This window comes from Tetrao urogallus (assembly GCF_951394365.1).
Source record: "Tetrao urogallus genome assembly, chromosome: 12".
Classification (NCBI taxonomy): domain Eukaryota; kingdom Metazoa; phylum Chordata; class Aves; order Galliformes; family Phasianidae; genus Tetrao; species Tetrao urogallus.
In genome coordinates this window covers 13,194,498-13,255,445 of record NC_136825.1, presented here as the reverse complement: position 1 = coordinate 13,255,445, position 60,948 = coordinate 13,194,498, and the positions used below count along the sequence as shown (strand labels likewise).

Genomic DNA, 60,948 nt, shown 5'->3' with positions numbered 1-60,948 from the left:
TTATCCTCAGCATACAGCACATATTATTAACATTGAGATTAAAATCCACACTGCGCAGCCCTACCCCCTAATCCACCCAGCTGCTACATTCCAGCCCTGCCAACCCCCAGGACAACTTGTACAACGGCTCCACTTCCTCAGGACTTCTCCTGAACTTCTGAAGGCCAGGCCAACTGCCCTAGATACTCCCCAGTTGTCCACACACCCTCACTCGTTTCATTAGCAGGCATCACATCACACATTTAATTGAACTTCTGAAAAGAAACAGCAACAGTGGGACTTTCTGGCAGTGCAGCTGCTTAAAACTCATTTTTCACATCCTCTTCCTTGCACTTGGCCAAATATCGTGTGTCAGAATTCTGTAAAATCAATTTTCAAGTTATCCATCCAGCTCCAGAGCCTGCTTTCCAGCCTCACAGACTGAAGTCTAACAAGCTGAGCAAATTTTGCCTTTGCAGTTCCTTGCTTAACACCATGGGGAAAATTCTGTCAAAATCTAGATGGTTATGCTAATGGTGGAGGAGGGATAAAAAGTCCCTTTTCAAAAATCAGCACAACAAAATGCTTTTCTTAAAAAAGTAGACAGAAAAAGAAGTGTCTGAGGGTATCCTGTACACAGAAACAAAACCACAGCTTCTGATACATGGAAGTACATATAAAACCTTCATGAATCCGTGATAGTTTTTGAAAATAGTTTCAGTATCGTACAGCTTAAAAATCTCTATCACAAATATTTTAAAAGATTTTCAGTAAATACAAAATTACTCTAGATAATACTTCAGTATAAAAATATTTTATTAGGTTCATTACTTCGCTGAAATCAAATTCACCCAGATGCAGAATTACAAGGAAGAATGTAAACTGGGAGACTTGATTCTCAGAAATAGCAATCAAATCACAAAGATGGAGCAGCATCCTTTCAAGACTGATTTCTACAGTAAAAAGCCAAAATACCGAATTTGTCATAAATGAATCTGAAACAGTTCCCTCTGTGACAAGCCTCAAGAAGTAACAGGTCCAAGTGCTGAAAGTAATCTACACACTTATCACACACTTTCCTTGGGAAGCTTGCCATAAGTGCCTGTGCAAAGCTACAAACAGGTAAAGGCAAACAGCAAATACCAACATCCCGTCACTGCTTAATTCCCTCAAAATACCTTAAGCCTCCCTGCCTTAATCTGGCACGTAACTCAGAATATTCCTTAAATTACTTTGTCATGCAATTGTAGTTTTCTGCCAGGATACATGAAGATTTCTAACAATGACAGTGGTGCTTTTTGCTGATCTCAGGACTGCAAGAGCACTTATCATCACTGCTAACATTTGAACTCAAAATATGCTATGCATTTTTATGTTGATGTGACCTCCACATTGCATCATCCCAGAAGTATAAAATACTGAACATTAAAAATCCTAATATTAACATGAAAGCAAAACTGCTTTTCTCAATACATTTTAGTATATTTTTGGAAAACATTTTTTGATAAAGAAACCTTAAAGTTCCTCGATGTTTCAAGTAGGGTTTTTGCCTAATGTCTCCTGATACGCAATGAACCTTCTCAAATTCATCTTCACGTTGTCAAGAACACAAAGCTGATCTGTACTATATTGTCCTTTGCCTTCTTTTCGTATCTGAAAAACCAAAAAACACATACTTTCATTAACGGAGAAGCTTTTCCTATTAGGTCCCCAGAAGCTGGTAACATTTAGAGGTTCTGTAACAAGCCATGCTGTGCATGTGTTTTGACAACACCAACGCATTCATGTGTGCACATTCACCACTAGCAAATATTTCTGCAAGTCACTTCACTCCAGTACATTTCTGCTTAAAACTAGGCTACAATTGGATCCTATTTCACTCCTAAATCTAAAACATGCACTTACTAACTGCTTTTCATATTAAAGATCTTACACAGCTAACTGATCAAATGACTGTAGTCCTGTCAAATATCCATACGTGCTTAGTGATAGGACTATGAAAGTCACTCCTCAGACTTCATCCAACTAAGAAATAATGCACTGAAAGCCATTCTCTATTTAAGTCAAAGCTACACTTAAAATTACAGCTTACGATTTTAGCTGTACAGTTCTTGGAAATACAGGATAATTAACCACCAACAGAACAAAAATCCACATGCAACTACTGCAAGTTAAAACCAGAAGATGTGAATGTAAATTCTGAAGGGACTTCTCCTTCCCAACAAATTAGCTGCTCTCTTCCAGAGACATCTGAAGGATTATTTCCACAAGAGTTTCAGAAAAAATAATCATTTGCACATCATAGATGTTGCAATGCAATGCTGTTACCTTAATGATTCTGTAAACTGCAAGGTGAGTGCATTTGGTTTCTCTAAAGCAGAATAGCATGAATTTAATTATTTGCTTTCGTTTTTTTCCCCCATCATCTCATAAAGTCACACATTTCTGCTTAATTATCTCTCCTAGCAGCCTAAATCACAAACCTGAACCCACGCAGCAAGCTGAGACACCAAGCTGGCTGCATCTGATGCCTACCCTCATTTTGAACACTGGTTGAAATTCTTTCAGTGCTGGAAGCAACTTCATTTGCACTGCTGCTTTTTCTGCTTCTTTACCATCTGCAAATACATCAAAAAGGGCATCCAAGGCTTCCCCTGCTACCACAAGAGAAGACTCCTTCATAGCCACCTCAAGAAGAAATTTTCCGATCATCTAAATACAAGAAAGAAAAATTGAGTTTTCAAACGCTGCATAAGAAAATTTTTAAAAGTATCAAAGTTTCAGGCTTGCCACACAAAGGCTTTCTCGCCTGTAGCGTTTCAGCTGTATCCTGTGCTTTGGCCAAGACGCTGCCAGAAATTCCAAGGATGCTCACTACGTTCACTCTCACACTGGCATTGCTGCTGTGAATACTTGCTTCACATAAAGCCAGGAGCTGCTCAGGAGTCATACACTGATCAGCAAGGGAGAAGAAAGAAAGGGAAAAAAAAGAGATATGTATTAACATTTCCAGAGAAACTTTAAAATATGAAATGTAAGTAATGTGCTTCTAAACAACATTCAGGCAAATCTGTAATAGGAAAACAGAAATTCCTATATTATGAAGGGTACGTGGATTCTTGGAAGTCTAATCAGTAAGAGAACAGTTAAACTTTCCCTTTCAAATTCATAAGGTGTTTCTTTCAGAACTTAACTAAAGCTTTATGAAGCTGAAGGAAAAAAGTTCTGAGCCAAAAGGGATTTTCACAAATCTACGCAGCTCATTAGCTATCCAGCTCGTTACAACTTACAGAGGCTCGTATTTCAGTTTATAGCCAGAAAGGACCAGCAGCCCACCTAGTATTACATCTTGTATAACAAATCACTAGGCTTCATTTCTATATTTAGCTCATGCCCAATGCTGGATATTTAATTCAAGTCCAACAAACATTCTAGAAAGACCAGCTTCAACTGGGTGACATCAGGAAATAAAGAATCCATATGTCCAGGTGGTGTCAGCAGATAATGTACTTGTCATTCTAACCATCTCACCCAAAGTTTTTATTGCTATTTTAATTTTTAAACATTTCACCTGTTTATACAGCAAAGCATTCCTGTAAGGTCTATGAACCTACTGGAACATTTGAGCTTGATACCTCTTACCTGGGATATGTTCTTTGATGCCATTGTTTGTAAGAGAGCCCTCAAAGCACTGGTTATGGCTTCCAAGAATTCTGCATCTTCAGGGAGTTCTGTTAAAGAATTGCACCCAAAGCCAAAAGTTAAATGAGCAGATAAGGATACAAAATGCATGAATTCCTTAATCCTTAACTTTTTCCTTCAGGTACTACCAAAACCAGGAAAAACTAGATTTTCAGTAACTGATCTTTGTAGTTGCAACCACAGTGATTTCTTAAATTCAATGGTAATTCTATCTGAAAATTAGATATATTGTTCTTCCATGGCACTTATTTTCACAGAATTGTTTGTGTGAAGGAACCCTCAAAGGCCATCTAGTCCAACTCCCCTGCAATTACAGGGATACCTACAGCTCCATGAGGTGCTCAGAGCCCCATGCATTCCAACCCTGAGTGTCTCCAGCGTTGGTGCATCCACCACTTCCCTGGGCAACCTGTGCCAGTGCTTCACTCCTCTCTTAAAAACATTTTTCTTGTATCAAATCTAAAACTTGTGCAGAGCAGAGGGGCAGGATCACCTCCCGTGCCCTGCTGGCCACTCTTCTTTTGATGCAGCCCAGGATACAGTTGGCTTTCTGGCCTGCAAGGGAACATTGCTGGCTCACGTCCCGCTTGACATCCACCCAAGTCCTTTTCCGCAGGACTGCGTTCCACCCTTACACCCTCCAGCCTGTACTGATACAGGGGCTGCTGTGACTCAGGTGCAAGACCTTGCACTTGGGTTTGTTGAACCTCATGGGGTTTACTTGGACCCACTGCTGGAGTCTATCCAGGTTTCTCTGATGGCATCCCACCCCTTGGGCAGGTCAGCTGCACCACACAGCTCGGTGTCACCCAAACCCTTACTGAAGGTGCAGAGTGTGTTTCAGGACATCCTGATTAAGACGCTTGTTAAGACTGTTCTGACACCACAGTCAGAATAGAAGCCTGAAAACCATGTGTCACGTGGCCATATTACAGGAACTGAGAAAATTACAGAAGCTGACTGAGTTCTTTAACTCCTTTCTTCTAAATAGGCTCTTTTAGACACTCAGAACACTGGGCTCTTTCCAACTCATGTAAAGAGCATGCTTTCCAGTGGTTTAACAACCTTTCAGAAATGTACAAATCAAACAGTGCATTATTCCTGTTAACTACGAATTCATCAGTAGGAGCCATCACCTTCAGTGCACATTCTGCTTCTTGAAAGCTTTTTATTTTTTCTTTAAGGTGTTGCAATTTTCTGGACTATTCCAGAAGCAGAAACTCTTGCTAACTTAATACGCATCTCCACTTCTCCCACCTAAGCAACTCGATCCTTATTTCCTTTCTTCAACTTGTAAACCACAAAATTCCTTCTAAGCACTTGGTGACTTATCAGCTCTAACAGCTTCCATTAGTTAGCATCTAATTACTAACAAAATATTTAAACTAATTGCAGACCCTCTGTCTTCAGCTTGTCATTTCTCCAGTTTCACTTAAGAACGTCCTGACTATTCCAACTATAATGTGAAATCTTGCTTATGTTTTACATTTATTTTCATTTCCTGCATTTTGTTTTTTTTCAAGCACTGTAATCATACCACTTGCTTTTAATATGACATTTAAAAATACTTTAGTATGACATTTAGAAGAAAAAAAAGTGTTTTGCAGGCAGATGCATCCTCAAACAACAATGCAGCATCATACTACACAACAAATAAGGACTGCATACACCATATTTGTGGTTACAAATTAAGTCACTTGAAGGAAGGGAGGAAAACTGATCAAGCTTTTAAAAGACAAGAAATGACAAAGGCTATGCCTATGCTAGACTTCAGATCCATCTTAGGAAATACATTTTCTGTCAGTTTTGAGATTTGGCAGGTTCCTTCAGTCTCTAAGAATATCTCTGATTTACTGAGGAGCCATATCACTGACCTTAAAAACACATTAGTAGAACAGTTTGAATGAAGCAGCTTACCAGGGAACCAGATCACTGAGTTGGAACCAGTTGTTTATTTAAAGTCTTGGTTCAGCTTCTCTATTATTAGTAACAGAAATCATATAGTAAGTGGTCCAGCAGTACTATGTGAATGACTATGATCTGATCTAAGGGACTGCAAGAGGTAGCTGGAAATGCTAACTGCCATGTACCTGCACTAGGCTATCCAGTGTGGATACTAGCAGATCTACAGGGAAACCATCACAGTATCTCTATGAAATAACATGTCTTGGATGAATTGCAGTGGATACATGATAGTATTCACCAGGATATATTTGATATTCTAAACCAGCATCATTTTTAGCAAAACTAAATTATCCAGTTTATTGACTTCTCCATTCAAACTGAACCACCATGATAACGTGAAGTCGTTATCTTACGCACATTTCCTTACTATAAAAATGTTTCCAATAAAGCTGTGCAATCACATGCGTAACGCATGTCCTGGAGACAAGAAGGCTGCCATCTTTCCTACTGCAGTATGCACATGCATTCTGGAGATCTCTGCAACAGCCACTTTCACCATTATTTCAAAAAATTCCTAGAAAAAATGATGTGACAGACTGTCCTGGATACTCTTCCCCCCCCACGAGCGTCTCCACATTGAAAGGGAAAAGGTCCCATCTTTCCCATGACACAGCAGATTGATGAACAACTGCTATTATCACTAATATATTCAAGCAAACAGTTTTGGTCTCACAGCAAGGGAAGATTCATCCGCTAACTTCGTGATTTTCTTCTTGCACAAATAGACATAATGCAGTCTTGCATTAGAAGTGTAATTGCTCAAGATTCAATTTGAGTAAACACACTATACCACTTTGTCAGCATGTTTCTGATACTCAGTATCTTATTTTGAAAGATTAATGCAATACAATTATTAATAAAATGGCAATAAAACCTAATATGCATAGTGGCTACTTTAGACCTATATGATAGGCCAGCAAGCCTCTAAACACCTTACCTGTTTTAGAAAAGATCAGCTGTGAGAGATGTTGTGCAAGTGACTGAAGTGCTGAGGCTCCTCCAAGGCAATCCACATCTGACACCAACAAAATGCTATGAAGACAGGTTAAAGCTCTACACTGCACTGTGTTCAGTCTGAAACGAAAACAAAAAGTGCACTTAGCAGACCTTTGTAAATAAATGCAGAAACGCAGAGAAGGATCTTGAATTAAGTAAGGATGTGATCTGGTGTGCGGTTTACCCAAAGATCTGCATCTCTTCATTGAAAATGAAGCATCAGATCTGCCATTTTCCAGATCTTACAAGTAACCCAAAGATGAACAGTCCTAAGAGCTCTAAAACTGAGTATATATGAAAAGTAGTAAGAGAGACAATGAAATTCCTACTTTTTAATTAACGGTTTCCAAGACGGATTGTGCATACAGATGTCTAGAGCAACACTGTTCGGAAAAGCAGTTTTTTCAAGAATCTGGGGAGGGGAAAAAGAAAGGTTTAGCAAGAAAGCTTTTGTTTTTCTTCTCTACAGCATGGGGATGGGAAGATTGAATTTTCAGCTTAATGTCAAACAGATACCTCAAGTAAATGTATTTCATACTTGACTGTCCTCAAAGCTTTGAGGGTAACAAGCACTCACTTGCTAAAAATGCTAGAATCTTCCTCAGTCACTCAAAAATGCAGCAATCAAACACAGGTTTAGCACAGCTTTTCTTAAGTATCTAACTGTACTGTGCATCAGGTGATCTTCTAGATCTCTACTATTCTTTTTCATGTTTTTAAATCTCTCTTCTCACAAACTCTGTTACAGAATTCTCAGATGACTGCAAATTTAAAATACCTTAACATGAAGCTCACACTGCCTGCTATTGAGTACAAAAAAGCCCTGAAAGTTTTCACCTCAAGTGAATGCTGAATCACACTAATAATTGGGTTGAGATCAGGGATTTTGTATTTACAACCCTATATAGCAATGACCAAAACAATTCTGGAACAAGAACAATTTAATTTTTGTCAGTGTCAGATATTGTACTTCAGACAGCATGTATTAAATAGGGTAAAAGAGGAACGTGCATTTTTTCAGTGCTGACTATTGTCATTCACACAGGTTACTTCCAGTTCCCTCAGCTAACATGAACATTTGGCAGCCAAGCTTCTAATTAAGCTTCCCTTTCTTTTTGCAGGTCATCTCTTTCACAACCAAATCAAGAAATAACCTTTGTATTTTGAAAAAGCCAAATTAATTATAACACAACAAAATGGCCAAAAGCAAACAAGAAACAACAAAGTACAAAGGTTCTGAAAGAATCTTCTATTCCAACTTACATTATTCAGACAAAGACAACCCATGAAATGTTGCTACATCTCCAGGAGAAAACAAAAACCAAAATAACAAAAAAGCTAAACTGTCTTTAAATAAATTTCATCTTCTCCAAGTGGAGTGGAGAGATTAGTTTGCCTAACTTAGGAGAGAAATTGGAAACAAATGAGAGAACGTAGCACATATTGGAAACAAAAGAAAATACCTTCTTTGGAATGAGGTTGTTCAGAAATGCTGAGTGAACCTCAGCAGAGAGGCACAGGGGTGACATCAGCAGCCCACTGCCCTCACTGTATGAGTTTTCCATAAACAGGTCACTTTCATCACTGCTGGAGAGCTCTTCCCACTCATCATCAGAGGGATCTGAAAGCAGAAGAAAAATTTGTAAATGTGACCCCACTACTGAATTATACCTGGCTCCAGTTCTTGGTTTAAGTCTTTAGTTCCGGTGCCCTAATGAAATCCACGTAGCCCAAGAACCATTAAGCCGCAGTTACAAACGTGGTACCACTTTTGTTTAAACTGTCACACTAAAAAAAATTATTTATTTTATATTCACTCATGGAACATGTACTCTTATGAAGGAGACTCTCCAAACACAGACACCTCATCCTCAGGTGTTAACTATGCTTTACCTAAAGATATCAGATAAGGCAAAAAAGAAGCATTTCTTGAGAAACATTAAACATTTACTAAGATTTTAACTTGGACTGTACCAATTTGCTTTTTGAGATAGACTCAACCATGCACACACATTCGTTTAACCCCTGTAATACCTGTAATCAGATTAAGGCAACTGTTCTAAGAATGCTTAAGTCACAGAGAGACCTCTTCTAACTGGGCACTAATGGGGTTGGATGAAGCTGGTGCTGTTCTCACAGAAAGCTAGTGAAAAGGAAATCATGACAACAAAGCCAGCCAAAGCAATCCAAATCAACCTCTGACAGCTTTTTCAGACAACATATTTTAAGTAAATTAGAAGTACAAATATATAAATTAAACTGGGTTGATATTTTCTGTGGGAACAGCTGTGGGGAGAGGTGTTGAAGTAAGGATATCAGTGGGCACAGCTACAACAAAGTAAATAATGTGTCTGTGGCAAAAAGTAGCCTGGGCCTGATGAGCACAAGTCCATCACTTACATTTAACCCGGTATTCCTACATCCACATCCATTTACAGTAAGCTATCTCATGTTTCAGATCTGGTAACATTTTAACCAGTGCACAATTGGTGTTTACACAAATTCTAAGTCTACCTGTAGGAATGATCCTCCTCACTGAGGGATAAAATTTCTGCCTCTGTTAAAAGGTCAGGATTTTTAACTAATGTGACAAAATTATACATATTAATATCTACCTTCATGTAATTTTGTTTGACAAAAGACTAATGTGTCAGCTAGTCCCTATGGAGACTAGTGTGGTAGCCATGCACTTCTGTGGGAAGAAGTAAAGTCATTCACTTAAAATACATTCATTTACTCTCTTATTGTACTTCACCTCCATTGAGCACCTGCATTCAGTAACTTCTAAGACTTTATTTAAAAGGTGATGACTACTGTTCACATGATGCAAAGTAACTTGTTAGGCTGTGACCACCTGATCACATGGTCAAATTCTTTTGCTTATGGTAACACCCAGATAATTCCACCCCTACGATGCACTGGTGTTACTACCTTCTGCATGAGAAAACACGTCATCTTTCACGTTCTACAAACAAGGCCCTGCCTCAGTGCAAGAGCAAACATGCAAATAAAGCTGACACCTCCTTCTCAATACATTTCTTGCAGATGGAAGCGGTTTTTTGGATTTTTTTTAGAAGCAGCATCTTAAAGCAAAGAAAGAAAAAATCTCTGAAAATTAAATGACCACTGTGCTAGCTGACCTAGCAGTTCAGCAACAAAAACTACAGCAGCGGTATCACAGCTCAGAGAGCAGAAACTGGATCACCCACAATAAGATCAGGTAGAATGGTAGAATATGCAGCTTATCTACAAGAGATTTTCCAATTAAAGGGGAGAGCTTATGAATTACAGCTCATTAGATGAGAAACACAGTTACAAAAAAAGCTTCACATATAAGGCGAAGAATTTCCTTCTGCCATAAAAGAAAAAAATCCCCAATGCGAATACCTGGGCATTACTCTGGATTTTATTAGGATGTGAGAAGATTTACCTACAAAGACATCTCCTACATGACTACTTTTACATCAGCCTCACAAATTGTGTTAGTGACTAGAATTCATAGTTTTCTTGTTTTTAAACAGAATTTGTGAATCACTTATTTGTCTCCCCATGGATTTGAAGAAAAGCCATCAACATGTTGATTATCAGAGTTCAAAAAAGATATCCTGTACCTTTTTCCTACTCCCCCTCCAGCATTTTTCTTTAAAAAAAAAAAAAGCAGCTGATCATGGCAGCGCTCTCAACAGTCTACATCTGCACTGCTGCTGCTAGAGTTTCATGCAAAAGCCACCTCTAGTTCTTCTGCAACACAGGTAGTATTAAATGTAAGATATGCAGTAATTTAATAAAAACTAGAAGAATTCTCTCCTTAAAAAAAATAGACACCCCATTGCTGTAACAGGATTCACCTCAATATTGTATCAGATTAACACTCAGACGGCACTCTAACTGAATCAAAGAACTTGTTGCAGGACTGTTTTAGGAAATATATCTTTGGCACAAGCACTCAGAATAAAGCCTTCCCTTTAAATCATACGGTACGTGCAGTAACATGCAAAATGTGTAAGCAGTAGAAGCTATTTAAGTGACAAAAATACTTAAATAAGTAATAGAATTAATTACTGTGATTCTCAACCAGATGAGGGCATCAGGCAGGAATGGCAATTCTATGCAAATTCACCTTAAAGGCTAAGATCACCAAATGGCAAACTAAACATGACTTATCCCAGAAACAAAAGCCATGCCACCACTTGCAATGGAGGGGGAGATTCCTACAAACCTTCGCTGCAGCACATATTAACAATGATTTCCAGAGCAGTCTGCTGAGCCATCAGTAAGGCTGTCACTTCTTTCAGCTCCCATTTATCAGACTAAAGAAAAAAAAGATGCAAAATTTAATTCTGGAAAACAACATATCAGTGCAATTTACAGCATCTAGACTGCCAGTGAAAAATACAACCCAGCCATTCCTCTTCTTATCCCTCAGCAAAGCTTTGAAAAAACATTAAGATCTATCTGCCTATCATCTCTCTGACTGATATTTCAGATGACCATCTCTACTAGGGATCAAATGTTACTTTTAAAAATTTCACCTGAACTAAAGTTGTAATGGAAAAGATTACTAAGATGTTACCTAAAGTCCTAGCAGAAATATTTATTTCTATTTTATTTTTCACAAACAGAACAGTGAATGCATTTGTTATCTCTCTGCAATCTCCACTGAACACTTAAAACCACTGAACACCACACTCACCTTACGCAGGACTCAGGACTTCCTGCACTAGCTAGAGGTAAAAGAGTCAGATAAGCCTACACTTCCCACTAGCCGACAAAATGGAAATGTGCTTTCCTTATGTGTTGCTCAACTTGACCACATTTGAACAACTTGTGCTGAAATTCTCCATGCTCAGCTCTGAAGTCTTAACTAAAACAGACAAGCCATTTGGGAGTTGAGATTAGTGACTGTAGCAGCTAGTTACTCTGGCAAACACTACACAGCAACAGCCATGCAAAGGCACAAAGCTCCCAGAGCCAGCCAGCTGCACTTACTGGAAGGAGATCTGAGATGTCATATTCTCCACTGCCTTTTCCTTTAGATATTTCTTCCATGCCATCATCTTCACTTATAGCACAGTTGTTTGTAACATCAATCACGTTTTCCTCAGTTTCTGCCTCTGCAGCAGCTTTTAATCTGTTTTTTTCAGCTTCATTCATACGAATAATTGTTTCACCAGCATCTATTGCTAATGATTCCGAGAAAATCTTCAGGATTGCATTAACCATGCTTCCCAGGCTGCCTGGTGGAATGGTTTCCTTGATATTCCAGATGGTGCCTATATATGAAATGTTGAAACACGAAAATGCATTAAATTGTCAAATCCCAGCTCTGTAAGAGCCGTACATTTTGTGAAGACACAGCCTCCATGAGTTACAATAGTTACAGCCTGTATTTCTGTATGAGTCCACAAGTCTTTTCTGCGCAGATTTGCATTTTTCTTTCTAGCACTCCATACACTGCTATGTAATAACTGCCCAATATTCACGCCTGAAGCTCAGGGAAATTCCAGTATGTAAGAATGCACACAGTATTTATAAGAGTTATGTTGACACTTTTACCTTTAGGAAAAAAAATTCAAATCCACAAGATAATTATTTCTGAGGATTCTCAAAATTAAACTCATTTATTGCACTCCAGTACTAAAAGTCACCATGGTTGAGCAGTTGAGGTACAGAGAACAAGGGAGAAAATCTGAAGTAAAAAAACCCCGTACTTGAGGTAAGATCAAAACAATTCCTGTACTACTTATTACTGACTCATTTGACTTGTGAAAAGCAAACGAACATTTAAAGTGGATGACCAGAGTAACAAACTCAGAATCAAGCATTTGAGACGATTCTTTACAGACATGTAGGTCTACATTTCACTTCAGTACAAACACAATCCTGAGAGGAAGAAATAACTTCATGAACCAACTCTGCAAGCACTGCTTACAGCTAATGTCAGCACATCATCACAAGTGGATGTGAAGGTGAGAAGAGGAAGCCTTCCAGCCCTCCCACCCTCCTTTACCTCTTGTGCCACCCAGAACAACAGAAGGACTGCCTCAGACACCCTACCTGCTATCAGTGTTCTCAAAAGGATGTGCTTCATTGTGCTCTCTGGACACAGCATCACTGTTTCCAAGACTTGCTGCATAGGGGCATTGAATGAAGAAAGGAGATCTGGATTATCTTCTGTCACTGCCTGTAAGCAATTTGCTACAGCAAAGGAAAAAAGCAATAATTAATTAACAAATCCAATAGTAAATCTCAGTCTCCTAACAAGAAAGCACTGCATTCCCAAAAGTTGGAATAATTAAACACGGGAAAAATACGCGATGCAGCTTCATACTGTAACAGCATGACACCATCCTTCACAATTTGTGGCTGAGGTTAACAGACATACTTCAGCAAACATGCTGCAGGCAGGGCAGTGAGGAGAGTGCTGTCCGACACAGAACTTGTATCAATTTCAGCTACATGAAATCCAATTTCTGCGCCATATACTGATTAAGGAAAATACAAAAAAAAAAGTGCTGCAAGCACAGACACCACTGAGACTATGTAAGACCATAATTACAGTGCTACTAATAAAAATGCATTCACAGTGATAGCAGCCACTTAATTTTTTTGTTTTGTTTCCAGATAGACCATTTACTTTGATCTGCTGAAAAAAATAAAAATAAAAAATACACCTCCTTCAAGCACTTTCTTTCCACAGACCTTTTCCACCCGTGTAACCATCAAGGCTCCATTCCCCTTTTGGATTTCGGAACACTGTATTGTTCAGAAAGGAATTCAAAGTTTTCTATCCAGTGTGCAGTTTAAGCAATGCTAAGGCAGGTTCATTATGCAGTGCGTTTGACATCAGTGTTACATTCAGACAGTAAAGAAAAAACCCGAATCTTTAGAACCCACCTCCTCTTTTTACAACTTACCTACTGAAATAGCCAGATCCACATTCGTGGAAAATTTCTTAATGTAATGTAGCACAGCCTCCAGACACCCTTCTTTATTGAATATGGATACTGCTGTACTGTTGCATTCACTAATGCATAAAAAAAAAAAGATCAATAAAACACTTTTCCCAGGGGAAAGTAATTCTAACAAAATTTCAAGTAACACATACTTGGTATTTCTCACATTTATAGTTTTAAGACCTACTTAAGAATGACATATTAGCCAAAGAGCTCATCACGGTGATGGCCAACCCTACAAAACACAAGAAAATAGGCTGGGATACCCAGGATACCTCTGAGGAAAGCTGCCCTGTGACAGCTGCTTCCTCACACACATTATTCAGGAGTTTATCAGGCTAAGTACATCCTTGTTTGAGCAGAGACAGCCTGAACACAACAGGCAGCACACAGCCATGGGCCCCGGCCAGCCCACGTGGATGACTGCACCCTCACATCCCGACTGAGACTGGGCTGCTGCCCCTCCTATCACTGCAGTCATTTACTCTGCAAAATGACCGCTGCCTGACATCCAGAAAGGTACACCAAAACAATGTTAAACGTGTCATTTCTTTCTTATCAACTGTGGAATTCATATCTCTTCAAGTTTTCACAGCTACTTCAATTTTTCAACTAAAATATTAAACAAGACAAATTCTAACTAAAGGAGGCACAGGACGTAACTACCTACAGTGCTATTCAGAAATCCACTTGTGAAAATACTGCCTGGGCATCAAAGCCAGCCCCAGTTTGATCAGCACCACACTTAGCAGTGATGCCAGCAGTTCATGGTCAGAGCCACAGGGTTCAATGCACACAAAAGGGATTTAGAGCACACTTAATGACTGCAGTTCCTCTTACAAAGCACTGGTGTCTACAAAAGCTGTCATTAAAAAAAAAAAAAACACTAAAAATTGTCCACATAGTTCATGCAAGGTGCTGAGCAAGCAGTTCCTGCACTGCTTTCAACCCCTCAAAAACACACTTTACAGATAAGGCCTCAAGTCAGCATCCAATCAGATAGGGAACTCCTTTGCAATACTGCAATGTACAAAACAAGATTCTCTATGGACCAGAGATGTGCAGCTGTTACAAAATGAAGAGAAAACAAAATTCCCGGAGAACTTTCAGAAGAGATTTTCATTTAAATATGCATTTACTCTCCATTTACTTAGTGGTTCCAGAGCCGATTACTAACTGAGCTACTCATATTCTCACATAATTATGCAGATCTATTAGTGCTTCAGTCACTACGGGGCAGTTTGTTCCAACACTTAATACTAACTTTTGGAAAGACCTGCAGATGGAGTAAGCTGTAAGAAAAGCAAACCAAAGCTCAAACATCTGCCCCCTGTATTTACAGCAGGCATTGACAAGGCTGCACGCAGCACCACCCGACTCAAAGTGTACAAGTGTCTTCACAGAGTCTATGACAGAACTTTCAGAAAACAGCACCCCAACTGAGGATGATCAATGCAAGAAACTAAAGACCACCTTCATGTATTTTTAAATTCCTTCACTTACGAGTTGATCTTCTATCATGGATTACTTTTGTATTTCAGATGTGGACCTGCCATACGACTACGAATGTCACATGCAGCAGCTGCAGGCAGAAATCAGGTGGGCAACTGAACACAGCTGCTCGTGCAAGGACAGCAGCTTCCTTTCTGCCTCAGCCACCGTGCTCTTTCAGCAGCAATTTCATTTAGCTTTTCTAAGAGGCCAGTGCTAATGCAGAACTCACCACACATTCCACAGCAAGTTGATAGCCTCGTTGGCTATATCTTCAACGTAATTTTTGTTCATCTCTCTGCGTTTCTTCGGGGAGAGCTGGTTAGCATCTAGTCCATTGCTACACTACAACCAAATTAGTAAAATGGAGTTGAAAACAAGCCAAGAGAAAAGCCAAGACTTAACATGTTCAAAGCAGAGGGAATTGAGAAATCTCTCATCAAATGTTTAATATCAGAAAACCAGACTAGTTTTCTGTTCACTGTGAAAACTGGGTCACAGCGGGATTGAATGATTGATTTGTTTTCTCCTGTAGAAACAGACTCCTACAGTAGTAGCTTTGTATTCAGACTTCACGAACACTTTTTTTTTTTTTAATAAAGAAATGCTTAACAATTTTAGAACCTGAAAAGCCATTTCTTGCTAATAGAGCTTGTATGCAATTTTCAGCAGTTCTAATCACAAAGACTCATTCAGCTATATATCTTGCTGTGCTCTACAGTAATACTATTACTGGTATTTAAAATACACAGAAAACATACAGAAAATGATGGTATTGCTCAAAGTTGCTCATACAAAGACAGCAGCTGACAGAACCCAATGCAGTGTCCAAACTGCACTGCAAACCTGGACCAAAAACCAGTGCTAAGTACACACTGCTTTACAAAAGCAGTAACTACTCAACTCTAATCTAAGCTTTCATTAAGACAAACTGTTCACCAAGAAACCTCACTACAATAAATATGTGCAAAATATCCTGACAGACCGAACAGGCTACTCTTAAATGACATTCCTGACCCCAAATCTCCAGCCTGCTTAAGAAAAAACCAACCCAGGCAACACACCTTACCATGGACCCAAATTGCCAGCTCAGGAAGCACATAATTTTGTAGTGTTTTAGATTTACATATATCAAGAGTTGCAGTACTGTAGGTTTACTAACAAATCCTAATGACAAAAAAGCAATATATTCTGTATCACGTGGGAGATACTCAAAACGTACAGCAGTTAATACTCCTAAAGATAAGGAGAGGCTATTAGATCTGAAACACTCTTCTAAAAACTTCTTACAAATATCTATCTTAAAAATGCTACAAAAAATGGAACTGCTTTGGAATGAAAGATATGTAAAGGGCCAGATCAGTTTAAAAACAGACCATGAATAAACACACCTCTTTGAGAAGTGCCACAAGGGGTGTCATGACGTCCTGGGTCACCATGTCATCACAAACTTCAAATCCTCCGCAAGCACTCAGGTTTCTAGGAAAAATAAATTTGTTTGGATCAGATGGACTTTCTAGAAGCGTTTAATAATATATATTTTTTACCACACCAGGAGTCCCTCACTGTAGTGCCAAACGCAGACCGGAGCTTACCGGAGGGCACCCGCCGCCGTCTCACGCACAGCCAAGCTGCGGTCCAGCAGCATGGGGCCCAGGCAGCGGACGACGTCCCTCTGCAGGAAGGCCGGGATGACGTGCTGCTGCTGCAGCAGCCGTGAGATGCTGGCACAGGCGTACTCCCTCACCTCGGCGCTGGGGTGCTGCAGCTGCAGAGACACAGAGTTAGGGGAGCAGGCACACAGCTGGTCTGTATCGTGTGGATGTGGCCTTTTGGCTCCAGATCACAGTTCTGAGGTAAATCGAGGGCCTTCAGCTCCTGAGCAAGTTTATAAATCTCTGCCTGAGTTATGAGGTCATCTCTAAGAGCAGACAAACCCTGTTCCAGGTGCGTAATGAGAAGGCACTGGCTCAGGCACAGACTTGATGCCAGCTGGCACCAGTAGGACCTCTGACTTATGTTGCTAAAAACACATGCAGAAGTGTGGGGGGGAAACATTGCCAGAAACAATACCATAAAAAATGACATCACGAAGAAAAGCTGAAGAAGCCAAAGCTGCACATGTGCATTAGGCCAGAGATATCTGCCTTGGGACAACTGGAGCAGCCCTGCTCAGTGCTCATAGCCCTGCTGCCAGGTGGGTGTCAGGGCTGCACTCCATGGAATGACAGAGCGGCTGCAAGGGACACAGCGATGGCTGAGATGCAACAGAGAAGATAACACCTGCCAAACAGCAGCGTGGAAAAGCTGTGCATTCCCTCAGGAAAACCGATTGGATCTCTCAGCTCTCTCACCCTGGCGTGGGTGTATCGGTGTACTTTTTTAAAATAGTGGATAGGTCAGTCCAGAGAAATAATCAAGCAGCACTATGTCGCTTGAGCGAAGTGAACAAAGGGACTTACTCACCTAAAAGAAAAAGGGCTTTTACTTCCAACACTAAACCAACACACATAAGAAGGTTCCAACTATGCTTTCCATGTGTAACGCTTAAATCCCAAACTAATGAGTGGTGGACGATCGGCTGATCCCAGCCACACCCAGCACCGCGTCTCGATGCCCGCAGCACGCCGGCCGGGCAGACAGACAGACAGCAGTCGCGCACAGGGCAGGGCGCGGAGCACCGGCAGGGCCGGGCCGCCTTCCCGTGCCGCGTGCGGGACAGGGCCGGGAGCGGGCGGTGGCGGAGGGCGGCCCAGCCGCGGGCACTCGGGAGGCTCCGGGCCGTCAGCCGGACGGCGGCGGGCAGCGCCGAGCGTTCGCCTCCCTCTTCCCACCGCCCCCCGCTCCACAGCCCCAGCGCGGCCTCCGCCGCCCCTCCGGCCCGGGCCCTCCCCCCGCTCCCGCCCGCACCTTCTGCAGCAGCTCCGCCGCCGGCTCCTCCTCGGGGCCGCCCTCCTCCTCGCGGCGCCGCTCGGGGCCGGTCGGGGAGAAGGGGACCCTCCGGAACCGCCGCGCGCGGCTCTTGCCCATGGCTCCGCGGCACCGCGCCGCTCGGCGCCGGCGCACCCACGTGTGAGACGCGGCGCAGGCGCAGCGCCGCCCGGGAGCCGCCTCCGATAAGGAGCCGCCTCCGATGGGGAGCCGCGCCGCAGCGGCACGCGGCCCGGGAGCGGCCGGACTTGCGGCCTGGAACGCGCCGGGTGCCGACCGAAACGGTCCGACCGAAACGGTCCGCCCGGCAGCAGGGCGGCAACGGACGGCAACGGACGGCAGCCCGGATTCGTGCTGCTCCCCGTTCTCTCCCGATCTGCGCTTGCGCGGTACAAAGAAGATAACGTCCGTTTATACAAAGCGTTTATTTTATACACATTTACCTACAAAATATACAACGGTTAAAAACGATGGACGGGCGGAAGAACTGCCGGAAGGATCGCAGAGGACCGACGTTGATGCCCTAACGGTCAGTCTGTCCATAGGCTGCCTCAACCCAGCCCAGCCCGCAGGTAGGTCTACAGGAGCTGCAGCAGCTGTGCAGTTTTAGTCAACTGAGAGCTTGGGAATTTAAAAGGCACCTGAAACAACTTCAGCTCTTAAAATTCTTTGCCAGTTGAGCTATCCAAAAAGTTATGCAGGTAACATCCACAGCCTGTTTTTAACACTTGGAATAACACGTTGTTATTGTATTGTGGCACTGTTTGTTTTCTTCAGCAAATCTGGAGTTACACATTTGCAATCCTAGTTTCATATTCAGACTAATCACAGCCTAAAATCCACTCAGTGTGGTCTTGTGAACCAAGATACAGTACAGTCTTACAATCAGGAAGATGCAAGCGTATTTAAGACAATATTTAAAATATTAAAGTCTTCTTAAAATAGCAGTGCTGTGAACCAGATCAGTGAGCTACAGGTGAGCACAAGGAAAGTGGCTGGTGCACTGTACATATATACACACGCAATTTGACAAACGCGATCCTCAACATAGCTGCAAAGTTCTTAAATGTTAAGACCAGTTCTCTCCAGCACAGACAGTATTTCTGCAAGCCTCTTAACCAGTTCCAGAAACAGCGACCAGATGAGGACAGCTGTAATGAGTAAGTGTGCTAATAAAACATCCCGGGAATGGCATGTGTTCTTTTCAATACTGTTCATGAGACAACAAAATTCAAACAGCAATTGTTTTTGTCCTGAACATTGGTGTTACTCTGCTATTTACAACAGCTTTCAAATACACAACACAAATGAGGTTTGGTTTTCAAGTTCAACTCCATAACCAATTCACATACTTTGCCTGGATGTTCTCTTCTAGCTGAAGTAAAAAATGACATTAATACTGAAAAGAGGTAATCAGAAGTAGCAAAAGCACTGATATGATAACAAAGAATTTGGATAAATAGTCAAGAAAGTAATATTGCACACTGTCACTGTCAACTGTATAAGACTTTCATTACTAGGCAGTGACAACCAGTCCTGTTTGGTGGTGGTGGGGTTTTTTTTTGCTGTCATACTACCTTAAAAAAAAAAAAAGTCATTTTTGGTTTCCATGGCAGTGGAAAAAACTGAAGGAAGACAGCCCTTATTGAACATGAGGCCTAGGTTTCAAAATTAATTTTCCAGTCTGCAAGACAGAAAACAATGAAAAAGTTAAGACCTTGAACGCTGAGCCTAACTGCACTTCAGTTTCACAGGCTAAGTTCAAAACGACAAATGAAACAACGCTAAGTATCCTATATTCCACTTTTGCATGCATCCACACAATCTCATAAGGTGTATATAAGTGCTGCTTGGAAAAATACAATACTTCACATTTATTTCTGAAATATTTGCATCTTGAAAAAAAAAAAAAAAAAACGTGTAGAGAATGAACCACTAACACTTACATCATCACAGGACATGTTATATTCTGCCAAAACAGTTCGACATCGAGCTGCTATACTGTGTGCACCGTGTCAAGGAAAGCAGCCAGCATTTGTTCACTAACAGCTCACTGAAGACACAGCAGTAGCATACACCAATACACTAACTAATGACTGAAGTCCTCACTTGAAAAAACACGATCAAAGGATACATTGATGGTGCCACCACTCTTTTATGTATTCCAGCAAAGAACAACCCTATTAGAGTAATACAGCTAATTGTGAAAAACGGGTGATTCCAAAGTGATGTGAAAAACGACACCTAGGAAATAAATGTCATTAGTTTTAGCATACACTTGCTACACACAGACAGAAAGCTGCTGTCCAGTTCACCGAATTAAAAAACCACTGCTCTTAGTGGACAATTCTTTAGACACACCTTAAGTGGCAGTATTTTGCCATTGTGCGAGGACACAGTACAGAACGAGCGCAGATGCCTTGAGAGCACAAGTGATCTGTGAGATCCTTGGGAGAACAATCCTTTTGACTTTCAAGATACTACAGCACTTAAGTGCCACGCCAGGCTATGAGGCAGACTGCATACAGGACTAGCACAACCTTTACCTTTTGTGTCTCTGGGTCTATTAACCAGTTCCAAGCACCAGTTGCTGTGCAGACTGATACCACTATCAGAATCACTGATAAAAGAAAGAACAAGAATATGAGTATCACATTTTACTCCTATCAAAAGCAGCATTATTTTTTTTTCCCCCAACAGAGGCTCTTACGCACTTATTTCTTCTCCCATGTCTGAGGGAGGAAAAACCTCTCCTTGGAAAGTAGAAATGAAGATATGTAAACAAACTTCTACTGTTTTTAACAGTAGACACTCTGTACAGGTTTCCTGTATCGGTACAGAAACCTAATTTCTTACAAGTAAAAGCATTTCAGTGCTTTGAAGAAACAACACTTTCTAAAACAACACAGCTAGAAAAACTAGGAGCTGGAAGACTGCAGTTAAGAGTTGTCCCAACTATTCAGTATTCAGCTTCCATTCTGCTAGCTCCTCTATGTAGGAAAAAGCCTGAAGAATTAGCACCAACAGTTTCAATGGCACAGCTAAGCTGTATTATACTCCCCTCCAACCTCAACCAACACACTTAGCAAGGAAAGTGGACACAGAAGGAAAAAAAAAGAAATAAAAGAACCAACAAACTTGAACAGGAGCCAGGAAACAAAACAAATACAGAATGACTTCAGAAGAATGATCAACTCACTGTAAATGAAAAAGGCTAAACACAAACTATAGCAATGCGAGACACTAGCTTGACTTTGAGAGACTATAAAGGGCTGGAGAGCAGCAGGTGATGAAAAAAAGAAGGAACCAAGTAGAGAAAGCTTGTGTTCAATTGCACATTCATAAAGCTCAGAGGCCTTCACTGGCAGCCTTGCAGATCTGAGTATTTTTTGTTGAATGTAATGCTCGGATGGCTGCAAACAGACATTTACCATGATAAAAAAAAACAAAGAGAACAAAAAACAACACACAAAGACACAACCTGGAGTTGCACATTCCATACTGATAATAAAAAGTTAAAACACAAAACAACACAAAAACAGTAACAAGTTAATTTTTAAAAGAAGGTTGGAAAAGATCTACCTAAAGCATATACTTCTTTTCTGTATGAGTACTTCTTTTCTGGGGTAAAAGGAGAAAAAAAAAACATAGCACTGAGATAAATACCCTCATCATACAGTAAGAAGTCCCTCTTATATACGAATTACAAAACTAACAAAATAGTTTCTGAGTTTGGAAACCTCAGCAGAATCTTTGAAGCAAAAAGCAGCCTATTTCCACCATGGACTACTGATCTGAAAAGTGGCAGCACACGTAGGGTACATTCTGCTTCCCTCCTCTGCCACTTCAAGCTTTCCCATTAGAACAGATGGAAATATATTCTGCTCTTAATTCATTCTTCTTCAGGACCCACTGCTACAATTTCTTCACCCTCACTTTGAAGGACTATCTAACCTAGCCTTGTTTGATTCCAGAACCTGAAGTGTCTGGCTGGGCAATAAGAGCTTTCAGAAACAAGCAAAAAAGCAGAACAACAAAAAGCAGCCCAGCAACAAGCAAAAACAAAACAGAAAAAAATCTTTAACACATTAATATCCCATCTCTGAAGAATAACTCAGCCTTGAGCTCATTCTAATGACATCTGGCAGTGTTGGCTTTAAAAACATATATACTGGACAACCACCCAAGCCATTCTGCATACCAGATACAAACTCATTCCTTTAATTCATACAGTTTTTTATTTGTTAAGTTTGAGTTCAACAGTGGTGGGAACGCTCAATGGAACCTAGGACATTGCTTCTGAATAACAACCAGGCAAGTATTACACTTTAACTTGAGGTGAACACATTACTGCCCTGCAGCAGAGCATGTAAGTGCATGCATACCACAAAAACTGTAAAAAGATCATTAAGTAGAGATTGTTGTTTGGACAAGCATAAATCAAAGCTTCACACCAGTAAATCTAAAAAGCATATAAAAGAGAATCCAATGTATCCCTTGGAACATCAAACTTACTTCTCCAACGTCCTGTAGCTGGTTGCAAACACGCAATATATTCAGTTAGCCTTCTTTCAAAAGCTTTGAGATCTGAGGAAGATACATTGTAAGTGTAATTAGATCTGTAAGTGTAATTCATCTGCTTAATCATACTGTGATGTAAAGAATTAAAGGCATTTGCTTTTTTCCCCGCGCACACCACTTTCTTAAACAGGAAGAAAACAAACGCATTCATCACATGGATGAAAAAAAGCATTCAGAATAACTCCACCCAACCCCAGATGAAAAGTGTAACGATGGCGTTACATTAAACAAGAAACATTCCTACTTATAGAAAACAGAAATGGTTAAGAACTCAAAGTATTTTAAACAGCTTTAAGAAAGCCTAGATTTAGAATAGCTTAAATAGCCCCTTCACAACAGATAGATAACATATGTAGAGATTAATTATATCAAGAAGCCTTCAGGTTCTATATACGTATAGATACAGATTCCATATATATTCTATATATATAGATAGATACAACAATGGGAAAAAAAAAAAGAGGTTGGCTATTTGCCAGCTGTTATGTTTCAGCATAGTTCTGACGACATTATTTTGCAGACTGCTTAATGCCATATGTCATACAGAGAGATACAGACACATACATGCAGAGCAAACACTAATTCAGTAATCTTAATACAATTCTTTTCCACCCCCCCCCCCCAAATAGATGCTTCACCTTCTTGCCATTGTTTTCTCAAGATCTTTCAATTCAAATTGCTGTTAAGAGATGAACAGCATGTCAAGTTCATGTTCCTAATTTGTGTAAAATCTTCACCAACCACTGCTTGTCAAGGAGCTGTTTCACCCCCTGCCTCTTAGATTCAATCCTCTGTTCAACAAGGTCAGTATTTGACAACATTCATCCAAAGCTAGAATTCTACCAAGAGTTAAAAAGCATTTTAATAAGAAACACATCATTTTTGAGCTGAAGTGTTTCAGTTAACATCACTTTGAAAGTGCTTTCCTTCAACCTGAAGCTACTGCTAAGTTATTTAACCTATCGTAGAGCAATTAGATTACAAGGAGAAAAGAACAGGTATTATAATCATTACTAATGCACTTTTCCAAGTTCAAACTACTTCCAAGAAGCGTGCAGCGAGTTCGTAGCAGAAGATGACAGCGCCCTGCCTGTGGCCACAGAACTGCTAACTGCGCTAATTGATGCCAACAGCTACAGCCAGCCCGGCAATTACAGCTAACGAGCGGGGCTCCCTGCGCAGCACCAAGCCCCGTACCAGGCACTGCAGCACGGAGGGCATGGCAGGAATCCTGCTCCAAACGTGCTGTCAGCAAGAGCTTTAGAAAGAGCATCTCGCAGGCACAGGGACAAGCTTATTTTGGGGGCCCGTGCTGTAAGAGCAGCTCCCGAGCGGGGCCACATCGCCCGACGGCCGCTTACTGGCATCCTCGCAGCGCTGCAGCTCAGCGGATACAAGGCCCTGATTTCCAGTAGCACAGCAAGGCGAAGGCCGGTAGCGCACGCGACTTTCAGCGAGCCCAACACGCCCCGAGCCGCTGGGCTGCCGCCGCTCCCGAGCAGGGCCTACTTACGGGGTCCGCTAAGCCTAGCAGCACCGAGGGCTGCCGGGGGAGGGCCGCAGCCCACCCTACACCCTGGCAGAGCGCCGAGGATCAGCGCTGCCGTACTCACCCTCCGCCTGCTCCAGTGAGTTCATAGCGGGCGGGCGCGGGGCGGAAGGCAATTACCGCCAGCCCGGCCCTGCTCCCACCTCACAGCCCTGACACCGGCAGACCAGGCCCGCCCCGCCCCGCGCGGCGCTCAGCCACACCCCCAAACAACGCCGCACCCTATTGGACAACCTCCCACTCTCGACGCCCTCCTCAGCAAGCGCGGTTCTCATTGGTTCCCGGGGAGGCAAGGGGCGCGGTTTGGCCGTGTGTGGGTCATTAAGAGGGCGGCAGTGTGTGAAGCGCTGCGTGGGCGAGTTGGTGGCTGTCCTTTGTGCAGTAGTGGTTGCCGAGGCTTTGGCGCGAGACTTATTAAACTTCACTGGCAAGCGGTGGCTGGGCTTGGCAGATTGGCTGAAGCCATCGTTTTTCCGAGTACAGCCATAAAACATGAGGCCCTGCTCTTGAGAAATAAAAAAGCCAACTGAGCCGCTTCGTGAGGCACGCGGCAGCAGCCTGGCGGGGGGCGCCTCGCGCTCTTGCCCCTCCGCTCCCCTCAGCGCGCGCTTCCCGCCGCCCTCAGCAGAACCGTCCGTCAGCGGGGTGCCTTTGGCAGCACCCGTACCTCAGCAGAACGGCGCCGCGGCGGGCCGCCCCTCACAGCGGCCGTCCCTCAGCACGACGTCTGCCGCCGCGCTGCTCCGGCCCCGCCTACCGGCGAGGAGCCGCATCGCAGCGCCGTGTGGGGACGGTGTCGGGCCGTGCGTGCTCTCTGAGCGGTACGTGGTGCTCACGGCACTATTTTATTTTTTGGTAGGTTGTGAACGTGTCTTTTGTAGTACCGAGATCGGCAGTCACGATCGCTAGGTCCGTGCCGCTGCCTCCCGCTGTCCTAGCCGGGATGCTGAGGTAGCTGAAGTAAAATTTCCCGAGATAAGAGCTTCTCAAGTTTAAATGCCGTGATTAGCGACTCGTCCCGGGGCTGCGCGTTACCGCCAGTTTTCAGCTGCCGAGGTCCGTGCCGATGCCCGGCGCAGCGCTGCGAGCCCTGCGCTCAGCTCCGGTCCCGCTGGTGCCACCTACCGCCCGGCTCCTGCCTTGCAGCTCCGCGCCGCCCCGCCGAGCCGTCCTCTCATCGGAGCTCTGGCTCCCGCGTTTCGCTGTTTTGTTTTTTCCTTTGTTTGTTTGTTTTGCTTGGAAAGTTGGTCGTCACATATAAGCAGCTTGATTTGATTAAAAACAAGCTATCTTTGGTAAACTGCGCTTTTGTTTGTAATACACAAATTACTTTCTTTTTCTTGGAAAGCTCCTGCTATTGAAGCCTGACCTAGGGAACACGGTTTCCCTGCTGCAAAACGTGCAGCTGTGAAGGTGCTGGAGGCAGCTGGGCAAGCTGCTGGCGTCGGGTTGCCCAGGCCGGACATTAGTACAAAGGCTGCTCTTTCAGTTGGTTTGCACAGCTGCAGATAAACTGAGTTTGCACGTTCTCTGTAAAAGCCACCAAATCTCTGGCCTTGCTTCCCTCTATTGGGGGTCCTGATGGATGAAAAGCTGGACGTGAGCCGGCAGTGTGCACTTGCAGCCTGGAAGGCCAACTGTATCCTGGACTGCATCAAAAAAGGGGTGGCAGCAGGCGAGGGAGGCGATTGTCCCCTTGTGAGGCCCTTTGAAGTACTGTGTCCAGCCCAGGGACGCCCAGTACGCAAAGGATGTGAAGCTGTTGGAGTGGGTCTAGAGCAGGGCCATGGAGATGATCAGAGGACTGGAGCACCTTTCCTATGATGAAACGTTGAGGCAGTTGGGATTGTTTAGCTTGAAGAAGAGAAGGTTCTGGGGAGACTTCATAGTGGCCTTTTAGTACTTGAAGGGAGTTTACATGAAGAAGGGGGGCTGGCTTTTTACATGTTCTGATAATGATAGGACAAGGGGGAATAGCTTTAGACTAGAAGAAGGAAGATTTAGGTTAGAATTAGGAAGAAATTTTTTACTCAGGAAGTGGTGAGGCCTTGGAACACATTGTCCAGCGAGGTTGTGGAAGACTCTTCCCTGGAGGCATTCAAGGCCAGGCTGGATGGGAGCCCTGAGCAGCTTAATCTAGTGGCCGGCAGCCCTACCTGTGGCAGGGGATTGAAACTGGATGGTTTTTAAAGTCCCCTTCAACCTCAGCCATTCCATGATTTTCTGTATTGGATGCCGATGGCAATGGATATTGAGCGCATAAGGAAAAAAATGTGTAATGCTTGTGCATGCAAATGCTTCTCTGTGGTGCATTCTGTAGTGATAGCTGACACTGTGCTACTCCCATCTGTTCTGCTTATGGTAACATTTATATGAGTGGGCAAGCAGGACTGGCTGTTGGTCTGTAGGACCGAGCTTCTGAAGTTATTGGAGGAATCTGAAATAAAGGACAAGGAGAGTATAGTAACAATTGCACTGGAGAGTGATTCTACCAGTAATAAAGAATTAATCTGCTGTAGAATTTATCTTTTTGGCTCTTCCCACAGATTCCAAAGAAAAGTTCAAGCAGATGTAAGAGAGTAACAGCCCAAAACTGTACACAATGGGGATGTAGTAATTAGGAGCTCGTTATAAGCAACTGCAGCACTGCTTTTTTACAATGGGGACTTTATTCTGTTAATAGAATATTATTTATGCATTTGCTGTGGTAGTTATTTCAAGGAGATTCTGTTTTTTTGCTTTGAGATGCTTGACAAACCTGAATGAGTCAGGGTGCTCCCAAGCACTAAAACATACACCTTCCATCCCTGCTGTCTCCTGGGGCCATGATTCCTTACCTGCTGTAGGTGTGACTGTTTCAACTTCAGAAGCTTGCCACCTGTAGCAACGCTTGGGTTTCAAAGGTGAAGTGCACTGAAATGTAGAAAACTTGCACTGCCTTTGTAAATAGCACTGGAAATGCAGGGTCCTGAAAGACTGATTCTTTTGTTATTGATATAAACAAATATGATAGTGTGAGTGCTTACCTCTAGGAGAAAGGATTAGGCTACAAATGCCATCTTTACTCTTGCTTAAAAAAAATAAAAAAGAAGTTAAGAATCCAATGCATGCCAGATTCAGAGGCATCGTCTGCTGCCCAGTTTAGGGAGCCTGTTTAACATATAAGCTGTGCTGAACGTGTTTTAAAGTCTCATTTTCAAGCACCTAGTTCTCCTTTGCTTAAGTATTCTGGAGGTGCTTCAAGAACACTTGCCCAATTCGTTTTGGAATAGAAATCGACGCAGTATGTTCTTCCTAGAAATTAAAATGTCATCGTGGATCAAAATTTCTGGAGGTCAAATCTAAAAGCCTGTTGATGGCAAAAGGTGCTGTAATCTACCTGAAGCAGTTTCAAGAAGGTTTCTTTTCATCTTTATAGAATTTTCTATGGTTGTTAAGGTTGTTGTGAAAATATGATTTGTGGTCGTTTTGCTGTCATTGTTCTTAAGTTTCATCACCAACAAAAAAAAAAGAATTATTATTTTAGAAATGGTTTTATATAGGACTACAAGAAAGATAAGCTCTTGCATTAAATTTTGGTTGAACAGCCTCTGAGATGAATTGCACTTCTTCAGAAAAATTAAACTTCAGTGTCTGAATGAATTGAGTAGTCCAGTTGGCTGAGTTAGAAGGAAGTAGATGTACAAAATTAAACGTGCATAAAATTGGTCTCCTTTTAGTACAGTTACATTGCCCATGGAGATTGCTAGTGTCCTGAAAGCCTCAGGAAGTTGTAATATGCAGTTATTTGTAGTCCCATACGTTTGTCGACATGCAGCTCTCCTGCTGATCTCTTTTATCTTCCTCTACCTATTAGGTTTACTTCTGAACTGATGCAGACATTTTACAACTGTTTTCATTCATAATTTTCATGATTTGAGGCACACCAACTAAACCTATGGAAGGGAAGAAGTTTCAGGAGCAATGAGATTCACACCCCTTAGTCAATTATAATACTTTTATTTGTAATAAAGAGCTCGAGTAGTTCGGAATGCTTTTATTGCTCTGTTTTTTCTTTTTCTAAGTAGCTTTTACTCTTTTTTTTTTCTTTACAATTCCATTGATTGGAGATTAGCTAAGGTAAATGAGAGTCAAGAAAGTAATTGTCATGATACTAGAATTACAACTTGAATGAACTATTACTCAGGGTTAGTACATCTGTTAGTAATTCTTGATACCTTCTGACAGCATCTGTGAAGCCTTAAAATTAACTGCTTAAGCAAAGGAGTGAGTGTACATTTGAATTACTTCACAGTGCAGAGGTGACTGGGAGAAACGTGCTTTGTCAGCCTAGAGTGCTATCTCAGGTATCTCTTTTTGAGATGCAGGGGATGCATCTTTGAGCTTAGCATCTTTCATATCTATTTCTGGTTTTCTGCTGTACTTTCAGCACAATGCGAGAGCATCTGTTAGCAGCATCTGCTATCAGAGATAATTAGGATGGGTCACTTGTTTCTTACTTTGCTTGCATTTCCAGCCTTGTTCTGCACATTCTCCTCTATGCAATCTCTTCTCCTGCTTATTTTTCTCAAACAATCCATCCCTCTTGAGGCATCACGTTATTTCAGAGATACTAAGTGAACACAATCTTTGTCAATGTACTGGTCTGGCATTTCTGTACATGAGTTTATTGTAGGAAATATCTCCCAACCTTGGTAATTGTTATCCTAACTTACACTTAAATATAAGGATATTGTTTATATGCTTTATATTCCTTTTTTAATTATATTTTTGAAAAGCTTAAAATCTTACCATAAAATTGTCCCCTTTTCCTTCATTCAATCTCATTTTCTATGAGAAGTGCTATGTACAGAGAGAACTCTGTTTTTATTAGAAAATCCATATTCAGAATTTCTTGGCTTGGGCAACAGAAAAATTCTGATCAGAATAATTTTAGTCTTCATTACCTTCCAAAGTTTATCCTGAAAGAATAACTTTGTCAATTTGCAGCAGCTTCAGTAGAAAAGAGGAAGCCTTTTGCTTGGACAGCTGAGCAAAATCACAGGATTCTCTACAAAATGTAATTTGTGCCCTGATACAATAGAAAACTCATTTTTAATTCTTAGAATTACAGTTTGAGACTTGAACATGGGAAGCTTTGGCTTGAAATGCTAAACTGTGCTTGAATTGCGGTTCTCTATAAAGCTATTACATTTTCTTTCCCTAGAACAGAAATAAGTGAGGTTCTTATGTACTTCTGGGTACTTAGGGCAGTAGTACAACTTCCCTTCCCATCTCCTATGGTGTTTCAGAAAGAAGATCCAAGATAACTGTTATAATTTCTCTTAACACATAAAGTGGCTTAAAAGCATGATGTGCAAATACCGTTCTCTAATTAGCACAGTGTTTTAATAAGCCATGCTGTCTTTTCTTTGCTGTTTGTCTTCAGTATTATTTAATCCCCATATTTTCTTGACTTTCAGTCCAGACATAGTTCCAGGTGTATTGCATATGTTCTGGAGTAAATACGTAGCAGAACTGATGAAATGAAGATGTATATGAAATAGTGAATCTTTGGACACTGGGCATTTAGCATCAAATTAAGCAAAGTTCCCTCAGCAGCTTCACGAAGCCTTTTTTGTCATGTTTTTGTACCATGACAGAATGTTGCTCAGTCTTGAATAATGTTTATTCCATTTTTCAGTTCCTAATCCTCCTCATTTAATACTTCCCAAATACTGTTTTCTCACCTTGTGATCTCCCACAGTTTTGTGTTTGGTTTTCTGAAACAAATAAGCAAAAAACAATGCCCAGAAGTCAGCTAACAGGAAAGCCATCTATTTATCTGCTTTTTTCTTTTTTGAGGGATGCCTTAGTTCTTTGAGTGTCTTTCCTCGTAGGATAACGCTGAGTGGCAGAGTTGTGTTCTCACTGACTTTCAGCTTTGAAAAGTGCTTAGAATAAAGGTAGTTTATTTACAAATAATAGAATTGTGACAAAGATATTATGCCATAATAAAGACTTGTAGGAAAACCAAACCATTCAAACCAGTCAAAGTGGAGATTCTTGAGGCTGAAAGCAAAACTTGTTTCTTACCTTTTGAATGCTGAAGTTCTATGTTCTTGTTCTCAGTTGACCAAGAGAGGAGGTGAGACCACTGTTCCTGTCTGCCTGATAATTCTCCATCTGTATGTGTGTCCCCATCTCCCTGCTTGGTTGGCAGCTGCCACTGAGTAGCATAGCCCAGAGGTACAGACAGTGGCTGTGATGGATGTGGAGCATCACTGGACAGGTACTGGTGTTTTTACAACGTACTCTTATGGCTGACAGCATCTGGAATGTTGGCACCTGGTCAATCACTTGAGCTCCTCTGCTTGTAGTCTGTTTAGTGCTAGACTCAGGAGTATGAAGTTTGTTAGCTTCTGAAATTATGGGCCATATACTCTGTGGCTTTGCCAGGACATGCTGTATTTCTTACTGTTTCCCACCCATGATTTTGGACATACTTTTCTTCAGTCTGAGATCCTGCTTGCAGCAGCTGCTTTGAGGGTTGGTTGCATTTGGCCATCTGCTTGTCCTGTACTCTGAACATTTGATATCACTTCTGCAAAACAGATTCATTCTAAGCACAGCTACTCTTTAGTAAAAACAAACAAAATGACCAACCCACTCAAGTCTGGTTATCATTGCTCTCTTCCTGCTTCCAAAAGAGCATATTCAGAAATTACGTGATTTCTCTGGGAAGGGCTTTCATTGCTCTTCTCTATTGTATTGCAGTTATTCCAGAGAAGTAGGAGATAATTTCCCTAGAGGCTTTCAGTCAATCATCTTTCAATAAAAATATAATGTTCCTAGAAGCTAAATGGATTCTTTCCCTTGAATTATTTGTGCTCAGTTAGGCTATCAGACCTTCTTTAAAACAAACAAATGAAAAAAGCGTGACAACACCCCTTCCCTGCCATATTTGCTTGTGTTAATACTTGCATTAGATTGTCTTTTGCATCACTTTCTGTACATCACTTGTCCTAGAACGTGGGATCTTTGGGAAGTCCAACCGTTAGTACAAATAGAGCACAGCATAGCTCTGTTTTGGAGAAGTCTCACAATTACTGCTATGGAAATATAAAAAGAGGAAAAAGCAGAAAGATGTGACTGTTACTTTTTTCCATGTGAAGTTGTGCTTGTGGACAACATCTCATGGTACAGGCAAGTATGTACTTCAGTTGAGGTCTTATGGCAAGTTAATAATGCAGCTTTTCAGTAAGATCCAGCTTAGATACTGTAATTCCAAAAGCATGCTTAATTTAGAGCATACAAACAATGTACAAGTGCCACATTTTATCTTGGGAAGCAAATAGAGGGAAATATGATCCTTCAGGTTGCTGATGAAGGAGCTTCCAAATGTTCAGTACCTCTTTACTCAAGGGAAAAGAAATGAAGCAAAAGCTTTAGAAGGATCTTGTGTAAGCAGAATTCCTGGCTTTAAACATCCCATTGGGGTTGCATTCTTTTGTAATGATTGATGTGATGTCAGTATGCCTTTTTAGACTTTCGTTAAACAACATCAGGAGGAGCTGACTGAACTGTGTCATAGTTGTATCATGAGGCAGTCAATAGATCAGAGAAACAAGACCTATTCACTTCTCCCTGAGCCATTTAATTAAAGAGAGGCGAAGGAGTAAAAGTACACCACTTGTGTTCATTTTTAAAGTATATAATTCTTAGGGAACGAATTTTGAAAGTCTGTTGTGTGTTTTTTATCATAGCTTAATATTTTTGATTATTTTAGTTTTTAGAAGACTCTTCTGGTAACACGTAACTTCATTTTCTTATTTCCTCTAGTGTAAATCCTTGCCAGTCGGGCCAGAAGTCATTCGTCTTCCCAAGATGATTATTCAAAGGATTTTGAAGATCTGAATAGGTAAGAAACTTTCAGTACTTCCTTGGTTTTGTGAACAACCTAAGGATTTGATAGAAAATTATTTTTAGTGCTATAGTAGAAATTTATATTAATTTTAGTATTCACCTGGGTGTATGCAATAATGTTATGTTATGTTATGTATAATATTAATAGGGAAGGAAAATATTTTGTCCCTTGAAGCCTACCAATTTCTAGGCTCTGCTCTTCAGAGACTGAATTCCAGAGCACTGTCTCTTGTGGGTGTCTGGGCCCTGAGTTCTCATTAAGTCTGTGGGAAGAGTGAATGTTCTCCAGCTAGTCCTGATGGAGCTTTTGTAGTGATTTGAATCGCCAGCTTTTGTGGCATACAGGCCTCATTCTGGATACTTAATCTCTGAAATGGTTGTATTTCTCCATGTTATGCTTTGTTTCAAGGGCTTTTCTCCTGTTCTTCTCTTTCCTTTTTTCTTTTTTTCCCCCACATGCACATGTACACGTTTTATCTGTTCAGGAGTAATCCTGCAGATTTGGGGGATTATATAGTTTTGGTTGTCCATTTCCTTAAATGCTATTTTATTTCTGTTAGCAATAAGGGAAGCTGACTCTAAACCCAGCTGTCTGGAAAGCAGAGTGCATAGTCGAAAATGATTATTTTCTAACATTTTGGTTCTCAAGCTTGAGGAAAATTTCTCAACATTTTCACCACTTTTAAATCAGATTATCAGTGAATTTCATGTTTTAATTTGATATTCATCCAGTTTAAAAAAAAAAAGCTGGAATGGGACTAGATGGTGTGGTCCTTTAAGAACTGTTGTGGTTATAGCAGCTCTTGTAGGAAGATAACAATGAGACCTTTTTAATGAACTACTACGGAGTTATTTAAAAGAATATATGAAAAAGATGCCCAGCTTGACAGGAATATCATTGTACTGAGCACAGAACTAACATGCATTTGACCTGATTTTAACAGGTTGGCCTTCCATTTGCAACTTGAACTCTCACCTCTGATGAAAAGTGTTTTTCTTTTGACTTAACATCTTTACATGGGTTTTCTTGGATCAAACTGTCACTCAGAATTTGATTTGAAGTGTAAGAATAACCATATGAAATGAAATACTTGTCCATTTTTTGACAATTACATTTCGTAATGCTATGAACAAATAGCTATTCAGTTAAAGCTGGTTATTGTCCAGTCTAACATGGGGAAAAAATAAACAATGTAAAGCTTTATTTTGCCCATTTTCATCATATTTGCTTGCCAAAGCATTTTTGAATATTTATGATCTGAAATGTGATAGTAGTTTTCAAAATAGGGTATTTTTTGAGATCAAAAGTATACACTCTCTAGCAGTTTAACTGAGTGGCACATGGAATTCTGGATATGTAGTTGGGAATATCCTATTATACTTTGGCAAATGTGTTAATTTTATTTTCCTGTAAAAAGGAAGATCAGTTGCTTCCTAATACCCTAGGAAGTGCATCTGATCTGAGGAACATGCTGCTTTTGATTTTTATACCTCACAACACTGGACATGGTATTTGTGACTTGCAGAACATATAAGAAAGTGACAACAGTGCAAGAGTGGCAACAGGCTTCTGTTTGAATATAAAGAGCTTCTCTTCTTTGATTCATGGCAGTGTGCAGGAGTTACAGGCAGTCACCTTGTATGAGTCAGGTCTTGCACAGGCACACCAAGAAGTTAAAACGATGGGTTTGTGTTCCTAAAAAGTCACGTGTAGTGCTTTGTTCTTACTCTGTAACCATGCTTCAAGATTCTATCAGAAGTAAATTTAGCTTGGTTTAGAGATGTCTCTTAAAACAGTCCCTATTCAGAACTGCAGTTAAAATTTTAATGTGTTGAAAGAAATGTAAAACACTGATTCACTGCACTTGATAACAAAATTTGACCTAGTTAAAATGAGAGAGCTTTGAAATTGTTCACTAAATTAATTTCTAATAACTCATAGTATATGGAGTGATTAAACATCTGTCCTGGATTTCTTCTTTCTGAATGACGTGACACGCATGCAACTAAAGCAGGCTGATGTAATAACTAGTGGTAGGAAGCTGTGTAGGAGTGGCATAATTGATGTTTCTCATGTGGATTTTATATTGATCCACTTACATAGAATAACACTGGGGGGGCTGTCTGTCTTTGTTTCAGAACTCTTTATTGTACACTTAAACTTTGCATCTTTTCCTGTGTCAGGAGCACAGTAGTAAAAAGGCATTTTCTGCTGATTGGAAAGTAGATTGTTCTACAATCAGGAAAAAAAGTAATCTGAATTTAAATGAATTCTGTGATAATATTAAACTAATTTCAAGTGTAGGCATTTGTGAAAGTTTGTATGGAATTGGAAATCTTCATCTTAAATTTAGTTTTAAATCATGAGTGACCAGTAATGCTCTGAGAGCAGGAAGGAGAAAATACAACTTTTTTTTATATTTCCAGTGCAGTTCGTAGACCTGTGCTAAATCAAAGTGACCTCTGCAGCTGCAGGGATGTTATATCAGAACTCAACTGAAGGTTTTAAAAATCTGCTTTGTTACGTACAGACTTAATAGCTGTATTTTTTTATCCTTTTGCAAATATGTGAAGTAGATGAAAGCACAAGCTTGATTAAGCCAGCATGCTCTCTTCTCTGTAGTAAATCATGATATGCCCATGGAGGATCACTGCCTATCATAGTTACAGCATTTGGGAATATATTTGCTGACTGTGAACAACAGTAAGTAGCATACCAAGATCTCACATAAGGCAACAGATATGGTGGAAGGCTACAAGGCTACCTAGCACAGAAGCTCCGCGAGGGTTATGGTGTGCCTTTAGCCATTAGACATTTTTCTGTTCAGTGAGAAAGATACTTGAATTGGGAGGATTTGGGCTCGGTAAGTGACTATGCAAAGACCAGGAAAGGTATGACTGAAGGTATTTTTTTTCCCCTGAAATACAGCTTCAGGCATCTTTTAAATGTGATACGAGTCTGGATAGATTTCATGTAAGTAAACCGTAAATAAATTATAGCAGTAAAGATAAAGCGTGTGCAGAGAATGCCAGTGTGAGCATTCATGGTCATGTACGTCCTGAAGTAGGATGCATACATTTCTTCACAAAACTGGAAGAAGCGTAAGAACATAAGCAGATGCCCTAATGTACAATTGCTCTTATGGGTGTTTCATCTTCTGCTAATGCTACTGAGCTGAAATTTTAAAAACTCTGCACACACTTATGTGTTTAAGCTACTGATATCCAACAGTCCATTAAACAGAACAAAACTCTTGCTCTGACAGTGTTCAGTAACTGGATGGTGTATAAAGTTATTTGTGAAGTTTAGAATTCTACAGAACATCTCCAAAAGATAAAATATAATCAGCTACGTCATACATTTATTATAGACTTAAAATATCTGTGCTTTTTTTTACCTTAGTAGCTACTCTATGGAAACTTCCCTTTGAGACAAGGGATTTGTGAGATTCTTAAAAGTTTCTACTTGTGCTCTTAATGTATTTTGAAGAATTGCTCACCTCTTGATCATACAAATCATGCCTTGTTGAACAAGCTGGTCCTTTAAGTTGATAACACAACTTATCATGGATATGAAAGGCCATGTACGAACAGTGCCACTCATACCTTAAGCAAACTTCCATCTTTTCTTCCACTGCCAAGCAAGAATGCTGTTTTAGGCCAATCACCCCTTTCTCAGCTTAAACCTGCACTGCTGAGTGTTAGACCGTTAGGGGGTGGTCTTCCAACACCACTGAAGCTTTGTATTTCCAAGTATTTCATTCTCTGTTTTCGCGACTAATGTGATCACTTGCCACAGTACGTTTGCTTGTAAAAGTAGAACAATACATGGTTAATACTTTGTGAATTGCATCAAGTCGATAAGTGGGACTTGGAAAAATCTGAACTTGCAAATACTTAGCAGTGATCAAATAATAGTTGAAAGACTGGAACTCAGCCATGCTATTTTCAGAGCAAACTTTATGTGAAAGGATAGGAGAGTAGGGGAGTACACTGTTCTTCATCTAAAAATGAATTCGTTCCAACATTATGAAAGCATAAGAATATAAAGCTTATCTTTTATGTCCTTAGTCTGAAATCAGATTCAACTACTGTCCTTGCATCTGTTTGAAGTTGGTATGGGTTGAGGTGAACACCTGGCTATTTTAGAAAGGCTTTTTTTCTTCTCCCGTTGTGAACTTTCCCGTTCCACAAAGCTTTCTTTTTCAGTTACCAAGTTGGTTGCAATTCTTTTGAGTTACTGAAGCTCATTGAAAACCAAAAGCGTGGCAGAAACAGTGAGGGCGGTTCACATTTTAAACATGAATATTCTTAGATGCATAGGATTAGGGTATGGTGCTTTGTTGTAAATTAAATACTGCTCTCATGATTTAAATAAATAGGTAAATCAGTTTTTAAAAACTTGTGGAATCTTCTTAATTGGACTACATTCTTTTATTAAATGGTAGTGTAAAAAGAAACAGCGTGTGCACTCTTGACAGCTATTGATATTACTGCTGAGTCTGGTTCCTTGGCATGAATACTGAATTGGAACTTGTGACCTACATTATGGTCACGAATTAAAACCTTGCTTAGAACAGCCCACAGATGTCATCTAAAATGTTTGTCTTGGATAATCAGTAAGAAATAAAATCTGACTTTAACTTTCCACGACAATTGTATTAATTCGTCATTTTGTTTCAACTTGTGTGCAAGGTTAACATTAGTATCAGGGTGAGATTTACTTCACAGTATGCTTGTGCTAAGTTTAGCAACACCACAGGCCAGTGTGCTCTGTGTAACTGCACCCAGGAAGGCTGTACTGCAGCTCGGTACTTGTGTGTCTTTTGAAGTAGGACACTGGATGATAACAGCTACGGCACTCCTTGCTGGGCGTGGGGTGAAGCTGCTTTGTCTGCAGCGCAGCTTTCTGTGCACTTCAGGCAGGTGATGGGCATTACTAAGGCCTGGTGTTTTCACATACTCGTAGTTAAGAGCATCCTGTGCAAACAAAAGCAGGTTGTAGTGTTGTGCTTTTTTGGTTGTTTTTTTTTTTTAAACAAAATCAGTTTTCTCTGCAGAGCTTCTCTCCAGCAGGTCATCCCCTTGTATTGATGCATGCAGCTATTCCTCTCCAGATAATACGTTTCTGCTTGTAGTAAATAGAGAACTGTCTGACATGTGTGTTTATCAGCATATCAGAATAATGGTTTTGTTTATTTGTTTTTGCGAGAGGCTGTTTGATGCTTTCACAGTTCTGTAGTAGGGAACTTAATCTAGGTTACACAGTGACTTCAGTGTTATGTTTTTCTGATAGTGTTTGCTTGATTGCTTCATCATTATGTATGTTGGCAGATGAACTTTCTTTTTGGCATTTGCTCATTATGAATTAAATCAATCTGTAAAGTTAATTTTTCCAAGAAACAATACCTATTATAGATCTTAACAAGCAAAATTTCCCCGCAGTGCAAGCTGTCAAAGAAAAGTGGTGTCTTTCTGCAAGGCCTGTCAACTTGTTTTACCTTGCTGCTGTTTTCACTCATCAAACACATTAACTAAAACCATCAGGAACTATCTGTCAGACCAAATATAAGAAAAAATGTAAGTTATTCTTTGTCAACACAACTCCTAATGTTAGCTCTTCAAAAATATTGATTTGGCTTGTTTGGTGATAAGTGTGATAGTACAGTGGCAGCATCCTGTAGACTGATCTCAGAATGATTGTAGCTCACTGTCATGTTTACGTGGCTGTTGGTACTACACCATCTGAAGGCTGCAAGCACTTACAAATTACCTTGCCAGTGTCCATGCGAGTAGGAGAGAGCAGGAGGCTTTCCCATGGGAACCTGGGAGCTTGTTTCAAAGCCAGAATTGAAATAATTCTCCTGAGCCCCATAGTAGGTCCTTAATCACAAAATCATTCCCCACTTCCCCCAAAGGGTTTAAATGTAACAACTTGTATCATTTAAGGTTTTTTCTAACATCTCAAGTTGAGGTTTTGAGGTGAACTTTGCTAAAGAGTTCTCTCTCACAGTGTAAAATCTCCTCTGGCAAGCAGAGAGTGAGATGCTGAGTGCTGCTCTGTTGTGTTCAGGGTTGATGAGGGCCATCCTTCCCCAGCCCTGCAACGTGTGTAACCCTGGCTCAGGAGAGCTGGCACTTGGGCACAGAAACCCTGATCCCTCTGGGCCACTGGGGAGAGGGTAAATCTAAGTATCCTCAGGGAACAGAAGGTGAAAGTGGAGCATATACCTGCACCCTGCTGGGAACAGCAGTGAGCATAAAAGAAAGGGAAAAAATAGTGTTACCTTGCTATTTTAGGAACCACTCTGAGCCCCCAGCTTTAAGAATGGAAAAAAATTAAGGAGGCTAACCAAAGTGAAAGCAGTTAGCAACTGTTTGGAGACAACTGGAGAGTTTCTTTGGAGGCTGACCTGTCAAGAGAATTAAGTTTAAATTAACAACTTTACTGATCTAATCAGAGGGAATGAACCAACAATGAAAAGCTCTAAACTCTGCATACCTGTACATGAAAGAAATAGCATTTGAAACAGAAAAACAGAATGAGAAGAAAAAGAAGGAAAACACTTGCACAACCTGCCACCTCCCAAAAAAGAAAACGCAAACAAAACCACAAACCCTAATCTTCCCTGTAGGACGTCATTGTCTAAAAAGTGTAAATTTGATTTTCTTTTTCTAAAGAAACTTCTGAGTAACTTATGGTAGCTCCAATTCTTTTGCCTACTGTTTGCAGACTCTCAAAAGTGGTCTTAAACTTTATCATAACCTAAAATGCTTATTTGTCTGTAAATGATTTTGGTTATGTGATGTTTGCTCATGTATAAGTCAAGTAATCAGCACAGAAACAGACTAAAAGGCAAATGGTCCTTAACAAGCATTCATAGTACTGCAGGGTGTGTAAGAGCAGAATGATGTGCAGCATATCAAACCATACAGGTGGTGAGGGGAAAAAAACAAACAAACTAAACTTCAACTGCATTTTATAACAGCTGATATTGCTTTCCTTATAGAAGAAGAGGAGTGATGAAACACGGTGCAGTGGGTCTTCTGTCTCTGTATTAAACTTGAGAAATCACACGGAGCTGTGCTTTGGCAAAGACAGATGCCATCTGACTCCTCTAAAGAGTGAAGGGAGGAAGGGAGGTAGTTCATCAAAAGTGTGTTTATGGATCCTACAGTGCAAACGGTAATAGGCCATGTGTTATGAAAAGTGAAGAAAAGGGCCCAAATTGCAATTTGCCTTCTTACAGTGTTTGGTTTTGTTTTTTGTTTTTTGTTTTTTTTTTTATCACCCATGGGTTTCTGGAGATTCTCATGCTCTCAAAATGAATAAATAAAAAAGGAGGAACAAGTTGTGCAGCTCTGTAACACATCCACCTCACTGAAGCCACCTGGAGGGAGGAGCTTGAAATGTTATCAGTTGTTTGCCTCTTGTTCTTTAAAGCTTTGTATTAAACCTGAAAATGAGAGTAAACAAACCATCACCCTTTTCAAAGGCCTGTGGAAGATATATTATGGACACCTAATCATGCTTAGAGCATCGTTTGTTCCGTTTTATTCAGTGTTTTCATGCTTCCAGAATATGCTGTTTGTTTTCTGAACTGCTTAGTTTTGTAATAGTCACCTGAGACTCAGGCCACGTTTTACAAAGAGGAAAACACATCAGATGAGATTTTAAACAGAACCTCACTCTGGTGATCAAGTGGAAAAAAAGGAAAGATAACTTTCACGTGTAGTTAAGGCTGACATATGGCTCAGGGTGCTTGAATTATTGAGTGCTTTTCATATTACCAGTGCTGTGGTTGATTTAGCTGTCCTTGGAGCACCTGTAGTGACAGATTTTAAATGCACTGTATTTTGTATCTTATGCTTCTGCATTTTTAGCTGGATTTACTTTTCTGACAGCTTAGATTTGAAGTACTTCTCAGACAAATACCAGTGCTGCTCTGACCTATCTTTAAACTTGAGGTTTTGGGATTAAAAGAAAAATGATGTTGATATTCAGCTGATTTTGCATAGGGTTCTTGTGGTCTAGTGAAGTTTGAGTAATCAACGCTTGAGAAGGTGACCTCATAATTTCAAACATGTATTTTATGGTCCATAACTTTTTTGCAGTGTACCACCTTCCTGCTCTTCAGACTCAAAGCTGCTCTCTGTGCCATCCGTGAGTCTGTAAAGGAGGGAAGAGCACTGGGGAGAGGGAAAGTTCCATGTCCCATGGTGGCAGCTGCACTGGTTAGAGAGCTGCTGAGGGAGGGAAAAGCACGATTCTGCTCAGCAGCCATTTCACCGGAATTTGGGGATTGAACACAACAGAGGGCCCTGAAGAGGCTAAAGCTGCTCTCTCTCCCAAGCAGAGCATATCAAAATACTGCAGGAGGACTGAGCCCAGTGGTTGCTGCAGTCTAATGAGGGTGAGGGAAATTTTACCTTAGCTTTGCCTTTCATTTCCATACAGACAAATTTCCAGCACAAGAAAAATAAGTGTGCTGTTCCTTTTACCTGTATTTGCTTTTATTCTGTTGCTTCACCAGCTGGCAGCTAGTGATGGGCAGGGGAGCCTCCTGCCAGGATGGGCATCCCACCACCTGCACACTGCCACCCTGCTCTGGGATAAAAGTCTTGCTGTAGGTGAAGGCTTCTTCATGATATGCATGTATGAAGGTTTGTGGGTTTGTTTTTGTTTTCTTTTTTGGGAGGTGGCAGGTTGTGCAAGTATGAAGCATGTATGTATGAGCTGCAAGAGTAGCTCTCCATTGGTGCAGTTTTGCTTGGGTATATTTTTAAAGCCCTGCTTTGTGAAACTACTTATGGTGTTACATAAAGCAAAGCGCTCAGCAGCTCACAGGACCTCCTCACTGGGCACACAGCATCCTCTGGCTCTTATGATCTCGATGGCAAGAGACAAACATGAGAGAAAAGTCCAGGGAAACAGGAGGCTGAGGTGACTGGAAGTACTCTGTTAGTTCTCTGTTCTTGATAACAGTAAAAAAAACGACAACAATAACAAAGCAAGCGGATGGTAAAACAGATGACACACTGCTCCTTGTCAGCCAGGCAGTCAGTCGTTCAATTGTGGGAGTGCCATGTCTCCATTGAAATACACGGTCACATAACCCATGGCTTTTGGCTGTGCCATACTGCTGTGGTGCTGGAGGGTTGTGGAGGGTCGCGGCATGTATTGATGTCTGCATGAATGCTTGCATCTGGAAAGCACTTCTCATACAGGTTGTATGAGTCTTCCTGAGATATGAAAAGCAAACAGAAGCACCACTGTGTTGCTTTACATCAGTTTTATTTTATTGAGTAGCAATTTCTTATGCAGTTCAGTGCAAGAAAGCAATAGAATAGTTTATTAACATCTGCTTGGGTCTTCAGTCTGACTTCTGGAGGGAAGAGCAGTGCTAGTCTGTGTGATTTGTGTAATGTAATTAGATGTGCTGAAGCAAGACAAACATACAAACGGGATGAGTGGAAGTAGAAATTATTGGAAATGTATCTGCTGCCTCTTGTGAGCTTCACTGAAACTGCAGCAGTGTATAGTGTGTTTCTTATGGAAGCTGTGAGATTCCAATCATCATATTTCACTCTGAGCTGTTAAGTCCTTGTTTTAAATCTTACTGAAATTTCTGCCACTGACAGCTGTATAGAAAGGTCTGATCCAGACAGGCTGTGGGCAGAAGGAGTTGGTCTGCCAGAGGTTGAGCACAGCCTGTGTGCTACAGGTTGGGCACTTAGTGACAGAAACCCTTCTTCTGGCAAAAGTTCCAAGTAGCAAAGCTCAGAGGTAGTAAATAACTAAGGCTTTGCTTCTGTCTGGCTCAGCAGACTCAGTTGGCAAACGTGGCTGTGTTAGGAGTTGGCTTTTGCTGTGTGTCTGAGTACAAAGAAGGCAAGTTGTGTTTCAGGTGGGAGATGCTGCTTTGGAGATGTGGCTTTAAGACTGAGTGCTGTGTTGCAGTGAAAGAAAAATACGAGCCTTGCATGTCTTTCTTTTGGTTCCTTTAGCATAAGGGAGAAGGTTTTTATTAGTGCCGTTTTCAGAGAAAAAGTAAAATTGCCTGTTTTGAGTCCATATTTCAGGGAAGATTTGGGAATATGTTGGGAGCCTATTAGAGCCTGCAGAGTTGAGCTTTGGCTGTGAGAACAAGCCTTGTGCTGTTAAGTGTTAAGAGATTGATTTTTCTCATTGGAAAATGACTGGATGAGATACGAGTGCCCGGATACATTGGCAGAAGAGACACATTTAATAACTGGAAGCTTCTTACCCCAGCTGACGAGGGTGTGACATGCCCCGGGTTACAGGTGAATTGACAACTCTTTTTTGTATGTCCTTGCTGGGACTTGCTGAAACCACCATTGATACATTGATTGCTCTCGTGCTTTTTCTATAGGCTGGGGTCCAGAGACTTAACTGCTTGACAGAAATCATCCAGATGAGTGGACAGAGCAGAAAATCCAATGATTCGGACTTATGTGTGGCAATAGCTGGTGTGGTGCAATTAATTCCCCATTGGTTAGCAGTCACAGCTTGTGCCTGCATCTCCCTGCCTGTCCTGTCAGGTGTTTCTCCTCCTCACCTGAGCTTACTGAACAGTTGGTTCCATTTATTGTCTCCTGCAGTGCTGAACCTTTCCTTCAAAATGGTGCTTTGTATCTAGAATCCATCCATGGATCAATGTAAACTAATTTCTTTGTTTTTGTGATATAAATAAATGCTTTCATAATTTAGTAACAGGGAGCATCTATCAGGTGGGAGGGGAAAAATAAAGGGTGGTGTAACAGAAAGCAGTGTAAGGCAATGAAATACTGAAAGCTGGTCAATAAAAGGTGGGTGAGCAGTTAAAGATAGGAGATCAAGAAGGAACTAGGGGCTTCGAGCTCTGGATCAGAAGCACAGTGTGACTGCTGGAAAGTCCAGCAGTTATAAGTACTGTTGTTCCCTGCCTTTCCATACAAATCCTAAAGGAAATGATGGGTTTATAGGAACATTCATCTGGAAATTAATTTTACCTCAAAACTGAAGGTTTCAGGTTCTCAAAAATATTTCCCTCCTCCATAGCTACTTGCTTCCCAGAAAGGGTTGTGTGTGGCTGAGGCTGCTGGTTTTGAGACTAAGCATCCCAAGAGCAGAGCCATGGGCAATGTGGCACAATGGGGTTTGGATGCTTATGGCTGTCCAGGCATCACTGCACGCCAGAGCTTTGGCTGGCTCCTAGTGGGACAAGGCCACTGCCAAAAAGGCTCTTGTCATTCTTGCCCAGCGTGATGGCAAGGGGCCGTGGCCAGCATCTCTGTGCTGGCACTTACTGTCCTCAGGGAGGGAGCGGGCTGAAACCCACAGCAGTGTCTGTATGGGGGCAGACAGTGTGAGCTGATAGCAGGAGTTCGGCATACGTGACTTTAGCCGATCGTGTTCACATGTTTGACAAATACTCAACTGAGTCTCATCAAGATTGTGGGGAGGAACACCTTAATTCTTCATGAACCTTGTTTGCTGGGTTTGTGGGAGTATGTATGCACACTGATGTGCAAGGAGCGCAGGCCCTGTTTTACCTGTGCTGTTCCATTTGTACATGCACAAGCATCATCTTGGTAAGAACCAAGAATAGAAGGCTGTCTGCGTGCTTTTGTCCTATGATATCTTTATGCACTTTTTAACATGTTGTGTAGGTTCCTGGGTTTAATTTGGAATTACATGGAACGTGGTGTTCAAGACACCAGTATCATTCATCTGCCCGAAAATTTCTTCCTAACAGCCTTGAATGTATTTGTGAACTGGTGAGTCTGTGCGGTGGTGGGAAGCATTTGGGCAGGCTCATTATGGAGCTGCCCAGAAACACTACAGAATTATTTGCTCCACATAGCTTTGATTTTGCACCCAACAACAGTAATGATAGGAAACTGTAATTTGCATTGTTTTCCTATGTATTTAGTGTGTTTTAAAGTTTGCTCTGCAGAAAAGCAGCATCAATCTTTTTATGCAGTTATGGATCCTGCCTGCTTCAATGCAAGGTACCCAGTGATCTCTTTGTGTATTTCTTTCACTATTAATAGTAATTAGAATGTAGTAAGTGGTTTAGTAAAAGCTATTTGGAGGCTAAATTTTCTAGGGAATTCTTGTGGTTTCACAGTATCATTATTAATGGACTGAATTTCAAATAAATTCAAATGTGATTAATATTCAGCAACCTGAAGTTTGTGAACAGCAACTCTGGTGTGTGTAAATGGCGTGTGTTCAGAGATGTTTGTCTCCGAATTTGCTTTAATAGAAAAGCATTAAAAATAAATAAATGCAATGGCAACACTTTGCCAAACTGTGTTCCAGACAAAATTCTTTTCCCCCTTTCATTCACCTCTAATTACCGCTGAAAGCCCCTCCGATAACAGCTTTTGCAGGGCTTTCGTCTCGGCATTTGTGTGCCTCTCTGAAGCTGTTGATTGGAGGAGAACCACAATGGGGAAAAGAAAGTCAGGGCCCAACGTATGACAGGAGTAATGGTTTTGCTTTGTACATCTGTCAACTAATGCTTAACTAATGCAGAATTACTGTCAGACTCCTGCTGAGCTCACTTTCCTCTCCACCTGAATGCGTAATGACTTCGTGGCAAGGAATTCAAAACAAATGCAAAATGGCCGGACATTTAGGAAAAATTAGGAGGGCAGCAGAAGCTTGCCCTGGCTGCCGACTTTTTGCAGAGCCCCTGCAGTGCTGGGTGACTCTGGGCACCCTGTGCCCGTTGGGCATGCAGTTGCTGATGTGGCCTGGAGCTGTGTCCCTGCGGGGGCACCTCATCCCAGCGCTCAGGCCCTGGCTGGCATCACTACGACCCTGAGCAGCACTGTTGTGTGGGGACCGTGCACCACAGCGATGCTTCACCCTGGAGAGAACAGCAGTCCCCACTGGGTGTGCTCGTGGCTCAGCTTGCAAACCCCTCGGGAAGTGTGTGGGAGGAAATGTATTTTCTAAATGTTCTTCATTACTGACTAATAGGAATGTGAATGAATGGGGATCTGAGTGAGATGGGGGTGGCCAGGCAGGAGAGCTCTGCTGCCATGAGGGTTTGCTATGGGCCGCTCCAGGAGAGCCGCTGCCTCCCAGAGTATCTGCTGGGAACTGGTGCAGGTCAGTGGAGTGGGGGATGAGTCCCAGGTAACATCTGCTTGTGGGAGTGATGTGCTGTTCCCCTATGTTCCCTTCGAGTGGTCCTGCTGGCAGATGGGTGTACGAATCCTCTGTGCTCACCTGGCCTGGCTGAACTTCCATCATTCTGTGTGGACAATGAGGGAACCATTTAGCTGGGAGTCTGCCTTGGTTGCAATAGCATCCGGCCAAGGCTGGTTGTGTTTTGTGCAGGCACTGCTGGGATCAGGGGTGGCCGATCATCCAATGTTCCCATTACTTGCACCAAAACGATCTCCGGTTCTGCATCCTGCTGCCTCAGCTGTACATCCACCTGATGCTGCAGTGACTTATGACTGAGAGGGCCGGGCCAGGAAGTCTGCTGGAGTGGGTGGCTGTGAGCTGCTGGGCACTGGGGAGAGTGCTGTGCCATGCAGGAAGTGCTCAGTGACCTCTGCCACGAGCGTTTTGCATTTTTTTCTATTTTCCTCCTATGTACTACATTTCATCTAGCAGAAGCATTCAGGAAAATATTTGTGTTGGAAGAATTGAAATCTAATGTAGTTTTCTGGTACAGCCACCAGGGAAAATACTGTCCCACATACAAATGTAGAAAGAGGCTTTAAAAACAAGCAGCATCAGAGGTAACCAGTGTTTTGTCTCTGAAATGTTGTATGAAAAGCGTATTTGAAAACGAAAACGTGATCTGAGATCACAGAGCAAAGTTTGAAGCTGTGAGGGTGGGAGCTGGGGAGAAAGAAAGGAGCACCAGAGCTCGGCATTTCTGCACTCTCTTGTTTGCTGAGATAATGCAAATGATGAGTAATTCAAACAATTAGCTTAATGTAGGGTTACACTTTTTGAAAGCAGATTGGAAAGCTGTTTCTGAAAGTCTGTCTTTTAAGAGCATGTCACATATGGTATCTGCACAGTGAGCCTTGAGGCTGGTGTTGGCCAGACTGGTCTGCAGAGCTGACCTTGCTGAGTTTCTGTAGTGGCAAATTGCAAAGCCGTTAATTTGCCATGCGCTCCTGGTTTGCTTCTCCCCACTGCATCTAATTACAACCTTGTGAAGTTGTCCTGGCGAGGGCTGTGCTGAGGGGCTCTGGCACATCCAGCTGCTGCAGGGCAGTGTGGCTGGAGTGCAGGGAGCACTTTGGGGTGGGCTGGGTGGAGCTGTGCATTCACCCTGTCTGCCTTGCCACTGCTGTGGGTCATACTTAAGTTGGGAATGGAAAAGGGGAAAAGAAAAGGTAAAAGCCAGGGATGAGCAAAGACAGTTAGGCAAATGTGCTGTGAATCTTTCAGTACCCTGCAGTTTGACTCAGCTGCTGCAAGTAAGCAGGTTTGCCACCTTGTTCCCTGTGCCTTACTAAATGCCCAATAGCCTGGCACTACCTTTGCTCCACAGGGAATTCTTGACTTCATGGAGGTGACACAGCCTGCTTTGGGATATATTCCCAGAGAACACTTCCACAGAACTGCTGGCAGTAATCTACTTAAATCCGCTGGACCAGAGCTCCAGATCCCTTGTTAAAACTGCCAGATCACCAGTGAAGAGGTGCTTTTTCCCAACTGGAGCAGCTCATCAGCCAAACTGGAACAAGTTCTCTTTTGGCACTGCCACTTGAGCAAAGACGTTTCTGTCCACATTAGGCCCTGGAATCAGCTGTGCCAGTGCTGCTGAGACATGTGCATGCCTCTAGCTGTGGTCAGCATGGCCAGGGGGACTCTGGTCCCTGGAGCTTCTGCATTGGTGCTGCACCATCACATATGGGTGCCGCCAGGGTTCCCTGCAGCCTCTCTGCTTGTCCGCTGCCAGCCATGGCTCTGTTTTGTTACATTTTGCATGCGGTTTGTCCCATCTGTCATCTTTTTTTGCATCCTCCCTTTAGAAGGGAGGCTTCATGTGGGCCTGTTGGATGGTTCCAGCAGATCTGAAAAGTCAGCTGTTCCCCTCCTTGATATGGCACCGTCTGCAGAAATCAGAGCATGAACACAGAACTAGAAAGGGCAGTGACAAGAGCAGAAGAAAGCAGTGTGCCTGTGAGAAGGATATGAAGAGAAAAAGAGAGTCTCATCTTTGATGTATTTGTTTCCTCTTATTAGTATCCATCTAGTGGTGCTCAGGCTGAGACGGCTGACCTGTCCAAAAGTTAGTGATCCACACACAATCCACTCCCAATAGTGCCAAAGTACAGACATCACAGGACAAAAATAGCAGCAGTTGAGATGAAGGAAGAAGCCATGGGCTGCCAGATATGAGTGGGAATAACCTGAGTTCACCCAAGTGGCAGAGGTACTGTCTTAGTTTGCGGAGTGTGAGGAGAAAAACGTCTTAACAATCTCGTCCTCCTGCCTATGCGCACATCTCCACTATTTTCTGTGCCGTGCTGATAAAGACTGCCCGTGCTTGAAAGGGCCTGGCAGGCTCGAGGTCAGCTGCAGACAATCTCTCTAATTGCATGGGTCTGGCTGACCTCCGCGTTGTGGAGCGAGTAGGGACCGCAGCAGACAGAGGACAAGGGAAAAGGCGGAGGAAATGTTCCTGCCGTGATGGCGGCCAGCTTAAAACTTGATTTGGATTGCTCCCCAGAGACAGTGCCCATGCTGTGTGCAGCTCTGTTGGAAGGAGACAAGAAGACGTTTTGCCCAGACAGTAAGTCAATATCAGCACTTGTAGATATCACTTCACAATAATGCTTTTTGACGAACTGCTGTCAGTGCTCTGGAAACTTGTATCAAGAAGGCAGAAAAAGAAAACTTGTGGCAAGTTGTTGTTGCCTCTGTTTCACATAGTCACCCAGCTTGCGCTGACTCCTAACTGGTTGCACGTGTTCCTGAGAAGATGTTCAAATAGATGAGTGGTGGAAACATATGCCACTGGCTCTTAAAACTGTGGAAAGGAGTATAACAGAGAGTAAGTACTTATAACCACAAAACAGTTCTGTAAAGAGAAAATATGCTTTAAGAGTAATTTAAGAGAAGAAATCACAGCCTGTGTCCAACAAGTTTGTGGCTGCAGTTGTCCGTGGACTGTGTGGCCAAGAAGCAGCATGGAGCCATGATGACATCATACCCTCTCCACCAGCAGGACTGTGGTAGTGGCATACAGCTTTGTCACCTCTTTGGCAGGGCTGGGAGCTCCAGCAGTCAGTGCTCTCTGCGTTCACTGCATCTCACCAGGCTGCAACACACTTTGAAGTGTGTGGACTCTCCTCTCAGCTTCCCTGTTAACTTCTTGCCTTGGCAACAGAAAAGGCAAAGTACCTTCCATATGTGGAAGAGCCAAGTGCCCACAGCTGCCATTGACCTTCATGGGAGCTCTGGATTCTCAACTCATTTGGGATGATCCTCACAAAAATGCAGACCAATTTGTACAGCCTGGGAGAAGCACTGTATTGTAGCTTCCGAATACAACACAGAAAATGAGGCTGCCTGCACAGAGGAGACTTTATCGGTGCTGTTGCAGATGTTGCACTGGCCAGTCACCAGTCGCACGTGCAATGCTCCCACATCCCGGGATCCATGTGCCTCCTGATCCAGCCAGGAGCTTTGCTGCTGGCCACATGTGGGTGGCAAATCAGAGCTGCAGCTGGACGTAGCATGATGGGGATGGCTGCAGGGGACAGCATGGGAACGCCATTTGTCCCAAGTAGGCTCTGAGCTCATCCCTGTGAAGCCACCCAGGCATAAAAACCTGCTGGCACCACGTGTTACAGGATGAGTATCCTGAAACTCACCGAAATGGGCTGCTTGGCCTGGAAGCTCTAAGTGAATTATCCACTTGAAACTCATGCTGTTGTTGATGAACTTTGACACAAAAGGATTTGGGAAGCTTTAGGACCAGATAAACACAGGAGTGCGGATGTGGAAGGGATTTCAGGAGCGGCTCAGTCCGTCTCCTGCTATGGAACGGGTTCATCATATCCATACTTTCACTAGCTGTTTGTTCAACTGAGAGGGAAAAAACAGAAACAAAAACAAAAAACCCCAACCAACTAAAGAGAGAAAGAGCAGAAATGAGCCCTTTGGGATAAGATCCTCACCTATGTTGGTTCACCTAATTTGCAAGGCAGCTGGCTCCAGGAAGGCTCTCAATGAGAACCACTGTGCCTCTTGCTTCTGGTCAGCACAAATTGGGCCTCAGTGACCAGCAGATCAAGGAAACGAAGCTCAAAGGCTGTGCACAGTGACAGCTGCTGTAAGTGATGATGTTTAGTCTGTATGCAACCCCAGCTGTACTACGTCTTCCAAGGGTCCATTATTTTGGGGACTTAGAAGGTTTCCAAAAAAGAATGACAGCCAACTATTACTCTATGATGCAATAACCATTCATTTTAGGTTTTATATTTGTGTTGTGTACATTTGTGACTGCCCTATTCTATATAATCACAATTTGCCATCTTACTTAAAAGTTATGGTGACATCAAAAGCAATGCTATTTAATGCTAAGTGTGCTTGAAGGCTGATATTTGCTCACTGTTCCCAGGCTGTCAGTGCAGAGGGGTTTGGCTGCTGGTTTATGCAACTGGATTACATTTGAGCTCTGCAAGGAACTGGAAACCTGCGTGGAACACAGGGACGTGGCAGGGCTGGAGATCACTGAGCTTCCCCTTGCCTGGGCTGCTGTTGTGAGCGCTCTCCGCATGGAGATCACAAACCAAACTGGTTTAAATTTCTGTCATTAAAGAAAACCCAGCTCTTCCTCACAGCTCACAACGCTGTCACGTGAGGAGGCACAGTGCGGTGATGTGCTTTCTGAGGGGCTGTTGCCATGCGGTTTTGCACCGCGCCGGCGGCACAATGGCTGCTGTAATTAACGTGTCAGAGTCTGGCTTCTGGTGGGAGTGGTAATAGCATGGCTCTGGTGGAGCTCCTGCTGCCAGGCTCTCGCTGGGCTGCTGTGCTAAAGTTTCGGGCTGGATCTGTCTGGATTTTCACTTCTCAAATAGCTCTGCCTTTTCAGCGCCTCCAGAATCACCCGGTATGCATTTTCCAGCAGTGTTTTACATTTGTGTTTAATCCCTCAGGATCTTCAGCACCGTCACTCCTAGGACTGGTTTGCAGTGGGGCAGTAGGCTGCCAGCAGTCCATAAAGGAGTGATACGCAAGCTGTTGTACTGTTATATTTCTCTACCTGTCATTGTAATGTCACTTCTAATGCAGGAATTATACCCCCATTGTGTGTAATTATATTTCTCCTCCCAGCCCTGCTCAAGGAACAGTGAAAAGATGGAGCTGTTAATATTAAAAACAGCACATCTCCCTCAAAAAAAGTTAGAGGTCACACCTTAATTCCTAGTGTGTGAGGGTGGTTAATCAAGAGGTGATTGGGCTAGAATGAGTATGGGGACAGAAATATCCTGCACAATTTCTGGTGGAATTTAATTAGAAAGGAAGTATTAATAGCATCTGCATGTGCAATGCTGCTTTGCCTTGTAATGTGAATAGACTTACCTGAAGCCAGTCTGATGGATAATCCATTGAATTTCTGTTTCTCCTTTTTCCTTTTTTTAATAAAGGAAAATAATAAGCTATAATCAATAATAATAGTACTTAAAAACAACGAGCTCTGGCAGGAATCAGCCTTCTACTAGCTCTCCTTAGAGTTTCTCTTTCAGGTCAAGATGATGCCAATTAATGAGGCGTTTTGCAAAAGTTTGTGCTCTATTTGTCCCAGTAATGAACTTCCAACCTTTAATTTTCTCAGTAGCATAGAGTTCCTCAGTGGGAAAGCAACATGGGGCCCTCGTGTTGGGATCTGTGCTCACTGGGGACTGGGGCTTCCTGGCACAGCTCTGGGTTGCCCTGTGCTGTCCCAGCCCCACGGGCTGGGTGCTGCCCGCAGAGCTCTGCGACCGTCCAGGAACCGTGCTGAGTTTCTCCAGGGCAGGGTCCTGGGCCTGGGTTCAGGTTCATGCAATGCCTCTCCTGAATGGCACAATTAGAAAAAGTCTTAGTGGAAATAGAGCTTATTGTAACCACAAAGAGGATTTCCTTCCCTTCACACTCAATATAGACTGACTTCTAATACTTCGTTTTAATACTTTTTTCACAAAGGAGAAAAAGTTAATATAGTCAGTATCTTACAACTTGATTTCAATTATGAGATCCTAAAGCAGTCTGTGCTTCTTAATGAATAAGAAATAAAGGCTACGGTAATTGAATTCAGCATGGCTCGCAAAATGCTTTATTCAGATGAAAATGCCTCTGCCAATGCCAAGTGTTTATTCCTGGTGACTTGTTTGCCTTCCTGCTGTGTTTTCCATGAGCTGGGGTGTCCTGCTCTGCTGCGTTGGGCACTTGTGGACCGAGGGAGGGGACAGAGTGGAGTGGGACAGGGGCATACCTAGGGATCATTCATGCTGTTCCCAGTTCTGCCTTAATGAATCTGTGTGTATCCTGTATTCAAAATAAAATAAAATATCTTTTTGAGCCACCAGCTCTGCCCATATGCTCGTTTTTGACAAAGAACATCTGCACCCCCAGGGCTGGGATGTTCTCATTGTCCCTGCTGCTGGCTGCACCGCAGGGAGGTGGAAGCCCAGAGGAGCCCAAGCATCCTTCCTTTGCAGAACCTTTTGTTCTGGAAGTGAGCCGGTGGCTGCAAGGCAAGCAGAGGGGAGGGTGTGCATCAACTCCACTCAGCAGCACAGGCACGTTTGGGCACTGGGGCTGCTGCTGGGGGCTGAGGATTTCCAACAAGTGCTAGCTCCAGGCTCGTGTCGGCGCTTGGGCTCCAATTATAGTGATATCTCGCTTTCAGACCAATTAAAATTTCATAATCTCTCCACCAGACGGAGTGGACAGTGTTACGCTGGGTCAAGAAATATCTTCTAGCTCTAGTCATTCTCCAGGAAGTTTTTGGCTCCGTGAGGAATAGTACCTGTACAGGGCTTATGAAGAGGGGCTGAGAAAGCACAGAACGCGTAGCTTTCTTGCAGCCATTTTTGTAAGCTATTTTCTTCTACGTTTAGGGGAAGGAAAATTAAGCTTTGAAATACGGGTTGTAGACAATGCTGTAAGAAAGTTTAGGATCACAGCCTTAGGTGATAATAAAGTTGTAATACATAAAGCATCAAAAAGGTGAAATATAACGGCACCCTCCAAAGGCATCTGAACAGCTACAAGGAAGTCTGCCTTATTGCTGCAATTTGAGCATGAATTACTTTGCATTAGGAAAGAACTGCCTCTCATTGGAGATGTGACCATGCGGCCATTTCTGTTTTAATCAGAGGTAGCTGCATTTCTGTTAATGGTTTTGTCGATTACAGCAAGCCTCCAGGCACTCTGCAGAGCCAGGGAAAGCCCCTGGAGCAGAGCTGGTGTGTTTGTTCTACCATGAAGTGTGCCTTGAGACTGGCACGAGTCTCCCTCCTGGCTAGGGCTTAGTCTGTCAAAGGGGGCTCCATGCTAGCTGTGGGAGCATCTCCACCTGGGTGCATGGAGCCGTGGCCTTGTTGCCTGCCCACGTCCCTCACCACAGCCTTGCATCAGGAGCCACTGCACTGGGAGTTGTGCCCATCTGCAGGGTGGCTCTGGGAACACCTCAGCTGAGCAAGGCCAGTAAATCTGCACCCAGGTGGGGAACAGAAGCTGTTTCCTGCCACTGAGTGTGGTGTGATGGCAGCGGTGCTGCTACCATCTATTGGTGGGCAGCAGAAAGGGCACAACAGCAAAGCTGCCTACAGCTTGCATATCATGTGGCACTGGTCTTGGGCCAGTATGGAAAAGAATGCCTTTTTAGCTAGGACAAACTGCTTGGCTAGGCCTCCCAGATCTTAAATAACAAGAGAACCACCACAGGGGGGGCTGAGTTGCTGCAAATGGTGGTTTAAAGAAAGTGATGGCATGTGTTAACATCCAAGAGGTGTTTGTAGAAAGCTGAACCTGCCTGTGTGGGTGCTGCACGCCCCAGGCAGAGGGTTGTCTCCGGAGGTTTGGTCATTGTAGAAGGGGATGCAGCAGTGCTCTGAGGTGGCAAACAGCCTTCAGCACATCCCCAGCTCCCTGCAGAGCTGGGCTCCCACAGGGCTGTACCGGGAAGGTTGCAAAGCTCTTTTTGTATTTTTAATAACGAGGTGGACAATAACTCTATTTATGAGGAAATCTTTCTTCTGCAGGATTGTGGTGTATACCTGTTCCTACAACCCTCTCACAAATGGGCAATTCTTGTTCTGATTTTTTTCTAGCAGGGATGTTTTGTTTTCCTGTTGGCTGATGCTGTCTGCTCAGTCTGTGGAGGATTAACCTATGTGCTGTTGCTAGGTGGCCTTAAGCAAAGAAATAACACAGATCACAGGCTCCTGCATTCCTACAGTGTGTAACTCCCTTGTTCAGCAAGATTTCTTTCTCTGTCCTTCTGTTTTGTGTTTATGGCTGTGGAGATGTATATATTAGAGGATGCACATATAATTTGCACAAGAATAATAGATTAGAACCCCTGTAAAACATCGGTTTTATTTGGACTCGCAACATGTAGCAGCTCATTCTTTGCCAGCCTCCCATGTTTTGGTTTCTGTTGGTGTCTAAGCCTCATCTGTCATTTCCAGATGTGTTTCTGCCCAGTGTGAGTTCTCAGACTCAGCAGGGACATGCGACTTGTCACATCCTGGAGGGACCTGTGCCTGCAGCATGTGTACCCCATCAGGGATGCAGCACTTGCCTGGGTTTTTAGATTTTCAAGCTTATTTCCTTGAGAGTTCATTTCATTTCATGACATTTTCAGAAATGTGGTTATCCAGAACTCAGTTGATGTTGCACACTGGATGATTGAATAGTTCGCAACACTGCCACGCTGGCTAGATAGCAACTGCCAGGTAAATCCCATCAGTTTTCAGTTGTGTGCAGAAACATTGCCAACAGTTGCCATCAACCATTTCCATATCCAAAGCGTGTTGCCTGTAACATGTTTTGCTCGTGGCACTGGAACAGGCATCTAAGGTCAATCCAGCACAGGCGCAAGTAGAGCTGGCAGGATTCACTGCCATTTGCCCCCTTCTGCCCCAGCCCTGAGTAGGGATCACACAGATCTATTGCTCCTTCTCAGCCTCCTGCATCAGGCATGCCCATGCTGAATACATCGCTCTGCATTAATAACGTGCATTTGGCTGAAATGCCTACAGGACTTTTTTACTCTGATATAAAAATACATATTTCTGCAAAGCTTGTGTTCGTCCTCTCACAGCACCAGCATGGAGCAGCACCAGCACACAGGGCAGGGACACAGCTGTGCTGCCAGCGCACCTCAAAGCAGCTGTGTGCCTATGGAAGAGTGTGGAAGGTGCTGGTGTGGGCATGAAGTGCCAGGCAGTGCTGCCATAGGCTCATGGCTTCACCAGCTTTCTTTGGGAAAATGTGGGAAACATTTGGGTTTTGCTAATGTTGGGCATGTGTGATGCTTGAAACCCTGAGCCTCTTTGTGCTTGGAGCATGAATCAAAGCAGTGGACGCATGGCCTGGTGCAGCCCATGTGAGCTCCCTCCCACTGGCTGCAGGGCTGAGCTGCCAGCACTGTGTGCTCCTCACCCCCTGCCATGCCACTGCTTTCTCACAGCTCCCGCTGCTTCATTTTCCTCCCTTGGCTCCCGTTGCCATGACCCGCTGGGCTGGCCGCTGGCAGGAATTCATGCCCCTCCGGCTGCTCCTTGCTGTGCTGGCCCTGAAGCCCCCCCCTCCCCCCCCCCACTGCCCTGGCAGGCTCAAAACACAAATGTGCCAGAAGGAGCTCCCATCCTGCGGCCTGTCATATTGGGATATATTTTTCCTCTCTCAAAAGGAGATTCTGTTTGGTCACAGGCTGGTCCCTAGTGGAGGTGGCTCCCAACCTGAGACTAGGGCTGCTCTGGGCTTGGCTACCAGCGTGGTCTGGAGCCTCACTGCACCCATGCACTGGGGAGAGGAGGGATAGCTTTCAGACAGGCCCTGTGCAGCTGTGCTGTGCTGTGTCAGGCTGGCCACACTGGCACCTGGCAAGGACCTTCTGACAGTGCTGAGCAGTGGGCAGGAAGTGAGCTGGGCAGGAAGGCCCCATGCCACCCGCAGTCCCTGGAAGGCTGCTCCCAGGGTATGGGGCTGCCCCGGGCTGCACTGCTGTTCCCAGAGCCACGCACTGCATGTGTGGAGCCATTTTGGTGTCTGCATGCTGCTGGGAAGCACCATGCCCCAGTGCCTGTAGTCTTTGAGGGTACAGCAGGAATTCTGGGCAATGTAGCATGTTAACCAAATAGAAATGGGTATACAGCAGATCAGTTGTTTTAAATAGCGTGATGCACATCTTAAAAATTTGCACTACTTTGTTTAAAAATGTGCTTTAGGATGTTAAAAACAAACAAATTAAAAATTAAAAATCCCTAACAGATGTAAACAAAATTCACTCTTAATATCCCCTGCTGCCCAGCTGACTCTAAGTATTATGGCTGATAGATAGGAAGGGATCCTGAAAAGAGCAGAACAAATACTGCCAACAAGGGGATTTTAAACGGGACATAATGTCAGTGGGTCTGATAATAGGAAAATGTTCCATAACCCTTCCAGAAACCCTATGGAAGAATGGAACGAAGAGAAATCTGTAAAAATGTGATCAGATTCTATAGTAACTGCTTGAGGAATCTTAGTGAATTTAATAGAGGACGAAGTCTTTTCCCTGGGTTTTTTGCATCATCCGACAGTATTCAATAGCAAGATAATTTTCTATTAATTCTTATAGAACTTTTTCATGAGAATAATAACTGCATGTTCTCACAGTGCCACCTGCTCCCCCCCACACGCTCATTGCTGCTATCACACCAATTCAGAGGGGGGACCATAAATACCTTCATGTTAAAGAACTAACTTTCTTTAAAATGCCACTTTCAAAAGTGCCTGGGGGTCTGCCAGTGCAGCTGCGGGGAGTGTTTGTCAGTAGCACTGAGCAGTGCGCTGCTCCTTTCGCCATGATTACAGAATGGAAGCAGACGCAGGAAAGAAGCGAGTGGAAATGATGAATTTTGTAGAAGGAGACTTGATTTGTGTTTCAGTTTTCTTTTCTTTGGTGCGAAGTGAAGGGGCTGCAGGAGGAGGAGACGGCACAGTTTGTCTGCCCATCTCCGAGTTACTCAGTGCAGCACAAGGCCGTGGCCTGGGCTTGGCCTTGGCCTTCCTCCTCTGGGGCAGCTGTGATGGGGCAGGAGCAGGGGAGGACACCGCTCACCCTGGCAGGGACGGGGCAGAGCACACAGCCCAGCACTGGAATGTGCCGTGGTATGAGGTGAGTACTGGCAGTGCACCGCTGTGGTTAACCACAAACAGCTGTCCAAAGCTCCTTGGTGATGGTTTTCACAGCAGAGATGGTATTGATGGTGAGAAGGTTTTGATGAGGAGAATCAGCATCTTGGCTTGCTGCACACTTTCTTAGAAAGAGGTAGTAGCTGACAAACACCGGCAGGAATGGAAGTATGGTCCAGGATTAGTGGTTTTGTTTGGTTTATGAGGATGCAGAGATGGGGAGAGGTGAAGCTAAATGCCCCAAGACAGCAGTGCCAGAGGAGTCTTCTCATTTCCGTTGCTTCTCCCTTTACTGTACTGGGGATTTTCCAGAGGAGTGGAAGCCTTCACAAACACAGATATTTTTAGACGAGTTGTGTGTAGGAGCCCAGATGCTGGGGAGAGGCTGCTGCTTGACTGCTGTTACAGAATGGTCCAGACTGTGGCTGCCCAGCTGGCATTTGGTGATGTTTGGTGTGGCGTTTTGGGGTGGTTTCTGTGGCAGGAGTGCTGCCAGGCCTGATCGCAGGTGGGTGAGCTCACTTCGGGGCTCCCAGCACCTTGTAACACTACTGAACCTGCTGGCAAAGACCAGGTTGAACAGCTGTACTTCCAAGGAGGTACAACCCACCTTGTGCTAAAGGAGATGGCCCTGCTCTAGTGTGAACAGGACAGGTGTAAGGAAGAGTGGTGGCCTGGAGCCTTGCACAGGAGCTCCAGCCCTTTTCATGAACCAAACTTCGAACGTGTTTTCTATTCCTTTAGAAAAAGCCTTTGAGAAGCACTGCAGAACCATGTCCAACTGTAATGAAAGGGACCCAGAGTAAGTAGATAATAGAGAGGATATTTTCTCTGCATTGTGATTAAGTATGTGGAAACAGCACTTTTTTGTAATAGGCATCATAAGTTGTTAAGTAACGTTATAATGCTATAAATTGTCTTTGTGGGAACATTCAAAGGCAATTAGATGTAGAGCCTGGAAAATCCTTAGACCTAAAGGCGACTTGGTCATGCAGTACAGATCCTCTGTCTGACTCCCACACTGCTTCCTGGGGCACCTAACTGGAAGAAGCTGCAATGAACAGTTTGCTCAGCGAGTGCTGGAAAGGACAAAATACCTGTTTGTGTTTGCAGGGCACTGCACGGCCTGTGTCTTTAGCCCAGTTATCAGTAATGATTGTTTTCCTGGAACTGTGCAGGGATGTGTGTGTGTGATTCCTCTACAGATGGGTATTTTGTGACATTTGAGCTAATTTCAGCTCCGGTGTATGATAGTATTTTACAGAAAGTGTCACTAACTGCACCACTTACTCTGTCTTGATTTTAGATTATTTTTTTAATAGAAGGAAATATGATTGATAGAAGTAAGTGCCGTACACAAGTAGACGATAGGAAAAAAATTTGAAATCACTACTGTCATTAGAGATGTGTGAGTGCTAATGTGGTGCACGCAGCAAATGTAATTCTGTGCATGGCCAAATACATTTCGCAGTGGAACTTTCTCTTTGTTTTTCAGTGCTCTGGGATAGCAGCTCGATCCTATTTTGCTGTAAGCTCCCAGAGCACAACATGGCATGACTGCTCTTGCTGGGTCCTGCCTGCAGCCCTCCATCATGTGCAGTCTCTCCTCTCTGCGCAGCGTTCCTGCCCCTGCCGCTCCCGGTGGCCTGAATTCTGGCTGTGGCAGTCCTCTGCTAGGGCTAAAACGGGGGATGCCAGTTATTTATTTATGTAAAATGTTCGGAGGCATTAACTCACAAACACCATAGAAACTGGGCTGGTATTGTAGTCGGGGCTTTTATTCAGGTTGTCTGATGCGCTGTGGATGCCGCCTGCCTTTGTGTGCTCCAATCCAGCGTTTATCCCGACGATGCCTTTGTGTTCCCCATTTGACATATTTTACTGTAAATAAAGAGCGACACTGTCTTGCAGCTGTATCCACGGTGACATTTGACTCTCGACTGAATGAGCGCATTGTGCCGTGTGTTTTGGAAACATTATCTCTTTTAAGAACTAATTCAGCCTTTAACAGCTTCCCAGTGCCTGCCTGCCTTTGCCATGGAGAGCTCAGGTGCTCGCCCACCTCCGTGCAGCCTCCGCCCGCTGCCTCCTGCCCCTCACGCTGCTGGGGCCTGAGCTGGGCATCGGCTCCCTCTGCTCAGTCTTTTTGTCTGTGTGTAGACCCTTTGATGGGATGTGCTGCAGGGCTTCTCCTGGGATGTCAGCATTTTGTCACATTTCTCATAGGAATTATGAGCATGGCTTATGTCCATGTGTATGATATGTTCTTTAAGGTAGAATCTGTGCTCCACGATTAAGATAATCCCTGTGTGGTGACTCATTGAGCATCCAGCTGATTGGTTCTTTTATGTGTTGAAAACAGTTTTCTTTATGACTTCAGCAAGTTTAGATCCTGCTAGGGTCCACATTTCTTGGAGTGGGCTCAGTCTCTTGGGTGTCAAAGCCCAGGACCAGCAGGACCGAGATCCTCTGTGAAAACCCCAGCTTCCAGGAAGCTTTTATTTTTGCTTTCAAATAGCTGTGCTGCTTTTATGCAACTTGTAATTTCAAGCTAATTCCGACACACTTTTAAAACAGTTATGCCTATATATAGAAACGTGTGTGGTTTTGCTCTCAGTGCTGAATGGCAATAAATCCATGCACCATTGAGATGCTGGTGGTACCACCTGCATTCCCCCTCTGTAAGGCTGTGCCAGGGCTGAACAAGGTTGAACAACCTGAGCTAATGTTCTCTCAGCCTTAGACGTAATCACTTTGAGAAAATGTAAGTGCAAATATTCTGGATGCTGTCTGCCATGTGTGTATGGAATTAACATCCTGAGACAGTGCCATAGCATAAGGGCCCTCCGAAGAGAAGAGGGCTCGTTTTCATTACTGCGGGGAAGAGAGTTGTCCTGCAAATATCATCAAACTTCAAAACTTAGGCACACTGTGCACACACACCACATTACAGTGGAACCCCACAAGGGTTTCAAGCGAGAAGTGTGGTACCCACAGTGCCTCAGCAACCCAGTGAGCTGCAGGATGGTGCAAGATTGTGTCTCGGGGAGCAGCTCTGCACTTTGTGCTTCCATTTAACTTCTCAGAGTAAGGAGAAAGGCATCTGTGAGGAAACAAGGTTGACAATAGGTTCAAAATATTCTATTGCTTTCTTGTATTACCATATTTAAATTAAATTATTAAATGTATTTTCATTAAATTAGCATACAAGCTGGTATTATTTGCCTTAGATATTTTAACAAAGTCTGTGAAGTCTTCCCCTGCTATTACTGCTCCTGGAAGGTACGGTGCTCCTGATTTGAAGTTCTGGAGCTGAGAACAGTGCAGGTGGCTGTACACTGCGCTGCCCTGGGGCTGCAGGCACGGCCTGGCTCTGCTCGAGGGCCGCAGGATCACAGGGCGAGGGAAGCGACTGGGTTCCTGCCTGCACCTGGGGGGGCTGCGCACAGAGCCCGCATGTCGTGGCAGTCAGCAGCACAGCACCGGGCGTGTGTTGAAGATCAGGGGGTCAGAGATGTGCTTACAGAGCAGGGCCTGGAGGCAGACTGTGTGCTTCTGGGTTTGAAGATAATGGAGAGGGATGAATTAATAATTATACACATGTGTGCTACACTTAGAGATGGATTTACACGTCTTTCATTTTTTAAAGCTCAGACTTGGTTTCCCACTCTCTTTATCTCTAACATGATCTTTCTGCAGGCCCTGGCAGACAGCAGTGCTCCCAAACGTACTGCTGCTTTGTGATGGTCCTGAGAATGAACCTGAGTTATGTGCAGCAGAGAGGCTCGGATGCCCTGACCATGCCTCCTCATCATCCAACAGCTCCTCCAAACCAGGTACAGGTTCACATGTGAAGCTTGCTGTTGGCTCTCCAGCAAGTGAGAAGGGGGGAAATGCTTCCACTCATTTGTTTAAAAGAAAAACATTTAAATATTTTTAGTGAATTTTAAAAAAGAAGAAGTTGTAGAAATGCTCCATGAATTGGGGCATTCATTAAGTATTTTTAAAAAAGCATAGAAAATTTGGAGGCAAAGGTCTGGATAGCAAAGTGACTTGCAGTGCAAAGGGCTTGGGAATTACTTGCCAAGTGGAACGTGTACAACTAAGGTTGAAATCCCCTCTTTGCATGATCGCATGGGGATTTGAATGTGGGTCTCAGAACTCCTCCGAGAGTGCCCAACCGCTGGCACATTCTGGATGAGAATCTGTCCTGCTGAAGCTGTTCTGCTTTGTAAGAATAATTAAATATTCATTGGGCCAATGAGAGAACAGAAACAATCTGATAGCCTGGGGATTAGGGCTCTCCAATAAGATGAGGAGACAGAAGTAATTCAGTTCCTGATCCAACTCTGGTGCTGAACGGATATGAATCCAGGGCCACATTGGCCAAATTTGCCAGTGGTTCTGGTTATTTTTTTCAGGATATAAATTTCTCAACTTTTTTTTCTGTCATTTCTTGTTGTGCCTTTACAGAAACTGGTATCACACCAGCTTTTATACTG

General features: G+C 43.0%; 2 protein-coding genes across 2 annotated transcripts; both read right to left on the bottom strand.

The window, feature by feature from the left end:
- Positions 1-1,512: 1,512 nt before the first annotated feature.
- Positions 1,513-18,119, bottom strand: HEATR3 (HEAT repeat containing 3; the record flags this gene model as incomplete). The annotated part of the gene is made up of 15 exons (XM_079541273.1): positions 1,513-1,632; positions 2,515-2,691; positions 2,789-2,932; positions 3,622-3,710; positions 6,584-6,720; positions 6,972-7,054; positions 8,106-8,263; positions 10,862-10,952; positions 11,632-11,915; positions 12,700-12,840; positions 13,560-13,669; positions 15,322-15,434; positions 16,481-16,568; positions 16,685-16,857; positions 18,000-18,119. 15 exons carry the CDS (start codon positions 18,117-18,119, stop codon positions 1,513-1,515), a joined length of 2,028 nt encoding a protein of 675 aa, XP_079397399.1.
- Positions 18,120-19,662: 1,543 nt separating this feature from the next.
- CNEP1R1 (CTD nuclear envelope phosphatase 1 regulatory subunit 1) lies at positions 19,663-24,242 on the bottom strand (the record flags this gene model as incomplete). Its single annotated transcript, XM_079541366.1, has 6 exons — positions 24,215-24,242; positions 22,536-22,607; positions 20,567-20,640; positions 20,155-20,264; positions 19,967-20,021; positions 19,663-19,704 (listed from the first exon to the last, which is right to left on the bottom strand). Exons 1-6 carry the CDS (start codon positions 24,237-24,239, stop codon positions 19,663-19,665), a joined length of 378 nt encoding a protein of 125 aa, XP_079397492.1. The 5' UTR covers positions 24,240-24,242.
- Between the last annotated feature and the right edge of the window lie 36,706 nt (positions 24,243-60,948).